The 71,558-nt window shown below is 34.4% G+C and overlaps 8 protein-coding genes across 8 annotated transcripts; 1 reads left to right on the top strand and 7 right to left on the bottom strand.

The window, feature by feature from the left end:
• Positions 1–1,913: 1,913 nt before the first annotated feature.
• LOC132309697 (F-box protein At1g80960-like) lies at positions 1,914–3,707 on the bottom strand. Its single transcript, XM_059807983.1, has 3 exons — positions 2,844–3,707; positions 2,494–2,649; positions 1,914–2,297 (listed from the first exon to the last, which is right to left on the bottom strand). The coding sequence occupies exons 1-3, from the start codon at positions 3,705–3,707 to the stop codon at positions 1,914–1,916; spliced, it is 1,404 nt and encodes a 467-aa protein (XP_059663966.1).
• Positions 3,708–20,152: 16,445 nt separating this feature from the next.
• Positions 20,153–21,946, bottom strand: LOC132309696 (F-box protein At1g80960-like). Its single transcript, XM_059807982.1, has 3 exons — positions 21,083–21,946; positions 20,733–20,888; positions 20,153–20,536 (listed from the first exon to the last, which is right to left on the bottom strand). Exons 1-3 carry the CDS (start codon positions 21,944–21,946, stop codon positions 20,153–20,155), a joined length of 1,404 nt encoding a protein of 467 aa, XP_059663965.1.
• Positions 21,947–27,992: 6,046 nt separating this feature from the next.
• LOC132309695 (F-box protein At1g80960-like) lies at positions 27,993–29,796 on the bottom strand. Its single transcript, XM_059807981.1, has 2 exons — positions 28,984–29,796; positions 27,993–28,433 (listed from the first exon to the last, which is right to left on the bottom strand). Exons 1-2 carry the CDS (start codon positions 29,794–29,796, stop codon positions 27,993–27,995), a joined length of 1,254 nt encoding a protein of 417 aa, XP_059663964.1.
• Positions 29,797–33,349: 3,553 nt separating this feature from the next.
• Positions 33,350–36,075, bottom strand: LOC132307584 (F-box/LRR-repeat protein 13-like). The gene is made up of 4 exons (XM_059805393.1): positions 35,850–36,075; positions 34,408–35,322; positions 34,089–34,244; positions 33,350–33,825 (listed from the first exon to the last, which is right to left on the bottom strand). Exons 2-4 carry the CDS (start codon positions 35,302–35,304, stop codon positions 33,430–33,432), a joined length of 1,449 nt encoding a protein of 482 aa, XP_059661376.1. The 5' UTR covers positions 35,305–35,322; positions 35,850–36,075; the 3' UTR covers positions 33,350–33,429.
• A 1,585-nt stretch (positions 36,076–37,660) lies between these two features.
• On the bottom strand, positions 37,661–42,797 carry LOC132307583 (large ribosomal subunit protein eL20z-like). The gene is made up of 4 exons (XM_059805392.1): positions 42,386–42,797; positions 41,353–41,428; positions 40,295–40,409; positions 37,661–38,026 (listed from the first exon to the last, which is right to left on the bottom strand). The coding sequence occupies exons 1-4, from the start codon at positions 42,609–42,611 to the stop codon at positions 37,973–37,975; spliced, it is 471 nt and encodes a 156-aa protein (XP_059661375.1). The 5' UTR covers positions 42,612–42,797; the 3' UTR covers positions 37,661–37,972.
• A 2,845-nt stretch (positions 42,798–45,642) lies between these two features.
• LOC132307581 (C2 domain-containing protein At1g53590-like) lies at positions 45,643–62,512 on the top strand. Its single transcript, XM_059805389.1, has 12 exons — positions 45,643–45,977; positions 46,101–46,175; positions 46,593–46,736; positions 47,325–47,420; positions 47,527–47,658; positions 57,206–57,358; positions 57,449–57,490; positions 57,727–57,775; positions 59,545–59,637; positions 59,721–59,904; positions 60,584–60,707; positions 61,012–62,512. Exons 1-12 carry the CDS (start codon positions 45,852–45,854, stop codon positions 61,696–61,698), a joined length of 1,905 nt encoding a protein of 634 aa, XP_059661372.1. The 5' UTR covers positions 45,643–45,851; the 3' UTR covers positions 61,699–62,512.
• Positions 62,513–62,566: 54 nt separating this feature from the next.
• Positions 62,567–64,911, bottom strand: LOC132307582 (pentatricopeptide repeat-containing protein At3g14580, mitochondrial-like). The gene has a single exon (XM_059805391.1). The coding sequence runs from the start codon at positions 64,719–64,721 to the stop codon at positions 63,444–63,446; it is 1,278 nt and encodes a 425-aa protein (XP_059661374.1). The 5' UTR covers positions 64,722–64,911; the 3' UTR covers positions 62,567–63,443.
• A 3,856-nt stretch (positions 64,912–68,767) lies between these two features.
• On the bottom strand, positions 68,768–69,543 carry LOC132310349 (uncharacterized). The gene has a single exon (XM_059808531.1). It carries the CDS (start codon positions 69,417–69,419, stop codon positions 68,907–68,909), a length of 513 nt encoding a protein of 170 aa, XP_059664514.1. The 5' UTR covers positions 69,420–69,543; the 3' UTR covers positions 68,768–68,906.
• Positions 69,544–71,558: the final 2,015 nt, after the last annotated feature.

The raw sequence follows: 71,558 nt of genomic DNA, 5'->3' as shown, positions 1-71,558 counted from the left end.
CTTTGTTAACTTTATCAAACTTAGAATTGTCGTTATTCAAAAATAGGTCAACTTATATATGTTTATTCTTATGGTAAATTTGAAGGGTGTCATTGTAGGTAACCCTAATAATAATGACCCATATCATATTTGAGTGGGCATTTGGTGTAGTTCTGTAGGTATAGCATCGCATTGGACGACTCAAAAGACACGAGGTATTGTGGGTCGGTCAATGCAATAGAACACACTGCAGTAAATTTATGAAAAGTAAAAATAAAGAAAGTGAAAATTACAAATAAATGAGCTTAGAGATGTTATTTACAGTCAGCTGAAGTCAAATTTATCACATAAACCAATTTGTTAGAGATGTTATTTACAGTCAGCTGAAGTCAAATTTATCGCATAAACCAATTTGAAGTCTTGAAATTGGTTTATGTGAACATTAACTTTCACTGTCCATTGTTTTGAAATACCTAATCGGCCGTCATATTGTAGAATTTAAAACGTTCACTATACTAATGTAAAATGTTGACAATAAGACACTCGGCATAAAATTTTTACTTAAAAAATAATATTCAAAAATTTATTATAGTTAAAATGATTTGTTAAATTTTTTTTTACTTAAATGATTTCTACGCACTTTCACAAAAATTATGTAAATTTTCAAGAATTTCATTATTAAAATGATTTGTTAAATTATTTTTTAATATTGTAGAATGTAAAACGTTTACTTATATTAATGTAAAATATTGATGCAGATGTCTCGATAGCCCAGTGGATTAGTGTTTTCAATGAATTTTGAAATGTCAAGTTTCAAATCTTTCCAAAAAAAAAAAAATGTTGATGATATGATGTAAAATTTTCACTTAAGAAAAGAAAAATTATTCATTAAAAAGGACAACTTAGGTATTTCAAAATAATCACCCGTTATTCATATCAATAATAGTAAATTTGAAGAATTCACCTAACTAAATTTTGATAAGTTTAACTTCACCTAACTGTTCTAAATTCATTTATTGTATTTTATCCAAAAAGAAATATTCAGGCGGTGAAGCCTAAACAATTCTGGTGAAATACTACTCTCTTCGTCACACTTTTCTAAAATAATTGTCCCAATTAAAAAATAATTGTTATTATTATTTTTTAACATTACTATTTAATATTCTTACATTGAATTTATAAACAGTAAATCTCTATAAACATAATCCTTTTAGAAAATTAGACATTTATTGCGGGACGGAATGAAGGAGTAACTTTTTCGATTCCAACAACAACTTCAAGCGAACCAAAAAAAATATATATGGCTTGATTTACATACAAAAAAATATATATTTCTAACATATCTTATTTTCTCCTCCTTATATACACACTTGCTTACCAATAAATAACTAAATAAATAAAAATTCAGCATATGCGTATTGTAAATCTTCAAAAGTAAATTTTCATTTTGAAGGCACATCGAAGGCAGCATTCTTCTTGAATTGTTGGTGACTTGTAGTCTCACCAGTATTTTTGTAATTTATCTTTTAAGAGTGGGTTCAAAGGGCCTTACCCGAGGGAATTCCACCATTATAAAAAGTAAATATGCAGTGGTGCAAAATTCATGAATAAAATTCAATTTGCATATTTCTTCGAATGCTTGGTGAAGTGACGAGAACCAGCAATAGCAATTTCTTCGATAGTCAACTCAACATTCATTGTCCAAAAAAATAAAATTTAATATAATAAGATAATAAGATTATGTGCCCAAAAATATTGCTAAATATTAGTCTTCTCTTGCAAAAAAAAAAAATCAAATTGGACTTCTTCCAAATAGCAGAATAACTAGGGATGATTAGTTTCCAAATATCTACATTCAAATTCTATATATTGAAATTCATATAATAATGATGATTATATGAAATTTGAAATTAAAACTGATGTTCAACACAGTATCATGGACGTGTGGAAACCCAATGTTCAAAATCATCACCAACCTCGGCCATAAACTTGGGCCCTGGTTTCAGGATTACAGGAGCATCCATGGAGGCCTTTGGCAGCCATAGCAAGCTCATCATCGTGACTGCTCCTTCCAACGAACATTCATCGTCGCATTGTATCACAGCTTTCTCCAACCTAGTAGCATTCTTGATGAGATGAGAAACAAACCTCATTTCCGTCTCTTTTCCTGTAAAACCCTTTATCCACAGTACCCTCAGGTGATACGTTATGCTATCGGACAACTCTGCTTTTTCCCAATACCCCATCTCAGAATATGGAAGAGGATATAGAATATTATATCTATAACTTGGTTCTGGTTCACTTCTGTACATGTTGTCCTACAATGAAAAACACAAGAATGCCAAATTGTTCATAGACCATATCCTTAAAAAGAAAAATAAAAACTAGCTACTGCTTTAATTCAAGATTGATTTACATGCAACGTTGTCACACTTAACTTTTGGTCTTACTATAAGAAAAGAATGCTTATACAATTAAAGTGTTATTAATTCTGGCAATATTGGATCAACTTACCCGAATTGTGATGTAGATTTTTTGCAGACGGAGGCTTCCTCTAAAGATGAAAGACAGTAAGATATTGTCTCTTATGTCGTTCAAGTCTAGTTCAGTCGATAACAAGCGCAAATCCGTAAGAGAAAGTTTGCCTCCTCCATATCTATTGCTACTAAACTAATGACACAATTAAAGAAAAAATTGATAAGTACTTATTCTCATTACATAAAAACAGACTATGCATTATTCAATGGCTTAAGAGATTAATCCATCTCTATTAAGAATAATATTGTGAATATGTGCGTATTTGCTTAAACTTTTAAATAAATAAATATATTATATAAAGAGGGGGGAGAAATCTAGTTGCTTACCACAAGACCACAACATCGTTCGAGAATATCTGAATTTGCGAGATTTTTAGCACATGCTCGAAATATTTGAAGGTTTGGGCAGTTAATATAAGGATTACTTTTGGAGGAGAGTTCAACATCATGAAGCAATAGTGTTGTGAAACCATCGCCACATATTTCGAGGTCAATAAGCTCTAAGTTCTGGAGTTCCAAGAACTTCAACTTGTGATCGTAAATCTTAAGATAGTCTAATCCAATACAAGAACACAGGCTCAAATTCTCCAAGGATCCACAGTTAGATCTGATTTCGAAAAGACTGTCGGGGTTTAAGTGAACCAAGTTGAGTTTTAGAGTTGTGAGATTCACACAACCGTGGAAAGCAGCAATGGATTCCGGTATGAGTTTGTAGTTGTTGAGTTGGAGGACACGGAGAGTCTGGCACCCGAAGACACCGGCCGGCACCAAATTCTCGAGATTCCAGTCCTCATCAGAGCAATAATCATCACTTATACGAGTGAGTTCGAGCTCTTCTATCCTGTTGTAATTTTTGAGGTAATCGATCAATTCCGGCAATAGCCCGCTGAACCGCCATTCTGCCGGACCGTGAGTGATCCGGAAGACGTTTAGATTATCACCCCATTGAGAGAATACTGTGTGTAGAACGATCGCTGGTGGACATAAATCAAGAAGGTCCGTTGGCTCCTTCGCGGGGTCGAAATCGAGACGAGAAACGAACCTCCACAGATACGTCCACCGTCTGGACAAGACTGAAGTAGCTACGGCGTCTATGGCGGGAAGCAGTGAGATGATTGAACATAGCAGTTGATCTGGGAGATTGCTGATTAGGTCATCATGGTCGCCATGAGAACCACCTGGGTATGCCATTATTTTTGCTTGCTATTTGTTTCCTAGTGAAGCAATAGTTTTGTTTTGAGTTGTTAGGATTTCTTTCTACAAACCTACCTAATTTGTAAATCTTCTAAGAGACCTACCGACGTTTCGTGTCCTAATGTAGCTAGGACCAAAAAATAAAAAAAAATAAACCCTAGTTGGTTTGAGATATCCGATTTGAAAGAGTTAAAGAATACTAAAAGGTAACGTACGAATGGGCTTGAGGCCCGGTGGTCCCAGATCTACCTTATGGGTTCGAACCTAAAAAATTAATAAAAAATAAAAGGGAAATCCATATTTATAATACCCTTTATGTTGCGTTCGGTATGAAGGAAAAAAATTGAATAGAAGGAATTTTTTTTGTTCGGTTGGATGGAAGAGAATGAAAAAAATTGACAATTTAATTTAACCGGTGAGATAAAAAGAAAGATAAATTTTTAAATTGACAATTTAATTTAACCGGTGAGATAAAAAGAAAGATAAATTTTTAAATTGACAATTTAATTTAACCGGTGAGAGAAAAAGAAAGATAAATTTTTAAATTGTTTTTACCATTAAACCCATCATTTACTTTATTTATGAAATTTATTAGGATGATGTAGTGTTGACAGAAAAATAATACCAGTATATATTACTAAAATTTTGTTTGAAAGAAATATAGTAACATTTGAAAGAAAAATAATACCAATATATATTACAAAATTTTGTATATAATTCAATTTTGCAACAACAGTATGATATTAGAGCCTTTTCTTAAGGTTCCGTTTGGTTCGATAGAACTAGGAAGAAAAGAAAAGAAATAAAAAATGAAAAGAAAAGTGAAGTAAATGAAAAGAAAATTTATTTTCTAGCATGCATTTTGGTTAAGGTGAAAATTATTCAAGAAAATTGTATTGAAGAGCATAAAAGTTACTAAAATATTTGTACTTACCTAAATTGTCTTTATGTTATATTTTTCTTATTTTATAAAAATAGTAAAATAATAAAATAAATAGTAGAATAATAAAGAATTAATTAGTAGTAACATATATCTAAAAAAAATGATATAGTTTTAAATTAATTGACACTTACAAATTACTATTTATAGAAGTATAAAATTAAAATAAAGTATTATTGGTTTGTAATTCTTTGAAATCCATTAAAAAATAAAATAAAATAATTATTGGTAGCTTACAATTATCGATATAGTTGGTGGATAAAATAAGAATGCAAAATAGAAAGACGTTGCTTTTAGGAGAAAATTTTATTTTCGCGTGTTTTGGACAGGAAACGTTTTGGGAAAAATAATGGGTTACGAGAATTTAAATTTTTCAGAAACCTATCCAAATTTTAAAAAAGTTATAAAATTTTCACTTTCTTTTCTTTTCCAATTGATTCTACCTAACCAAATAGAGCCTAAGAAACAATAGTATTTACGAACAAATATACTGTAATGTTGTCTTCTCTAATATAATAGTATGTGGTCTTTTTTGTATGTGCACATACTAAAATTCAAATAAATATACTTCTCTAGTAAAAGTAAATTTACCAACAAATAATGTTGCATTTTGGAATGTCAAATTGATACATTGGAATTAAAATTGGAGAAATTAGATTAATTAATATTTTTCTTGGGAGCATGTGATGAAAAACTTACACAGCTAAACAACTGGTTTCTAAAACCAGCCAACGACTGAGTAAACTGGTTTCATGCTAAATCTGAAACGGGGTTTTGCAATTCACTCCTCTTTCCTCATCAATTCATCATCCTGGCCTTCCATGAAACCAGTTCCTCAGCTCTCAGTTCATTTCATTCTTCCTCTCTCTATATATATGTATGTATTATAATGTTTTAATTAATGTCCAATTGATTGCCATATTTGATGCTTGTGCCTAATATTTTAATCCTGATTTGGGTCTGTCGATATATATATCTTTTTTTCGCGAGAAATAATTATATATGCTGATACAAACAGACAAAGACCCACAAACAAACATGGTACTACAGTGATGTTCCAACTCCATTCTCTCTATTCCCCACTCACTCACACACACAAATATACATGGCCATAGCCATTTACTGATCTACATCACCATCGCGGATCAATCAACAGCCAAATTAAGGTAGTTCTCACTCTCTGATTTGGTTCCAATTTATGCGTAGTAAAATTGTTCAAATAGATTTAGTTTTAGTTCATGTTAGGATTAGAAAAGAACAATTCTTGTGTGCAATCCCGTGTCATTTTTAGAGGAGACGATTCAAAAACCTCAACTTATATTTTTTCTTTCATTAAATAATTTAATCTATTGAATAACTAAAGGTTGCCATTTTTAGAAAATTATTTTACACTCCAAAATTGCAATTTCATATGACCATGAGCTTAGAATAACGTAACGGTAGGTGGGGAGATAACGGCGATAATCGGGAGAGATTAAAGATACCATTGACATTCTGATCCCAAACAACCTTTTAACTCGAAGGTTTAGACCAAGGGTGGATTCAGCTTTTTTGAATGGGGTGGGCTAATTTTGGATTGGGCTACCATTACTATTTTATTTTTTTATTTTTTTTTTTGGGCTGGGCTTAAAGTAGTATGGTAAATTTTTTTTTTAGGAGGTGGGTTGAAGCCCAACTTTGCCAACCCTTGGATTCATCTTTGGCAGTGGCAATGGTGGTTCATGGCATGGTGATAGCCAGACTTCGCCCACCCTTGGATTCGCCCTTGGCAGTGGCAATGGTGGTTCATGGCATGGTGATAGCTAGAAAGATGAGGACGGTGGCGACAGTGGTTATGGTGGTTCATAGAATGGTGGCGGTGAATAGTAGGTGGTGATAAGCTTGGTGGTGGTAGGTGGTGATGAGGACAAAGGACGGTGGCTATGACAAGGCTGGAAGGAGTAAGGAATAACTGGCAATAACCCAAACTCGGACCACTACGAACATAGTAGGTGGAGGACCTTGGTGATACCATTCACCCTTTATTGCAGTCGCCGTTGCCGAAGACTTCACCAGCCTCAAAGTTGTTTTATATCACGCTCTTACGCGCTAATATTTGTCTTTGCGAATAAATCTAATGCGTGTACACACGCCCCGCCGCTAGCCAAGCTCCAAGCTCCCTCTACGTCACTGAAACATATATCTCTTCCAAGAAAACCCATTAAAGTCGAATTTCGGGTTTTAGTTGCGGAAATGAACAGTGGTGGTTGTGAGGGTTGGGATATTGATAGTTTTAGAGGTGGACGTGGCGACGCTGGTCGTGGTGGTGCTGGCAGTGGGTGGTTTTGGGGATGGAGACGATGGTGGTGAGGGGTTTAGGGGCGGAGAGGGTTAGGGATTTGGTGGTCGGTTTGAGGGTGTTGATGAACTCGCCACATCACCTGTTTATGTGGCACCTCATTGAACAGATTCTCTGCATGACCTGCTTTTGTGGCACCACCTGTCTCAATAGGCACACCTGGCCAGAATCTGTCTGACGTGTCATTGAAAAAGGGGGACAAGTAGTCCTGGGTTGCTCGCCCCATAACTGGAAATACTGGCGAGGAAGGGGTCGCTACCCTTCACTCCTTCAAGGACGTACCCCTCTCCAGTCGGATGGGTCCCTCCTCATTGTACTACCATCGCTCGAGGTCCCTTCCTGCAGACAGGACCTAGGATGTGTGATTACCTCTGTCACCTCGAGCTCCCCTCTCCATGAACATGAGGGGACCTCGAAGTCTGGCCATCTCGAATTCCCGACCTGGGATCTGAAGGGAATTCAAGGACCAAGGTCTGTTACCCCGAGCTCTTCCCACTCTGAACTCATGGGAGTCTCGGGGGGCAATGTTTGAACTGGATCTCGCAAGGTCGAGAAGGCAATACCTTGAAGAGATCCGTTCTCTACCTTCAAATTCGGGAGTCTGAGGAAGTGTGGACAGGTGGTTGGGATCCAAGGGTTCGCCTCTCGCAGGTCTGCACAAGGGGGAAAGGATACCGATACCCAAGGTCGAGCTCTAGATGGGGCTAAAAGAGGTTATTAATTATGAAAGACAGCCGACATGACTTGCATTAATGAGGGAGCGCCATTTTCCCTTTAGATTGGGGGGCAAAACAGCTCTTTCCCTCTAGACTAAAGGGGGAAGGTACTGTGATACCCCTCGATTCTAGAGCCACGGGTGATCAAGTCCGAGCACAGATCCGAGGGATATCAGACAATTAATATATAAACAAGCAAGAATAAAACTGAATTAATAATAAAATAATGATACGCTGAAAAGAATTCTAATTGTAAAACCTCAAAAATAAAAGTTTTAATATAAATAAACTTTCCAATCCGTACAACTCGGGAATCCATCTAGTGGACCCCTAATATTTCCAACTGGTAAAACATTTACAGAATTTAAAATCCAAAACCAAAATAAGAAAGAAAATCCTATGTAGTCGGAAGAGTGAGTGACTGTATCTGCATCACCACGATCAAACCCTAAGCCTGGTACTCACGATCACCTGAAAAATAAAGGTGGGTCAGGCCCACATGCAAGTTCCATCCTACTACAATCCGTACATAAACCCGATACGCAGATACATCCTAGATAGCTCGACAATATCTACAATAGTCCATAGATATATATATACACACTATAGGATGCTCACTAGCCTATAACATAGTTCAGCCTGGGTAGAAGGTGACATATAAAACACGCTTTTCAGCGGCCAAGTACCTAGACCCACCAGGGAACATTAGCTATATCTAGCTACTCAACCTTTGCAATATACGCCCCCTAACCGTGATCAGGAGACTCAAGCTCGTATCACAGTACCATAAATATATATATATAAATTCCTTCCTAATGCCGAAAGATAAAACAAGCATCCATTATGTCGTTCAACTGTTTTAGTTGACAGGACATGTATCCATGTAGGAGTTAACTATTTTAGTTAATCCATTCCGTATGTAAGAAGGGGTAGGACTTAGCTTTTTGATCTAATCCATCCCTGATATGTCACCGTCCCATACCGGTACATATAATGCAAATGATCCATAAACGATGCACATTCATTAGAACATCAAATAAATCCAGAAACCAGCACAATAGAAAACCGATATTATTAAGATCCTATTATGCATCCAGTATATGATTATAATCATTAATCCTCCAAATAAATTGTTAAAGTATTGATAAACAATTTATATTATCCACATCCATACAATTGATAAAACAGAAGTTAAACAGTTCATCACTTTACATCCATAACCTGTTATAATGATCAGTCAGAAATATGAACTAAATACATTATACTAGATATCCCAAACCATCCTCTCATACCATATTATTTAAATTGCCAAAACAAAGACAAGTAATGAAATCCTCCATAAATCCTTAACAGCATAAAAGTTAGCATTTACACCACATGACGTCCCTTTGATCCTCCACTCCAAAACCTATGCCTGATATAATATGACACTCTGAATTCCAAACTGCTCATTATATGAAACCCCAACAGTATTCCCACACTAGTCCATTTAGTTTGCTAAACCAAAACTAGCAACTAAAATTCCTACCATTCCTGACAGCATACCATTTAATATTTAAGTTAATACTGTCTATGCCCATATCCCACACCGAACTTTCTGGCCTCCATTAAAATATATAAATAATTTATATAATATCCCAAAAGTAATTCGATACCAGTCAGTTTAAGTTATTAAAACAAATTTATTAACTTAAACATTCATCCTTCCTTGACAGCATGCCTATTCCACGTTTCTGTTTCCTGATGCCCCTTAAGATTAGCACACTAGCATAACCAACTATTTAAGGGTCTTAATAGGTTAATTTTAACATATTTGAAACCCCCTTTAATTTTTAGTATTTGCGTTTAACCCCAGAACTCCGAAAAAATTGCAGAAAACACCCCGTAGGGGTTTTTTTTCCATGGGAGCCGGCTCCCCTTTATTGGAGCCGGCTCCTAGGCTTCTAGAGCCGGCTCCCCCTCATGGAGAGCCGGCTCTCTCTTCATGGGAGCCGGCTCCCACCATTTAGGAGCCGGCTCTCACCCCTGAGAGCCCCTCTGCATCGTCTCTACTTCGTCCGATGATTTTTCTGCGTTTCCGGCGAAGTCCGACGTTCCTGTCCCAAGTATTTTAACATTCCTAGGGTTCAATTTAAATTCTTAAAGCCCTAGAAACTTCTCACCATCCAGCATGCATTAATTGACAAAAAAAAATCTAAAACAAAACAAAACCGTATCCAAAAACGCCATTCACAGTTAACTGAACGTATGAACAATCTAAAGTCTGATCACGAGTGTCAAAATTCCATTATAAAGGTTAACTAACTTCCTAACCATCCTAACAACACCCCACATCGCATTATGAATTAATTTACAGAGGTTTAATACATAATCTAACAATTTATGCGAGGGAAGCCATCTTCAGTTAGTATACGGTTAACCAAATTTCAGACTAAACTAATATGCATAAAATTTGTTTTAAAAGTTTTAATTAAATTCCTGGAGTCTATTTAGAATGCACAGAACACAAGTTTACAGGAAGGAGAGAATGAAACTTGCCTTAAGATTCTGGTTTGAAACCTTCATCGCCGTTGCTAAATTCTGCAACGAACGGTAAACTACCTGCAACTCTCCCACTGTTCCAGCTTTATTCCACAAGCCATCGACTCTTTCTTCCTTGATCCCACCTTCAATCTATGGCTGCAATCCTAATTGATTCTCTCAATTTCCCTCTGTTTTTCCTTCTCAAGGAACCTCTCTGTTTTTCCTCTCATAAACCATTACGTGAATAGGGTTTTCTCCCAAAACCCTTGCAGCATATATTGTTATATATATATAGACTCCTCTGAAACCCTAATCCCAAATCCAGTAATCCTAACCCTAAGTCCAGCCCAACTACAAGTCGGCTACCTAATTACTTAATCATAACACCCTAAAAACCCTTAATTTAGGAAAATAAATAATTAATTAATTTAAAATACCAATTCAATTAAACAATTAATTTAAAACCAATAAACAAGTAAAATAAATCAATTAATCTAAAACAAATAATTCACACTTAATCAATTAAACAAACCAATCCACTATATAACAATTAAATTAAATACACACAAATAATAATAAATCAACTAATTTAACCAAATAACAAATAAGTCCAATAATGTAAATAAAAATGAAAAACAAACCAAAATATTAAATAAACCAATCCACTATATAACAATTAAATTAAATACACACAAATAATAATAAATCAACTAATTTAACCAAATAACAAATAAGTCCAATAATTTAAATAAAAATGAAAAACAAACCAAAATATTCCCATTTTATCCTTTTGAAAACTAGGAGTATTACATTCTTCCCCCCTAACAAAAGGAATTCCGTCCTCGGAATTCACGAAACTCTGAATTTATAACTTTACAAAATTCATTTCCGTTTTCGTGTGGCACAGCCCCTTTAAATGAGCGCCACCTAAATTCCAACACATCCAACCATATACAAGATCCCTATGTGTAAGAAATAGCATAAATGTGCAACTCCTAGATTGTATCTAGCAACGATCCAATCCTACCTAATATTTAATGAAGGGTAACCAGTCCTCGGCCTTCCAATTCCATAGAACTAACACATAAAAGTCCTATGCATCCAGCGCTTAACAAGTTGGTAACGCTAAACAATAGGCTACTGCCGAAACTAATAACCAAAACCCGTGAAGAGTCAGTGCGATACATAAAACTGACTTTCCTCCAAAACACATTGCTTCCGATACGGCAAACCGCTCAAACAACCCTTCCCTGATAGAAAACTCCCATGTACGAGTTCAACTAGCTACAAAATCCGACTGTTGCCTCCAAACCGTGAGCACTCATTACCAAAAGAGAGCATGGTTCTCCAAGGTATCCTTACATAAAGTCAAGGTCTTATTAGATAACCTTGCTTCTATGTCGGACCAACCAGTAAGAGATCGACACAACCCGACTATCTAAAATCCCAAACATTGTCGCACGAACCTCCTTGTGCCAACAATAGCACAGATAATATCTGAAACGGTAAGTAACGCTTTCAATTACCCATGCCAACCTAGGATATGTATCCTAAACATATATGCCATGATTAAAGAGAATATCACGATCCCATTTTCCGTCTAGAGATGCGAAGCATAGTTGTCGCTATAACTCTGTTATCAGCGCAATGTACAACTGATAAGAAATGCCAAAGTAAACTCCACTAAAGTGTAGTCCACAAGCGAACTTGCTCTATCCACTACTCTTAAACTATATGGAATTAAAATTCCAACAAATGTCAGTCATTTCTACTAACCATCCCCTCCTGATTAGTTCTACTCCTATTTCGATATAAGAAAGGACTAAACCTCCAGTGATGTCCAAGTATCAATTTTCCACCTTACTAATAGATGATACTCTTGGAGACAGTTATGTATATGTCCCTACCCGTACCGCACCAAAACTAACATTGTATGTCGGGATGCAAACCATAACCAATTGACTGCACCGAAAAATTTATGAATTTTACAGCTCAGTCACTCCAACCTTCCTAGAAGCAGAAAGATAACTACCAATCTTCCTTCAGTACCTTAAACTCATCTGAGTAAGGTACTACCTCCTGTGGGGTCAGCTCAAACATTCTAAGTTGACCACTTCTATTTCCCTGGTAATAGCAAGTGGTATTATTTTCACATGCTAAACCACAACGGATTGCGTACTAACCACCGAAGGTTCAATTTCCATAACGGTTAAGAAGATCATCATCCTCCCAGTTACTTTCACCAGACGAAGCTTAATGCAAATGTGAATCACCACATCTATCCATCTAAGTTGTCTCGTGATCCGTGCTATTTGTAGGAACTGATATCTTACCAGTTCCAAAATAGACAAAGTGAAGCTGACTTAATTTTATCAGTCAACGATATCCCAACCAGGATCCTGACCCCTGTGTAAGATCAGTAATCTCTCATCTAGATCCGTCAAAACTACTCTGTTAGTCCCGCTCTAGCATGAGAAGTGGCCGCAAGGATCGAATGATCTCTGACGGTCCATCTAGATTATTTACCAGATATCAAACTTTGAGACGGATATTAGATGTTCGGTCTCATCTTCAAGTCTTTGACATCTTACTTTTCTAACATAAGTAAGTGTCTATTAGACATCCCGTCTAACTGTAACCGCATATGGAAATCTTTTCATCCTCCAAATAGTCAACAATTTCCGAGCAACAACTATTTGTTGCGAACAGTAACCTAAAAAAAAATTCCATATTATTTGTGCAAATGAGTGACTCTGCCTCCTCCTTGATATGCATCGCCAGCACCTCCTCCTAATGACACCCCCTGAGGAGAATAAAATTCTTGATTAAGAATTGACTGATGACTAGTAAATTCGTCTACTATCCTCAGTCGGTGTCATTCCAACAAGTACGTAAACCAGTACCAAAATCCTCTTACTGACTTAGGAACACCTGTTTAAAATATTCCTAAAAGATATTCAGTCAAGCCAGTTCCTTCAATAAACCAGCATGACGTTACAGCTTATCCAATGAATCTATATCATTTGACTCAAAACTGCTGGTTTTTTCCTTATCCCATCCTGAACACATACTACAACCAAGCATGTCTAGGTTCATTTGATTGACTAAAGTTTAGATATACTAACCAAATCCTATGATCACATGCCTACAATCCTAGCGTAGTTATCGCTACTCCTCCAAAATGATAGTTGGTTGATCACATACTCGTGTCCCCAACTAAACCACATTCCCCCTCCTGAACATTTAACAAAAAGGAAACATATAATGCACACACAATAGAACACAATAAAATCTACGTAAAATATCGTTCCTCCTTGCAAAGAAAATCTCTTTTAGAGATCAACTGTGCCTGATTGGTTCATAATCTCCTTCCTACAGTTTCAGAGGTAATCACCCGACCTCAAAACATAGCTCAAAACCAACTCCATTTGCCTCAGTAAATGCCAAAGGCTTAACCTTCATCCTCCTTATACACAGGTTACAAACCGTCTAATGTAGCTGTATAAAGCAACTTAGATCATCAAAACCTAATCCTCATACTCCCCGGAACGTGCTATATAATCTTTGCTTCGTTCTGAGAAGAACTTCATCCGATTCCCAAACCCCTGAAGAGTTCCCTTTATCTACCTCGTTTAAAGGTAATACACAAAGTTAACTATCCACCTCAACTCTATGAGTATCGTTCACTATCCTATTAGCGAACAAGATCACTTTCACATGATCCCTAATTTTCAACATTTAATATCCTCTTTCTTGAGTTTGTTGAAATCTCCTCCACTAGAATCCTCTTTGGACTCCCATTCCTCGGTTGTCTCTTTTAGGAGAATAACTAAAATCGTGTTAGTCCCTTTATACGGGGACCTAAAACACACTCCTATATCCCTCATTGGCTTATACTTCCAAAAGTAATGCCAACCAGAACTAAACCTTAAATCCCAAGTTCTGCTTCTGATAGAGAACTCGATAACGTACTCCTCTACTCCTTCGGTCTGATTTGCTGTCGCCGCAGACCCCATCCTCCTTCTAGTGTCAACCATTCCATAATTATGGAATATAATTGATACCAGGAGCTCCTCCTAATGAACCGTAAAAGAGTACAACGAATCCTAATATGGCTCTAAGTTTTTAAGAGACGCAACGCGGAAGACTGCTAATGAAAGACACTCCTAAGGACACTAGAACCTGGAGTGCTCTGATACCAACTGTGATACCCCTCGATTCTAGAGCCACGGGTGATCAAGTCCGAGCACAGATCCGAGGGATATCAGACAATTAATATATAAACAAGCAAGAATAAAACTGAATTAATAATAAAATAATGATACGCTGAAAAGAATTCTAATTGTAAAACCTCAAAAATAAAAGTTTTAATATAAATAAACTTTCCAATCCGTACAACTCGGGAATCCATCTAGTGGACCCCTAATATTTCCAACTGGTAAAACATTTACAGAATTTAAAATCCAAAACCAAAATAAGAAAGAAAATCCTATGTAGTCGGAAGAGTGAGTGACTGTATCTGCATCACCACGATCAAACCCTAAGCCTGGTACTCACGATCACCTGAAAAATAAAGGTGGGTCAGGCCCACATGCAAGTTCCATCCTACTACAATCCGTACATAAACCCGATACGCAGATACATCCTAGATAGCTCGACAATATCTACAATAGTCCATAGATATATATATACACACTATAGGATGCTCACTAGCCTATAACATAGTTCAGCCTGGGTAGAAGGTGACATATAAAACACGCTTTTCAGCGGCCAAGTACCTAGACCCACCAGGGAACATTAGCTATATCTAGCTACTCAACCTTTGCAATATACGCCCCCTAACCGTGATCAGGAGACTCAAGCTCGTATCACAGTACCATAAATATATATATATAAATTCCTTCCTAATGCCGAAAGATAAAACAAGCATCCATTATGTCGTTCAACTGTTTTAGTTGACAGGACATGTATCCATGTAGGAGTTAACTATTTTAGTTAATCCATTCCGTATGTAAGAAGGGGTAGGACTTAGCTTTTTGATCTAATCCATCCCTGATATGTCACCGTCCCATACCGGTACATATAATGCAAATGATCCATAAACGATGCACATTCATTAGAACATCAAATAAATCCAGAAACCAGCACAATAGAAAACCGATATTATTAAGATCCTATTATGCATCCAGTATATGATTATAATCATTAATCCTCCAAATAAATTGTTAAAGTATTGATAAACAATTTATATTATCCACATCCATACAATTGATAAAACAGAAGTTAAACAGTTCATCACTTTACATCCATAACCTGTTATAATGATCAGTCAGAAATATGAACTAAATACATTATACTAGATATCCCAAACCATCCTCTCATACCATATTATTTAAATTGCCAAAACAAAGACAAGTAATGAAATCCTCCATAAATCCTTAACAGCATAAAAGTTAGCATTTACACCACATGACGTCCCTTTGATCCTCCACTCCAAAACCTATGCCTGATATAATATGACACTCTGAATTCCAAACTGCTCATTATATGAAACCCCAACAGTATTCCCACACTAGTCCATTTAGTTTGCTAAACCAAAACTAGCAACTAAAATTCCTACCATTCCTGACAGCATACCATTTAATATTTAAGTTAATACTGTCTATGCCCATATCCCACACCGAACTTTCTGGCCTCCATTAAAATATATAAATAATTTATATAATATCCCAAAAGTAATTCGATACCAGTCAGTTTAAGTTATTAAAACAAATTTATTAACTTAAACATTCATCCTTCCTTGACAGCATGCCTATTCCACGTTTCTGTTTCCTGATGCCCCTTAAGATTAGCACACTAGCATAACCAACTATTTAAGGGTCTTAATAGGTTAATTTTAACATATTTGAAACCCCCTTTAATTTTTAGTATTTGCGTTTAACCCCAGAACTCCGAAAAAATTGCAGAAAACACCCCGTAGGGGTTTTTTTTCCATGGGAGCCGGCTCCCCTTTATTGGAGCCGGCTCCTAGGCTTCTAGAGCCGGCTCCCCCTCATGGAGAGCCGGCTCTCTCTTCATGGGAGCCGGCTCCCACCATTTAGGAGCCGGCTCTCACCCCTGAGAGCCCCTCTGCATCGTCTCTACTTCGTCCGATGATTTTTCTGCGTTTCCGGCGAAGTCTGACGTTCCTGTCCCAAGTATTTTAACATTCCTAGGGTTCAATTTAAATTCTTAAAGCCCTAGAAACTTCTCACCATCCAGCATGCATTAATTGACAAAAAAAAATCTAAAACAAAACAAAACCGTATCCAAAAACGCCATTCACAGTTAACTGAACGTATGAACAATCTAAAGTCTGATCACGAGTGTCAAAATTCCATTATAAAGGTTAACTAACTTCCTAACCATCCTAACAACACCCCACATCGCATTATGAATTAATTTACAGAGGTTTAATACATAATCTAACAATTTATGCGAGGGAAGCCATCTTCAGTTAGTATACGGTTAACCAAATTTCAGACTAAACTAATATGCATAAAATTTGTTTTAAAAGTTTTAATTAAATTCCTGGAGTCTATTTAGAATGCACAGAACACAAGTTTACAGGAAGGAGAGAATGAAACTTGCCTTAAGATTCTGGTTTGAAACCTTCATCGCCGTTGCTAAATTCTGCAACGAACGGTAAACTACCTGCAACTCTCCCACTGTTCCAGCTTTATTCCACAAGCCATCGACTCTTTCTTCCTTGATCCCACCTTCAATCTATGGCTGCAATCCTAATTGATTCTCTCAATTTCCCTCTGTTTTTCCTTCTCAAGGAACCTCTCTGTTTTTCCTCTCATAAACCATTACGTGAATAGGGTTTTCTCCCAAAACCCTTGCAGCATATATTGTTATATATATATAGACTCCTCTGAAACCCTAATCCCAAATCCAGTAATCCTAACCCTAAGTCCAGCCCAACTACAAGTCGGCTACCTAATTACTTAATCATAACACCCTAAAAACCCTTAATTTAGGAAAATAAATAATTAATTAATTTAAAATACCAATTCAATTAAACAATTAATTTAAAACCAATAAACAAGTAAAATAAATCAATTAATCTAAAACAAATAATTCACACTTAATCAATTAAACAAACCAATCCACTATATAACAATTAAATTAAATACACACAAATAATAATAAATCAACTAATTTAACCAAATAACAAATAAGTCCAATAATGTAAATAAAAATGAAAAACAAACCAAAATATTAAATAAACCAATCCACTATATAACAATTAAATTAAATACACACAAATAATAATAAATCAACTAATTTAACCAAATAACAAATAAGTCCAATAATTTAAATAAAAATGAAAAACAAACCAAAATATTCTCATTTTATCCTTTTGAAAACTAGGAGTATTACAGGTACCTCCACCCTATGAGCAATGTCCCATCTGTCAGAGGGAGGGGTCCTCGACCCCTTGGACAAAAAGGAACTCACCTTTATAACTGACGGATATTGACCGTTTGAAGCATTATAAACAGGAGAAGTTAATTAGCCTTAAAGGCAGAGTTAAGGGATTCTCAACAACCAAGTACCATAAAGCTCGAACCTACTGGGTATCACCATACATTGCCTTCCCTTTCTCAATCCCTGAGTTCCAGGGAATCCCTTGTGTTGCTTGGGTCCCCACTTGGATACTGATCTCAGCACTCCCGGTTCACGTGGAATATAATCCTCATATCATCCTGAACCACCATCAACAGAGGGAAAGGCAATGGCGGCTGGTTGTGGTGGTGGTGGCAATGGGTGGTTTTGGGGATGGAGACGATGGTAGTAAGGAGTTTAGGGGCGGAAAGGGTTAGGGATTTGGTGGTGGGTTTGAGGGAGAGGCAATGGCGGCTTGTTTGGGTTAGGGTTTAAGAGGGGAAAGAGAAAAATTGGATTTCTCATATGGGGTGTACCAGGTAACCCATTTACACTTATTTGATCCAAAGATATTTAAGTCAATAAAAAAGGTTTGTATTGCTTAAATTGATAATTTAATGTGTCAAAGGGTGGTGTCTTTGTTAACTTTATCAAACTTAGAATTGTCGTTATTCAAAAATAGGTTAACTTATATATGTTTATCCTTATGCCAAATTTGAATGGTGTCATTGTAGGTAACCCTAATAATAATGACCCATATATCATATTTGAGTGGGCATTTGGTGTAGTTCTGTAGGTATAGCATCGCATTGGACGACTCAAAAGACACGAGGTATTGTGGGTCGGTCAATGCAATAGAACACACTGCAGTAAATTTATGAAAAGTAAAAATAAAGAAAGTGAAAATTACAAATAAATGAGCTTAGAGATGTTATTTACAGTCAGCTGAAGTCAAATTTATCACATAAACCAATTTGAAGTCTTTAAATTGGTTTATGTGAACAATAACTTTCACTGTCAATTGTTTTGAAATACCTAATCGGCCGTCATATTGTAGAATTTAAAACGTTCACTATACTAATGTAAAATGTTGACAATATGATACTCGGCATAAAATTTTTACTTAAAAAATAATATTCAAAAATTTATTATAGTTAAAATGATTTGTTAAATTTTTTTTATTTAAATGATTTCTACGCACTTTCACAAAAATTATGTAAATTTTCAAGAATTTCATTATTAAAATGATTTGTTAAATTATTTTTTAATATTGTAGAGTGTAAAACGTTTACTTATATTAATGTAAAATATTGATGCAGATGTCTCGATAGCCCAGTGGATTAGTGTTTTCAATGAATTTTGAAATGTCAAGTTTCAAATCTTTCCAAAAAAAAAAAATGTTGATGATATGATGTAAAATTTTCACTTAAGAAAAGAAAAATTATTTATTAAAAAGGACAACTTAGGTATTTCAAAATAATCACCCGTTATTCATATCAATAATAGTAAATTTGAAGAATTCACCTAACTAAATTTTGATAAGTTTAACTTCACCTAACTGTTCTAAATTCATTTATTGTATTTTATCCAAAAAGAAATATTCAGGCGGTGAAGCCTAAACAATTCTGGTGAAATACTACTCTCTTCGTAACACTTTTCTAAAATAATTGTCCCAATTAAAAAATAATTGTTATTATTATTTTTTAACATTACTATTTAATATTCTTACATTGAATTTATAAACAGTAAATCTCTATAAACATAATCCTTTTAGAAAATTAGACATTTATTGCGGGACGGAATGAAGGAGTAACTTTTTCGATTCCAACAACAACTTCAAGCGAACCAAAAAAAATATATATGGCTTGATTTACATACAAAAAAATATATATTTCTAACATATCTTATTTTCTCCTCCTTATATACACACTTGCTTACCAATAAATAACTAAATAAATAAAAATTCAGCATATGCGTATTGTAAATCTTCAAAAGTAAATTTTCATTTTGAAGGCACATCGAAGGCAGCATTCTTCTTGAATTGTTGGTGACTTGTAGTCTCACCAGTATTTTTGTAATTTATCTTTTAAGAGTGGGTTCAAAGGGCCTTACCCGAGGGAATTCCACCATTATAAAAAGTAAATATGCAGTGGTGCAAAATTCATGAATAAAATTCAATTTGCATATTTCTTCGAATGCTTGGTGAAGTGACGAGAACCAGCAATAGCAATTTCTTCGATAGTCAACTCAACATTCATTGTCCAAAAAAATAAAATTTAATATAATAAGATAATAAGATTATGTGCCCAAAAATATTGCTAAATATTAGTCTTCTCTTGCAAAAAAAAAAAATCAAATTGGACTTCTTCCAAATAGCAGAATAACTAGGGATGATTAGTTTCCAAATATCTACATTCAAATTCTATATATTGAAATTCATATAATAATGATGATTATATGAAATTTGAAATTAAAACTGATGTTCAACACAGTATCATGGACGTGTGGAAACCCAATGTTCAAAATCATCACCAACCTCGGCCATAAACTTGGGCCCTGGTTTCAGGATTACAGGAGCATCCATGGAGGCCTTTGGCAGCCATAGCAAGCTCATCATCGTGACTGCTCCTTCCAACGAACATTCATCGTCGCATTGTATCACAGCTTTCTCCAACCTAGTAGCATTCTTGATGAGATGAGAAACAAACCTCATTTCCGTCTCTTTTCCTGTAAAACCCTTTATCCACAGTACCCTCAGGTGATACGTTATGCTATCGGACAACTCTGCTTTTTCCCAATACCCCATCTCAGAATATGGAAGAGGATATAGAATATTATATCTATAACTTGGTTCTGGTTCACTTCTGTACATGTTGTCCTACAATGAAAAACACAAGAATGCCAAATTGTTCATAGACCATATCCTTAAAAAGAAAAATAAAAACTAGCTACTGCTTTAATTCAAGATTGATTTACATGCAACGTTGTCACACTTAACTTTTGGTCTTACTATAAGAAAAGAATGCTTATACAATTAAAGTGTTATTAATTCTGGCAATATTGGATCAACTTACCCGAATTGTGATGTAGATTTTTTGCAGACGGAGGCTTCCTCTAAAGATGAAAGACAGTAAGATATTGTCTCTTATGTCGTTCAAGTCTAGTTCAGTCGATAACAAGCGCAAATCCGTAAGAGAAAGTTTGCCTCCTCCATATCTATTGCTACTAAACTAATGACACAATTAAAGAAAAAATTGATAAGTACTTATTCTCATTACATAAAAACAGACTATGCATTATTCAATGGCTTAAGAGATTAATCCATCTCTATTAAGAATAATATTGTGAATATGTGCGTATTTGCTTAAACTTTTAAATAAATAAATATATTATATAAAGAGGGGGGAGAAATCTAGTTGCTTACCACAAGACCACAACATCGTTCGAGAATATCTGAATTTGCGAGATTTTTAGCACATGCTCGAAATATTTGAAGGTTTGGGCAGTTAATATAAGGATTACTTTTGGAGGAGAGTTCAACATCATGAAGCAATAGTGTTGTGAAACCATCGCCACATATTTCGAGGTCAATAAGCTCTAAGTTCTGGAGTTCCAAGAACTTCAACTTGTGATCGTAAATCTTAAGATAGTCTAATCCAATACAAGAACACAGGCTCAAATTCTCCAAGGATCCACAGTTAGATCTGATTTCGAAAAGACTGTCGGGGTTTAAGTGAACCAAGTTGAGTTTTAGAGTTGTGAGATTCACACAACCGTGGAAAGCAGCAATGGATTCCGGTATGAGTTTGTAGTTGTTGAGTTGGAGGACACGGAGAGTCTGGCACCCGAAGACACCGGCCGGCACCAAATTCTCGAGATTCCAGTCCTCATCAGAGCAATAATCATCACTTATACGAGTGAGTTCGAGCTCTTCTATCCTGTTGTAATTTTTGAGGTAATCGATCAATTCCGGCAATAGCCCGCTGAACCGCCATTCTGCCGGACCGTGAGTGATCCGGAAGACGTTTAGATTATCACCCCATTGAGAGAATACTGTGTGTAGAACGATCGCTGGTGGACATAAATCAAGAAGGTCCGTTGGCTCCTTCGCGGGGTCGAAATCGAGACGAGAAACGAACCTCCACAGATACGTCCACCGTCTGGACAAGACTGAAGTAGCTACGGCGTCTATGGCGGGAAGCAGTGAGATGATTGAACATAGCAGTTGATCTGGGAGATTGCTGATTAGGTCATCATGGTCGCCATGAGAACCACCTGGGTATGCCATTATTTTTGCTTGCTATTTGTTTCCTAGTGAAGCAATAGTTTTGTTTTGAGTTGTTAGGATTTCTTTCTACAAACCTACCTAATTTGTAAATCTTCTAAGAGACCTACCGACGTTTCGTGTCCTAATGTAGCTAGGACCAAAAAATAAAAAAAAATAAACCCTAGTTGGTTTGAGATATCCGATTTGAAAGAGTTAAAGAATACTAAAAGGTAACGTACGAATGGGCTTGAGGCCCGGTGGTCCCAGATCTACCTTATGGGTTCGAACCTAAAAAATTAATAAAAAATAAAAGGGAAATCCATATTTATAATACCCTTTATGTTGCGTTCGGTATGAAGGAAAAAAATTGAATAGAAGGAATTTTTTTTGTTCGGTTGGATGGAAGAGAATGAAAAAAATTGACAATTTAATTTAACCGGTGAGATAAAAAGAAAGATAAATTTTTAAATTGACAATTTAATTTAACCGGTGAGAGAAAAAGAAAGATAAATTTTTAAATTATTTTTACCATTAAACCCATCATTTACTTTATTTATGAAATTTATTAGGATGATGTAGTGTTGACAGAAAAATAATACCAGTATATATTACTAAAATTTTGTTTGGAAGAAGTATAGTAACATTTGAAAGAAAAATAATACCAATATATATTACAAAATTTTGTATATAATTCAATTTTGCAACAACAGTATGATATTAGAGCCTTTTCTTAAGGTTCCGTTTGGTTGAAAAGAAAAGTGAAGTAAATGAAAAGAAAATTTATTTTCTAGCATGCATTTTGGTTAAGGTGAAAATTATTCAAGAAAATTGTATTGAAGAGCATAAAAGTTACTAAAATATTTGTACTTACCTAAATTGTCTTTATGTTATATTTTTCTTATTTTATAAAAATAGTAAAATAATAAAATAAATAGTAGAATAATAAAGAATTAATTAGTAGTAATATATATCTAAAAAAAATGATATAGTTTTAAATTAATTGACACTTACAAATTACTATTTATAGAAGTATAAAATTAAAATAAAGTATTATTGGTTTGTAATTCTTTGAAATCCATTAAAAAATAAAATAAAATAATTATTGGTAGTTTACAATTATCGATATAGTTGGTGGATAAAATAAGAATGCAAAATATAAAGACGTTGCTTTTAGGAGAAAATTTTATTTTCGCATGTTTTGGACAGGAAACGTTTTGGGAAAAATAATGGGTTACGAGAATTTAAATTTTTCAGAAACCTATCCAAATTTTAAAAAAGTTATAAAATTTTCACTTTCTTTTCTTTTCCAATTGATTCTTCCTAACCAAATAGAGCCTAAGAAACAATAGTATTTACGAACAAATATATTGTAATGTTGTCTTCTCTAGTATAATAGTATGTGGTCTTTTTTGTATGTGCACATACTAAAATTCAAATAAATATACTTCTCTAGTAAAAGTAAATTTACCAACAAATAATGTTGCATTTTGGAATATCAAATTGATACATTAGAATTAAAATTAAAATTGGAGAAATTTTCATTTAAAGTTTAAACAAAATTTCTTTCTATTTCAATTTTAAGACGTCTCATGTTTCCAAACTGGCTTAACTAGATTTGAGGAGTAGCATTTGGCACAAATTCTCTTATTGAATTTTTCGACACTTGTGTTCAAAGATATAAAACAAATGATCTCTCTTTATCCTTCCCCAAATGAACCTTCTAAGACTTGGTGTAATTCTTCTTTGTTTGACATAAACGTAAAAAAGAGAGGTGAAGTAAGCCGCAAAGATGTTTCTTTCAAAGAAACATAAAATTTTAGTAATATATATTGGTATTATTTTTATTTCAAAGATTTCTATATTTCTTTCAAATAAACATCTAAAGAAAAACAAAATTTTAGTAATATATACTGATATTATTTTTCTTTCAAAGATTTCTATTTTTATTTTGATAATTACCTTTTATTGTTACAGTATGTGATAATGGTAAAATTAAATATAGAAACTAAAAATAGGATGACAGTGATTTTGTGTTAAAAGGAAATGATATAGGTGGATTTGAAAAATGACAGTTGGATTTAATCTAACGGCCCACATGGAAAGTGTAGATTAATTTTCTAGTTCCACGGGGAGTAAGAGATCATGACTCTCTGATGTATTATAGTATATTTACACACAAATTTTAGACTATTCATTTTTAGCTGAAACCATTGTTTTATGCCTTTAGTGTAAAAATGTATAGGTTAATTTCACTGACACCCATCAGGTTTGGCAAAATATTACGGTACAATTTTGCTTTTCTTGGCATCGTTAAATTTGTGCAAAAAGACAATTGTTTACCCAGAAGTTTTAATTAGAATATCGATATTAGTTGATACTCACACATTTCTCTTTACAAAAATTGTTTACCTAGAGACTCGAACTTTAAGACCATATCGATATTGTAATTAAATCAAGCCTCAAAACCACATTTCAAGTTCAAGCCTACCAATGTGCCTCCTTAATTATGTGATTAAACTACCGAATTGGCAGTTTGAATTTGAAATTATAAAAAAATTAGTTAAAACTTAGAATACAATTTGTCCGAATTCCAAATCTGAAGCCCCAATTTAGTACCCCAAATGCAATACAGATTTGAGAAAAGTTCTTCTTAGGTTTCATTTATATATTATTGAGAAGGAATTCTAGCCTCTCAAGCTGCAACTCGACCATTAATTGGAATCCCAAAAAAATTGACCCTTAACATGAAATGGAAAGCATTGTTTTGAAATGAGTTGAAAAAAGTAGCGACTCCACCACATCAAGTTTATGGAAAGTGAAAAAAAGAAAGACTCAAACCCCTTAACTCGCAACAATTTGTTTGAGTTCCTTTTTGATCTCCACATTCTTTCAAATAGCAGAATAACTAGTACTCGTGTTGTTTTCATAATATATTTTCCCCATATATACTCATTTTATACTGAAATCCATATTATAATAACTTTGAAAATTAATAGTGATGTTCAACACAGTATCATTCAAGTGTAGAAACCCAATATTCAAAAGGATCAGCAACATTGGTCATAAACTCTTTTTTGATAAGTAAAACTTGTGACCTGGTTTCAGGATTACAGGAGCATATTCATGGGGGCCTTTGGCAACGATTGCAAGCTCTTCGTGGTCATGACTGCTCCTCCATTGTATCAAAATTTTCTCCAACATAGTAGCATTCTTGATGAGATGAGAAACAAGCCTCATTAATTTCTCTCTTTTCCTCTAAGGTGATACGTTCTGCTATGATATCGGACAACTCTGTTTTTTCTGAAAACATAGACTCAGAATATGGTTTATCTCTGTAGTAGGCCTGATTGAGAAAGTTAAAAATCTATAGTGAAAAGGAGGATGCTAAGATGTTCATTATTTGATGAATGTGGAGGCAACCTGATGTGTAACATTGATGTACACTAAATGATACTGCTTTAATTCAGACTCGGATTACATGTCACACCTACCTTTGTCATTACCATGAGAAAAGAATGCTAATATACAGTGTAAAAAGTAAACAAGATTTTTCATGTAAACTTACCCAATTTGTGGTGTCGATTTTTTTGTAAGCAGACGCTCGTTCTAAAGATGAAACAAGAGTATGATATTATCTCCTATGTCATTCAAGTCTAAACCAGTGCATAGCACTCGTGCAAATCTAGGAGAGAGAGATAGTCTGCTCCATTTTTAGTACTACTTCTCTAATGAGAGAATGAAAGAAAAAGATTGATAATTATTTATTCTCATTACAAGACAATATACAGAGATACATGACCAAGACTACCTTGAGTGGCTACCTTGGCCCACAAAACTCTTCTCACAATCCCACACGATCAGATATTTCACTCCACCCTCACCTAGATTCCCTTGACACCATATTGTTTGGTTTAAACACTACGTTCTTAGGTATTATTCAGTGACCTAATTGATAGAGCGCCTAACTCCCCGAACAAGTGTGGCTTGTTGTCGCTGTTCTCTATGTTGCCTCTTGTTGCAGTCTGTGTGTTGCCCCTTTGGCTTTTGTGTTTTTCTCATTGTTTAGTCTTTGTGGTCTGTTGTGTCCTATTTGGACTTCATGTACATTCTTCTCTTCATTTATACAAGCTTACGATTCAACAAAAAGCAAAAAATGATAATAATAAAAATTTACATGACAATAGAAAAATCAAGCCCTATTAAAAACAATATTGTGGATGCGTGTGTATTTGCTTAAACTTTGAATATATATATATATAGAGAGAGAGAGAGAGGGGAAACCAACGTACCAGGAGGCCACAACATCGTTGGAAAATCTCTGAATTTGTGATATTTTTAGAATAAGCACGAAATACTATAAAGTTTAGGCAGTTAATTAGTATAAAATCTTTTGGAGCATTTAACATTATGAAGCACTAGTGCATTGACACCCTGGACACGCATATATCCAACCCCCTTTGCTTAAGTTGAGAATTCAAAAAAATTCAACTTCTGTTCAGAAACAATCTTATCCAATATGACAATAACATAGGCTCAAATTCTCCAAGAAATCACACTTAGATATGATTGTAGAAAGACTACTTGGTGTTAATCCCACCAAGTTGAATTTTAGAGTTGTGAGATTCACACAACCTTGAAAAATCACAATGTACTCGGGTCTGAGTTTGTAGTTATTGGGTTGGAGGACACGAAGAGTTTCAAACCCTCCCTAAGTTTCTTTTCCTCCGCTTATTGGTATGCTTAAACCGGTTGAAGCACCATCCGTGACAGCGCATCAGGGCAGTCAGAAATTGAAAAAAAAAGGAGAAGATTCAGCATTTGCATTGCACATATTCTAGTCCACAGCAAAAGGGCAGTAACAGAAATTGGAAGTAACAAATTCATCAATAAAATTAAAGTTCCAATTTTCTTCCAATGCAAGTAACAAAAGCCAGAAATTTCTTTAGTCAACCCAAAAAAATAACTGGATTATCCCATAAATATTTCTAAATATTACTCTTCTCTTGAAAAAAAAATAATAATAATTGAACTTCTTCCAAAATAACTAGGCATGTTTTTTTTTTCGCACATCCATTTTCTATACCGAAATCCATATGATAATGATGATATATAAAATGGAAGTGTTGAAATCAAATATCCAAAATGAAAGGCCTTGCTTGGATTGCAACTTTGAATACAGTTTTCAACAACAATTTTTCAGAGAATCATAATAGAGAACTGTTTTCAATTTTTTCAGGTTGAAAATCTGCTTGGTTGGAAAAATTACAAAATAGTTTTCAAAGAACAAAAACTGATAAATCTTCTTGGTTGAATTAAAAAAATTGCACATTACTTATTATTATTATTATTATTCGAGATGTTAACTACTAATGCAATATGTTACTAATGAGGACATACACATTGTGTTGCAAACCTAAACCGTGGGAATTCTTCCATTCATTACATTACATGAATACAATGTCTACATATATATATATAAATCATCTCATCATAATATGTGGTGTTATCATGAATCTAATTTGATATAGGTTGTCACTCCTCATCTAAACTTAAAAGGCAATCAACATAACAAGCATATACTCCTTCCCTTCATAGGATGGCATGGGAAGAAAAAAATGGCATCATCTGTATCAAAGTTGGATGAGTATCACTTGTAAAAGTATGTGATTTTATCCCAAAAAGCCATGAATTCGTTTGCTTACTTCACCAAAATTTACTTAATTCATAACTCTTGACTATAGTGCTAGCATTTTTTTCCCTGAAATGTGCTTATTTTATTGATGATACAAAATAAACAATGAAAGCAAAAAGGGAGGATCTCTCAGGAAAACAAGCAAAGGAAGTGTCGAAATCCGATCTCCAAATAGAAGAATAACTAGGCATGTTTTATTTTCACTTATCTTCCTCATATCTACATTAATTTTCTATTGTACTGAAATCCATATGATAAATAAAATGGAAGTGTCGAAATCCAAAAGGAAAATGATTCAAGTTTTTGAAAATTTCACCTGCTGAAGCTGAACGTCTCCCATCCACTGTATGTTGAAAGTGGGACCCCCATCGAGTCCTACATTGTTTTTTGTTTTTTTGGGTTATTGCTTAGCTGAGTTCGACTGCCTTTTGTCGGGGGCAAATTTCCACATTCACTATCTGAGGAGTGTTCAAAATGATCATCAACCTCAACCTTAATCTCAACTTTGGTAGTAAACAAGCGCTCTGGTTTCAGGATAACAAAAGCATTCCTGGAGGCCTTTGAAAGTGATAGCAACCCCTTCGTTGTCACTACTCCTTCCGGTGAACATTTATCGTCGCATTGTATCACAATTTTCTGCAACATAGTAGCATAATTGATGAGATGAGAAGCAAATCTCATTTCTCTCTCTTTTCCTGCAAAACCCCTTATCCACACTACCCTGAGCTTGTGCGTTATACAATCCGACAACTCTGCTTTTCCCCAAAACTTAGACCCATGATATGGAAGATCTCTTTCTCTAGAATATCGGTTGGCCTGATTGACAAAGTTTAAAAACGTATAATGAGAATACTAAAAATAAATAAATAAATAAATAAAAAGCATATAAATATGTAAGCAAAACATGAAATGAAACCAAGAAAATAAAAAAACCTGCAATATGGCCACACTTACCTTTGTCAATACCATAGTTAGCAAGTAAAAAAATGGAATTTTTACTAACTATGGTCATCATTACGTACTATATATAAGAAAAGAATGCAGGAATATACAGGTATAATAATTATAATGTAACTTTAATTCTGGCATTACATCAACTTACCCGATTTGTGATGTCGATCTTCTCTAAATGGCTCCCTCTAAAGAGAAAAGAGAGTAAGACATTGTCGCTCATGTCGTTCAAGTCTATTCAGTGCATAACGTGCCCAAATTAGCAAGAGAGAGAGCGTCTCCTCTATATTCAGTACTACTTTTCTAATGAGATAATGAAAGAAAAAGATTGATTAGTATTTCAATGGCATTACCAAAAACCTAACAGTACATAATATACATATATGTATATATTTAGAGGAGAGAAATCACGTACCACGAGACCACAACAACGTTCGAGAATCTCTGAATTTGTGAAACATTTACAATAAACTCGAAACACTGTGAGACTTGGGCAGTGAATATAAAATCTTTTGGATTGATAGAAATCAACTTCATCAAGCACTAGTACAGTGATACCCTTGGCACATATATCCATCTTCAATAGGTTTAAGTTCCGGAGTTCCAAAAACTTCAACCTCTGATCATAAATCTTAAGATCATTTAATCCAATACAAGAAATCACGCTCAAATTCTCCAAGAATCCACAGTTAGATATGATTTTGGAAACAAGATCAGGGGCTGAAAATTTAACCCTATTCAGTTTTAGAGTTGTGAGATTCACACAACCTTCAAAAGCCACCACGGACTCTTCTACGAGCTGGTACCTTGTGAGTTCGAGGACACGGAGAGTTTGGGAACGGAAGGCACTAGCCGGTAACTCAGTCCCGCGAAAGTACTTCCTCATGGTGAGTCCGAGATCTTCTATGGCTTTGAGGCGGTCGATCAATGCCGACAACTCCCCGGACGACCAATCCTCCGGAGAGTGAGTAATCCGGCAGGATGTTACATTAGCCCTTTGAGAGGACACTACGTGTTCGATGATTTTCAATCGAATAAATTCATCCGTGTCCGGCTTTTTCGGGTCGAAATCCAGGCGAGAAACGGACCTCCAGAGGTGGCTCCACCGGGTAGACAAGGTGGTTGTTGCCACGGCTTCTTTCGCCGGAATTAGTGAGATGATTGAACATAGCAGCTCATCTGGGAGATTGCTGATTACGTCGTGGTCGTCACAACTCGTTTCTCCCATTACTTTTGCTTTTTTTTGTTTCCTGAATCATTATTTTTGCTTTTTCTTTTTTGATCTTTATCAATATATATGCGAGATGGAAATTCTGATTTTTTTTTTTTTGCCCTTTTAAGATTACCATCGAAGGTGTGAAAAGTTTCCTAGTCAAACCCTACTTTTTATTTGTTAGGATTTATTTCCAAAAGCCTATCTTCTTTATAAAGAAACCAACCTTTTCATGTCCTAATGCAACTAGGAGTGCAATTCGGTCGTACAATCCAAACCGACCAAACCCAACCTGAATTATAGGGGTAGTAGGTTTGAGATATTCTAAGATTATTGTAACCTCTTGCTTTCATTTTTTTATTATTATCTTTATGATTTTATTATTTTAATATGCGTATTTAATTAAATATTCTTAGTAGAGTAGTTTAATTAATTGTTGGTCCAGCAGGATGATAATAAATAAAATCAATTCATCAAGTTTATGCTTTGTTTGATAGGAAGAAAAAAAAATTAAATGGAATGGAAAGAAAAAATGTTTGATAGAAAGGAAGAAAATTAAATGAAATGAAAGAAAAAAAAATGAATGACACATTCCTAAATAAGAGATTGTGTTTTTCTCTTTTTTTGTATGGTTAAGTAGAGAGAAAGAGAATAAGATAATACCTTATTTTGTTGGTTAAGAACTTAAGAGGAAAGTAGGAAAAGTTTTGTAATTTAAAGACTTTTATAATAAATTTGAAAATTAGGTCATAATTTTCAAGACTGTTCCGGGTCAACCCGAAATCTGGTTATTGTGAAAAGTAGCTGACCCATTTTCTCAACCATCAAATCACTAGTATCTAAAAATATTTAGGTTATCGAATTAAATGTGAATTGACCCATTTATTTAATAAATGATCCGTTTATGACCCATCATAATCAGATCATTAATTACTAACCAGGGCAAACCATACATTTGCGAACCCCACGTGGATAATGAAAATTATAAGAAAGATTTACTTGAAGCCTAACATTCCTTGAACTAATCGTTCAACTCTCCAACTGGTTCGAATTTAAGGTCAAGACATTTTTTCCTTTATGGTTTAAGGTCAGCTGAAATGGGCTTGGGTAAGGGACTCTAAAGATGATAAACGAGTCCGAACTCTCCATTTCAAATTTTAACCCCTCCAATGTAAGCATCTTAAGAGTCCGAACTCTCCACCTTAGGTTGAACATTTTGGGACCGTTAGGTAAGGATTTTAATAAAAACAGTTAAGTTGGCTAAAAGCTCTTTAATTAAGGCCTGTTCTGCATAAACGTGGCACCAAGTTCGTTTGGAATTGCTTTTCAACTACTTAAAAATATTTATTTTAAAAAAATTACATTCGATTACCAATTTTATTTCTGTATAACTTCTGCTGGTTACCAATTTTAAGTTTTTGAATGAAACTTTTAAAACTGTACGGGGACAAGTTTCTATTATCAAATATAATAATATTATAATAATAAATAATATTGTAAAATTAGCAATATAAATGTAATAAAAAATATGAAAAATGATACAACTTCGGACCCAATCTACCCACATATCCTCCGAATACAACGCCACGTCAGACCCCAAAAACACCCAGCTCTTTCTCTTTCTCTCTCTCTTTCTCATTCTCTCTCCACGATTCCCATTTTTCTCTCCCTCTGTTTCTTCCATTGTTCTTCATTTCTCCACTCGGTGCCTTCCATCTGAGGGTCCATTCTGTGCCGGTAATGACTAAAGCTCCGGCGACGGCTTGGCCCGTGATTTCGACAGCAAAGGCAAAGGAGGTCAATTGGGATCGACGTTGTGGTATTGGGATTTGAAGCGGCTTGACCCGGGATGTCGACGGCAAAGGCAAAGGAGGTCACTGGGTTGGATCTGTTGTGGAGGTGTCGTCGTCGGGAATGATTTGAAGCAGCGAAGTTTCCGACGGCGCGCCTCCAAGCAACTGAGAGTTAGATCCAAAGGCAAATTATAATAATGCTAATTTTATATCGCAATGTGTCAGTTAATTTATCATAAATATACTGTACTAGTACTATTACTCTCTATCTCTATGTATATAGGTGAGAGGGACAAAGGACTACTGTGTTGTAGAGAAAGAATGGAGATACTGGAGAGATATTAAAGATTTTCGAGCTTTGTTCCTCGTACTCTCACAGTTCTCTTCTCTTTCCGGAGAACAACATCGGTTTTTATCAGCGATGTCGTCATTTGATTTCGTTAAAACTTCGTATTCCGTCGAGAATTTCGATTTTTCCGGTAAAGTTTCCGGCGGCGCGCCTCCAAACACCACCACCAAACTGTCAATTGGATTCCTCACATTTACTATCACTATGTAATACAAACAAACCCAAAAATCTCAAAAATAGAAGTTTTTAGATCTAAACTTTGAAGAATAAATTGAGAAAGAGATGAGTTTTTTTTTTTTTTTTTTTTTTTTGCAGTTGGGTCTTCAGAAAGAGAAAGTAAAGGTGTGTCGTGGCATGATTTATGGAATGTCGTGGCATGCCAAGTCTGAGGGTTTTTCGATGATTGGGGTGGAAGATGTATCACGCCCCAAAAAATTGTTACCAGATAAATTAAAAAATAATTTAATTATAAAAATACTTATTAAAGATCATACATGTAATATACAATTGTTGTAGGTTTATCCCACATTAGATTGATTTGGGTATATTACTTAGGGTTGGGTGTTAGTCTTATATGGGTTGGGTGTAAGGTTTATTTCACACGTAATATATGGGTTGGGTGTTAGTCTTATTTAATAATTAAAATTTTTAGTCGGATCGCGAAACACCCACCCATTACAGTTGATATCAGAATCAGACTCAATCCTTGATTCGGTGTCACATTAAGTGCCCAGTCCAGAGGGCGTCCGGGTTTGGACTCTGGGTAAACAGGATGGACCGATCATAACGAAGGCATTGCCTAAATTCGAGTGAGGAAGAATAAATGAGAGAGTGATTAGGTATATATGAATTGATCGCAAAACAACCACCTGTTAGAACAATACATTACCCATTCAAGAACTTATCCATAAAATTGGAATAAGTTCATTGGAATCCCGAATAAATTGATCCTTAATGACTCCACATCAAATTTATCTAAAGTGAGAAGAAGAAAAAAAAAAAAAAAAATGATCCACAATCCTGAAGCCAAAACAATTCCAGTGAATTAACTTTTTTGATCTCCACAATCTTCAAGTATAAGTGAAAAAAAATATTGGATTAACTTAAAAGATTTATATCTCAGGCTCCCAGCTGAAAGGAAATTTTAAATTCATTGAAAGAGAGAAGAATTCAGCATATCCCACCAGTTTTTCCTTTTTATTTCACCCATTTATTCAGTATATGCATTGCTGCCCCTGCACGTATTCCAGTCCACAGCAAAAGGGCAGTCACAGAAATTGAAAGTGCAATATTCATTAATGAAATTTGAGTTGCAATTTTTTTTTCTATAGTCAACCCAACATCCATTTTCACAAAGAGATAACAAGATTAGCCCGTATATAGCAGAGTAACCAGGCATGTTTAGTTTTCAAAATATATACTCATATTCTTCCAAACTCCCCCATATCTCCATTCATATTCCATACTAAAATCCAGATGATAATGACGATAATATAAATTTTGAAATTAAAAGTGATGTTCAACAAGTGAGGAAACCCAATGTTGAAAAAGAACCTCAACATCATCGGTTATAAGCTCTTTCGAGGCCAGTACATTGGTCATAAACTTGTGCCCTGGTTGCAGGATTACATGAGCATCAACGGAGGACCTTGGCAGCGATTGCAACTCATTCGCGGCTAATGCTCCTTCTAGCGAACAGTTATCGTCGCATTGTATCACAATTTTCTTCAACTTAGTAGCATTCTTGATTAGATGAGAAGCAAGACTCATTTCTCTCTCTTTTCCTGTAAAACCCCTTATCCTCACTGTCCTGAGATGATAAGTTATGCTATCGAACACCTCAGATATTTCCCAAAACTCAAAATATGGAAGATCGAACTCTGTATTATCCCTGCAGCGGGCCTGATTGAGAAAGTAAAAACATATAATAAGAATACTACAATAAAATATACAATAAATAAATAAATTGATGCTAAAACGTTCATTATTTGATGAATATGGAGGCAAACCTGAACTTTAAAATTGATTAACATTAAATGATACAGCTTTAATTCAGACGCGAATTATAGACAATATTGTCACATTAACCTTAGTCATTACTATAAAAAAAAAAAGAGTGCTACCATACAATACACATGTAAAGTTCTGGCATTGAATCAACTTACCCGATTTGTGATGTCAATTTTTTGTAAATAGAGGCTCACTCTAAAGATGGAAGAGAGTAAGACATGGTGTCTCACGTCATTCAAGTCTAATTCAGTGCATAGCACGCGCAGATCCTCGAGAGAAAGATAGTCTTCTCCACGTTTAGCACTTCGACTCTAATGAGATAATGAAACAAAAAGATTGATAAGTATTTATTCTCGTTACATGAGATTAGAGAATTTGAGCCCTATTAAAAACAATAATGTGGGTCAGTGGATGTGTGCGCTGTTGCTTAAACTATAGAGGGTTGCTTAAACTATAGAGGAGAAAGCTACATACCAGCAGACCTCGTTTGAGAATATCTGGATTTGCAATATTTTGGCAATAAGATCGAAATACTCTAAGGTTTGGGCAGTTAATATAAAACATTTCGGAGCATTTAACATCATTAAGCACTAGATCAGTGACACCCTTAGCACATATATGCATCTGCCCTGTCTGTAAGTTCCGGAGTTCCGAAAACTTCAAGTACATGTCATCAGAATTAATTATAAGATAATCTAATCCAGTACAAGAACGTAGGCACAAACTCTCCAAGAATTCACAGTTAGATATGATTGTGGAAAGACTATCAGGGTCCAATCGAACCGAGTTAAATTTTAGAGTGGTGAGATTCACGCAACCTTCGAAAGCCACAACGGACTCGGATCTGAGTTTGTAGTTATTGAGTTGGAGAGCACGGAGAGTTTCACACCGGAAGACACCCGCGGGCAATATAGGCTCATAATAGCACTTTGACCCATCATTTATAGAAGTGAGAATGAGCTTTTCTATTCCTTTGTCCATCAATTTCAGCAACGGCTGGGACGGCCAGTCGTCCGGGCAGTGAGTAATCCTGCAGACGGTTACATTGGTCCGTTGAGACGAGATTACGTCTTCTATGATTTCTAATGGAATTAAATCCTCCATAACCAAATTTTGACCTTCTTTGATGATTTGTGGGTCGAAATCGAGGCGAACAAGGAACCTCCAGAGCGGCCTCCACCGGCGAGACAAGATGGAAGTTGCAACGGCATCTTTTGCAGGAAGCAGTGAGATGATTGAACATAGCAGATTATCTGGGAGATTGCTGATTAGGTCAGCACTTATGCATGCATGATCAGTACCTGTGCGTGCTATTTCTTCAGCTTTTCCTTTTCTTCTTTGTCTCCTCAGTGCAGATTTTGTCTTTGCCATTATTTTTTATTTGATTCACTGAGAATAGGGGCAGAGAAAACTTTTGATTATTGAACAAATTCTGGCCCTACATGTATTTATAATAATAATAATAATAAATCCTAACAACATATTTAAAAAATAAGTCCAAAACAGAACAAAAGAACAAAAAAAATTAAAATCACTAAAAACTACGACTAAATTCCAAGAATTAGAACTATTCTGACGACTATGCGAGAAAAATCAAAAGTCGATAACCTGTTCTGCATCAAGATTTCTTTCCACAAACCTAACTTCTTTCCTAAGAAACCTACCTTTCATGTTATAATGCAAACAATAATTTGGTTAGAAATCCCAAACAATAGGGGTGCACTGTAAACCAACAACAAATTGAACACAAATCCAGAAAACTGAACCCTAGAAATTGATTACAAATCCAGAAAATTGAACGCATAAAATTAAGAATCAAGACTGTCACATAGAGAGAGGAGGAGGAAAAAGGGGAAAGAGAGTGAGATAGATCCAAAAGCCTAAACCCTAGAAATTGAAATAAGGTTGAATCTTACCGAAATTGAAAACGATGACGAATCCGGTGTTGAATGCCGAGAAGCTGGTTTCGTCGCTGTTGCTGGTTGTGCCTGAGAGGCGCAATCGCCGCCGTGAGACTGCTAACTCAGACGGGTGAGTCCGAAGGTTGCGTAAGAGAGAGACTGACATCTGCTACTCCCAAGTTCTGAACGAAGGTTGCGTGACTTGAGGGCTTCGTTTGGTCCAATTAAGCAGAAAATAAAGGAAAATTAAAGAAGGGAAATTACGAGTCCTTAATTATAGAGTGTTCTTTTGTAGTAATGGTTTATTTGAATTAAATAAAATATATTAAAAAAATTATTAATGTTCTTTATTTTAAAATATCAAAATATTTTTTTAAAATTTTATAATTTCAAAATATTAAAATAGATGGTAAAAAACTAATTTGAACTTGCAAATAATATGAATTGCTCACTCTGTCCCGTCGCGTCCCTATTAGAAAATCTAACTTTTTAAGAGAATTAGTTTTAATATTTTTTTTATTATATTAGTTGTGACTTGTGAATGGATTAACAAAATAAGAACTTAAAAGGCATTTTAGACATTAACAATAATTTTTAGTTTTTGTGTAATTCTTTTATTTAATTCAATCAAATAGAAAAATAAATTTTTAAAATAGATTATTTTGTTATTTATCACTCCTAACTCTACGTGTGAGTAATTTTTTTATTAAAGAACTACATGTTTATTTTAATATCATACCCATTTATATAAATTTTATTTTATAAAAATAAAGACAAATTTGTTATTAAATTTTTTTTTATTAAACTAATTTTTCCTTTTTTTTTTTTCTTTCTAAAATTGGAAGATAACAAAATCAAGCAATATTTCCTATTACTTGATGCATCAGACTTAATTAAATTGTAATTAAAATTGAATTCTATTATATGTATATAATATACTGAAATTTGTTAAAAAAAATTCAAAACCAAATAACATTTTGTACCATTTTAGGATGAGAGACATGAAAGAAGCTTGTATGATGAGAGAAAATTTGTAAACCAGTAATTTTGATAAATTACACTTTCTCCTGTGTCTCAAAAAATTTATCTACGTTAGGAACTGATGATAAGAACATTACAATTATTGTTCATTCTTTAAACCTATTCTGCATAAATTTGGTACTTTTAATCGATAATAATACATTGTACCCCATCACTACTGCCTGATGAATGAGGCACGTAACAAGTCAAAACAATAATGAAGCAAAATTGAAACTTTATGATCTTGTATGCTCATTCTGAGGTTCGCACATTGAAATGTGAACAATACAATCTTATAACAATTTTTAAAATGGATTTCATATAGTTCAGAGAAAGTAACAGCAATAAATTCTGTTATGAAAACTCAAGCACTTCATGACAACTAAAAAAATTCAAATTTAAATTGAGACTTTGTAAAATATTTCCTTCGGAATTTTTTTTTTTCATTTTTAGGTAATATATTTTTATTTTTTTTTTATTTTTTCGGGTTTGGTTGGACTTAAGAATTAAGAGACTTTAAAGATTAATAAGAGGGTGGAAACATGAACTCGTCAATAGCTTGGAAACATGAACTAGTCACTCTAACTAGCTCATTTTGGGTGTGTTAGATAAGGATTTTCATAAAAACAGTATAAGTTGGCTAAAAGCTCTCTCATTTAATCGACCTAAGCCCTATTTTGCATAAATGTGCCATCTTTTTTACTCAGATAATAATATTAGCAGTTACACATTCAACAACTTTACGCGCAGAAACAGAACGAACATTGATCAAGATTACACCTGTGCAGGTGAACAAAAACCAAGCAAAATTGAAACTTGCGATCTTGCTCTCACTCTGAGGTTCCAATAAGTCCAGCACATATTCTACTGTAAAACACTGATAGATGCATTGAAATGTGAACAAACCATTCTTAAAACAAATTTCAAATGCATTTCATCACAGTTCAGAAAAAAGTAACAGCAGTAAATTATGTTATGAAACCTCAAGTACTTCATGATTGCATTTACAAATTCACACGAAATGACTTCGTGCAAATCGATAACCCAGGTCGACTTTTCTGATTCGATGCATATGCATTCATCCCCTTTCCAGGACCTGACAGCTCTTCCCTGGGAGATTACCAGTCATCCTTTGTCAAACCAAACACGACAGCAATTGTGGCAAGAATAGCCTGCAAACAGAGCAGCACTATAAGAGTTAAGTTGATCGTGGGTGAAAAGAATTTACCGCGGAAATTTTCTTATTAATTAGCCAGGTTGAAATTCTCTCTCAATGTGTCCATGCTTATCAGTTAGGAATCAAGACATAATATGCTGTTATCTCTGGCCCATATACCTAAAAATATCTTCATGGTTTCTCCACATTCAGAACACTCTCACAATGAGGATGTAGATCAACATTCCAAAATTCTAATTAATAAAACAAAAATAAACCATGTCCCTTATTTGTGAAAGATAATGTAACACATTGATACATATGTTGGCAAGGCATATTAAGGGAGAGGTAAAGACTTAAAGTTCATTGGTCGAGTCTCATTACTTGTCAACAAAAAAATAAATAAACGCCAAATCATTCAAATTTCAGAAGTTGTCATGTCCACCACCCTATTTGCAATACATAATGTCACTCTAGTATTAGCATCTATAAATGATAGGAAACATGGTTTTTCCTTCCCAGCATTATGTTATTCTTTTGATCCCCTTTTTAGCTGTACCTATTACTTCAGGTAATCAAACATAAATAATTTAAAATGAAAACACTTTGACAAGCTGTACTTTATCCAGCTATTCCTAGCAGCAAGCATGATATTAAATCAAGAATGCTTGAAGTGTGCATCTTCGTGGTTGTTAGTAGGCATTAAAGAAATTGTCATCTTTAACACCGATAAACAAATTGACATCATATTAAGAAAGGGAATCAGTTGCAGGGTGGGAAACCACTTCTGGAGTTAGGATGAAAGTAATTGGAAAAGTTGAGAGGGAACCTTGTGGAACTCAATGGACGGAACTTTTGGGTAATCACTCAAAATGTTTTAGAAACTGTTATACTGAATTTGTTTGGGAAAAAAATTGGCACGCTAAAAGATTATGAGAAACATGGTCCCATAAATCTCTTTAGTACTCCAAATATTTCCCTATAGGCAATTGTGTGTAAGTGAGCCATGCATTTGTGCAACCTGCACCATAGAGGTGATAATTCTTTTTGGATGGCTTCACTAGACCCCCCACATGAACATTTTAGGCAACAAGTGATGGTCAATATTAAAATGACATCAAGGGACTGATATGACCGATATGCGGATATGACTAACAAATCAATTTAGTTGATGAGTGAAGGGAGATTTGTGCCTTCCAAGTTGGAATTTTTAGTTGGAACTTTATAAGGGACTCAACTCCAATATATCTTACTCTTGTGGCAAAGGATTTACAGCAATCAATATAGCTTAATCAATTCAAAAACACTTCCTTATTCTGAACAAAAAATTGTCAATGTAGGCCAAAGGTGGAAAACCGAGGAGTTAATTATAATTTTTAAAAATCCAAAAAGAATATACAAAGTTTGAATAGCCCAACACCGTGAACAGATGAACTGAAATGCAATCTAAGTTGCATAAAAGCCACATGATGAAGTTGCATGCTATTATTTGTTGTCCAAAATTCTAGTTTCAAAAGTAGGCCATGGACTAAATACGGTTCCAGCTAAAAATCTGTCAGGTTCTCTAGCCATATTCCATTTGATATCTCGTGTACTAAAATTAATTAGATTTGATACTTCTAACCATACAATTTGACTATCCTGTTCTCAAAAAGTTCAAAATGTTTGTTGAGCTCTTAAAATTTGATGGCAATTAAATGCTAAAATGTTTAGCTAAACCGAATTTTTATTTACTTGATCCATTAAATCCATCAATTTAGACCATTTTTACAGGCTTAGGAAGAAAGTCTTACAAATTTAGCTCATCTTAATGGACAGTTGTCATATATTGATCAGATCATATAGAAATCGGAATTGGTTTTTTTTTTTTTTTTTTTTACTTGATTTCAAAACTAATTAATTATCTTCTTTACTTTTGTTTATTGATAAGTATTTATTTTCTTTACTTAAAAGTAGTTATCGGTTAACTAGTTATCTAATTTTTATTTTTTTTTGGATAAGAGTTGACTAGTTATCTTTTTTATTTTAAGATTTACAAAAAAAAAAAAAAAAAATTAAAAGCTCAGATTACTCAAGACCAATTCAGCAAATATGGCGCGCCATTTACAGGTAATAGTTAAACTAGGGCATAGCCAACTATTTAAGGAACAAACAGAACTACCACAGGAGTGAAGCAAAGTTGATCAATATCAATTGACTTATGAGTGAAATTGCACAAGTGGAAACATTATAATAAACAATGTCCTAAGGGATAAAAATGAGATGAGAGGTAAGAAATACTTACAGCAACTGTGCAAGCAATATATCCCGGTTTCTCACGGTAGTCAACTCTGGCACAAAGTAGAAGAAGGGCCCCAACATACCAAGGAATAGCGGCAAGGAAGAAACCAATAATGAACCTTCAGATAACAGAAAGATCATTATTATCAATTAGTATTAAGAATCACTGGAGATACGGAAAATGCAGAATAAATATCTATAATGGCAGGACTAAATGCAGAAAAAGAAAATACTGTATAGATAAAATATAATATCAAAAAAGTTTTCCTTTCCACACAGGCTTCCAAAATACAAAATCCTAGCATTAATATTCCAAAATTTGTAATCAAGCATTAAAACTGTTGAACCAGGTAACGACCCTCTTAAGTCAATGTCTGATTTCCTCCCAGCACCCCGAATAACCAGGAGAAGCACCGGGTCATAATTGGTAAACAAACAACCAGGACACAGGCTGTATGAAACTCCCTATCTTTTGGATCATTTGTAAATTTACCATACACAAATCTAGAACTTTTAATAGGACACAGTTGGCTCAATAATTATCCCTAAGCGGAACAAACGTGACCATATAAAGTGAGTTTATACAAGAAAACTTGAATTTTCTAAGAATTTGGCAATATTTTGGGAATTAGGATTGGATTCAATATAAAGAAGCTTCAAGGTGTCTAGAAATAAGCAGAATGATGTTTTGCCAAAAACAAATAACTGAAATATTATTTTTATGAAGTCCAATGTTTTCAAGTTTCAAACTCTAGTACAGTCAACTAAAACCAATATGAGCAAGAAAGCAGAGGCTAGAGCGAATGGGCTGGCATTAGGCCAACACTTTTAGTAACCATACTTTAGATTCATCCAGTTAAATTACGTTGTTCAACTCTGTATTGAGACTTCAATCTACACATTATCAATGAGAGCTTCAAATTCAAAGAGAGGTATGCAAATCTCATGGTTCTCACCTAATAAATCTATATACCAACATGACACTTGTTGAATCACAAGTTACATTGATATATTTATATATAGACTATTGAAAACAAATTATTGATCCGAATGATAACTTACAAGAACCAGCCAAGACCAAGACCACAGCAAGGAAGGCGACGCTCTCTTACAGGTCTTCCTTCAGCAATAGCATAACCTGATATACCATCAAAATAATCCAAAATAAAGAACTAAATAGACCAAGTAAAGACTAAGCAAAATAGTCGAGGTTCAACAATTTTAAGAAATATGGCTAACAAATCCATATGGAATCCGCGCCTGCTTGTCTTAATATATACTAAAAGTAAATAAATAAATAAAATTGTTAACCACCATCTACTCCAAAAGTTTAAACTGTTGGAGAGGGTGTAACTTAAATATATAAATCCTTCAACACGCCCCCTCATGTGTGGCCTTCTTTTTGTCCAACACCCCGTTTTCAATTTTAATTATCTGGGTGACGGTGAGGTTTGAACACGAGACGTTACGCTCTGATACCATGCTAACAACCATCTACTCCAAAAGTTTAAGCTGGCTGTTGGGGAGGGTGTAACTTAAATATATAAATCCTTCAATAAAAATAAAAAATAAAAAAGTGTGACCATCACCATTGCAATCTTTCAAGTTTTAATAGTTCAGTCTAAACAGTTCAAGATGCATATTGATTAAGCACTCTTACAAAATCTACAATCAATGAATCACAAAATAAGCATGAGGGAATTGATACAGCAGATAGAATCAAAACGCCCCAAATTTGGTGATTTTGTACTTCTAAGGGATGTATAGACCAATGAGGCTTTGGAAGATTTGATAGAAGAATGAACACTAAAAGATCACTCATTATTTTTCTAGCAATCAAACTTCAACTTCCAATAAAAAGGAAATGCAAAAATTGTTCTTTGGGATTAAAAAAGAGTAGATGTAAGAGCATCACAACAATCAATCTTTCAATCAAATAAATGAATATAGAGTTCACAATTTTTATTTCCCTCTTTTGACCTACACTACATGATACGATTCAACATATTATCAGTGTCCCAATTGAACGGAGTACACAAAATCAAAAACCCAATTGAAAACGTAATCGAAGAGAGACAAAGAGAGGGGTTCGCACCTGGAACGGCCTGATACCCCTGAGCATAATACTGAGGCGGTGGTGGAGCCGACGCTTCGCTGGAGCCGGGCGGCGGAATCGGCTGAGGAAACCCGATCACCGGCTGCTGAGGATAGTTCGCAACCCCCTGAAACGTTCCGTACTGAGGTTGCTGCTCTTGATGATCATGGTGATGGTGATGATGATCGCCGCTGGTGACTCCTCTGTCCTTGCCTTCTTCACTCATCTTCTCCAAAATCGTCGACTTTAAAGGTTTCAGATGGCGGTGGTGATGATGATAAAGTCTTCTTTCTTCTTTCTTCTTTCTTCTTTCTTCTTTCTTCAGCTAAGCTTGAGATCCAGAAGCGAGAGAGACTAAGAGAGCTTAACAGGGTATGAGAAATGTATGACCATAGAGAATTAGAGATACAGATATGTATGTATGAATATGTATATTTATGTATGAGTATAATACAGCTAATTCTAATCTACTTTTAACTAATTAAAACTGTACACGTGGATTGGTGGGTCTGATGTCGACTATATTTTTCAAATGTGCTAAAAAACAAATGGTGCGTTTGGTTTATTAGTGAAATGGTTGACTGTATGGTTAGCATGGAGTAACAAAAAGAAGGGTAGAACTGCCACTGTGATCCAAAGAAAAGTAATGTTTCTATTTTAAAATGTGTCTAATACTATTTTAAAATTTATTTGGTGAAGTAAATTTATTATAAGATTTTTAGAAGTAAATTTGTGAAAGTATGTTTAGTTAAAGATGTTGTAAATTTGAAATTTTGAATGACTAATTAAAAATGTTATTTTAGAAAGAATATATTTTTTTTATTTTTTATTTTTAACAATATTTTACTACAGCGGAAACAATCAAAACTATAATTTTGATGCTTATGATTTTGACCTCAATTTTAGATACGTTTTTGTATTATTCAAATGACAACAAACATTACCAAACATGCTTGGTACTTTTGTTTCGCTACATTAAACTAGTAAAAGTAAAAATCACGAAGCAAAAGCATTAACCAAATAGGCTAAGTTTCAAAAAACACCATTAGCAAAATAAATTTTTATTCCAAAAAATTGAAGTCATGTGGTTGAAATCGAAGAAAATTTTAATTTCAAAACGAAAGATTCTAAATTATAGTATTTACTGGTCTCAATTTTTTTTTGAAATCACTTTATCATGCCTGTTTATGTTTAATATACATCATTCTTCTTTATATTTTTAAAACTCCGTCACACTCATATATTTCAACGCAGACATAAGACTTTACCGAATTAGGTCTCTTATGGAAGGATTATGTGCGTTCAAATGGTACCGTTACAGTGCACAACAAGCATAAAGTTATGTGTTGAGATTGTGCAACCCCTGTACTGTACCATATTCTTATACACCTTCAATAAGGAGATTTAAGTTTAAGCTCACAACAACCATAGTTGTATGGCTTTTATTAATTAGTTGTCTTACATCTTTTCAAAAAAAAAAAAGTAGAAGAAGAAGAGTAGTTTTTTTAAAAATTGTGTTTTTTAAACTCTATTTTGGTAGTACATTTTTAAAACCCCAAACACACAGATAGAAACCTCAAAAAAAAAAAAAAAAAAAAAAAAAAAAAAAATCTTGAACAATTATTTCAATATTGAGTTTTAATTAAACCACATAAACTGTCAAATGATTTTTGAATATTCACTTTTTAATGCCAAAACTCTGAAATTCAATTACAGTTGTTGTCCATAAGCATGGTTAGGTCCCTAATAAATTTAGAACTCATTATTTTACTGCTACAGTTAGCATATGATGGATAACTTGATGAACTGAATTCTTCACTTGAAAAAGAAATTAAAGGCACATGCCCATGTGTGTGAACACACACACACAACATATCTGTTTCATTGGACCTACTGGTCATGTGCTGGGTCAAGAATTTGGCAGCATATGTTAATGCGTTGAAGATTTGGATAAGTGTCACTTTCAGACGTTACCAATAAAAATCAGGACTACATTGCCTTATTTCACACTTCTAGACCTTGTAAACCATAGTTTGATATAAAATGTGTTAATTAAACTAAACCACAACACTTTAAAGCTATATTTGGTATATAAAATGTATATGTCACAAGAGTTGAAATTAAAAAACAATTATCTACATTTACTTTGGATAACAGTTATACTAACACACGTGGGTGGCCAAGTAAATAAAGGATCTCTCGAAGCAAATAGTAAACTCAAAATATTCTGAATTCGATTTTTACAAAGTCCAAAAACACTCGAGTTTAAATAATATATGTGATTTGTGATTACACATATTCAAAATTTACAAATCATCTAAGAGTTTAAAGTGACTAGCGAATGAGTTGATTCTACATATAAAATATAATAATATATTACTCAGGCAAGTTTAATGTAATAATATATAGTATAAAGTTCTAAATTGTAAGCATATATGGAGGGGAGCTAGAAACTTTATTTAGTGGGGAGGGTGACATTTGATTTTCAGGAAGGAGAATGGCATAGTCACAAATGTTGAGGAAGGAGAATGGCATGGCCCCAAATGTCACTTCAGTAGTTAATGTTAGGCCAGATGTCCCTAAAACAATAATCAAAGTTATAATGAAAATTATAATTTAAAATCTATTTGGCACGCAAGTTTGAAATTATGTTTAGTAATACTCATTTGTTGTAAAAATATATTTGAAAAAAAAAATATTAAAAGTTTAGAAAATATGAGTTTTTTTTTTTAAATAAAATTTACTCCAAACCGTACAATGCAAAAATATATAAAAATATTAAATGGTGTTTTGATTTTTAGTCATTATTCACAAAACGTTTTCGTATTATATAAAACAAAACAATTTTTTTATTATTATTTCACTATTACAGTACCTAACCAAAAAAAAAATACATATATAAAATGAAACATCTACCAAACAAGTCCTATTCAAACAAAATTAAAAATAAATGTTCTGCGACCATAGCTATTGTAACGAAAGATTTACATCTCAATCGCTCAATAGTAATTACATTTTAAGTTTGGTCACCACCACCTGTGGGATGAGATGCCACTGTCAAATCAACAATGAAATTACACAATTGCCCCTCAAACGAGTTACAGCCTACAGGTCTATATCAGCCTCCTCACGAGTGATACAGTGGCGATGAGCCTTCCCAATCACAACCCCAGCAGAAAACAGCAAAAAAGCGTATCTTCCTGTAATCGCGACACGTATAAGACGTGGCATGGGACACCCTCACGAAACTGCCTCTCAACTGTCAACAAGGCCTACGAACAAGTCTCCTTTCGTTTGTACCTATATTTTAAATATTCTCTCTCTCCTCTCTCTCTCTTCGCCGGACCTTTTCTCATTAGTCGGCATATATGTATATACATTTATCATTATATATATATTCAATATGGATAGATTCTACGTTTGATTGATCAATCTCCAAGTTTTTGTTTGATGAGAAGAAGAAGATATGGGTATATTGGAGGCTTCTATTATACACCATGTGGCCATTGTGTTTCTGGTTTTATGGTTGCTTTCGTTGTATAATTGTTGCGATTTGGTCATCTACTTGGCCTCTTTTTTCTATCTCTATCTGGTAAATTTCACACACACACACAAAATTTGTATATGAATTTGCATAACAAGTTTGAATTTGATCATTTGTGGATGTGTTTGTGATGTCTTATTCAATTGACACTTTTTGGTTCTGTTTCTGGAGGTACATGATATATATATGATGAGATTACGGAGAAGACTGCAATTCGAGGAAAGAAAACAGGCTAATCAAAGACGGGTACTTTTCCTCCCCTTTTCATTTCACTCACTTGCTTTAATGGTGTTTTATAATTTATTCTCCCTTCTTTTTCTTTTCTTTTTTTCTTTTTTTTTCAAGTATTTATTCTCGTTTTGGTTGATGAAAAGTGAAGAAATTGAGGTGGTGGCATGAACTGAAAATCAAAAAATTATATAAAAATCTGTTTGGTTAACAATTTCTAAAAACTGACTGTTGTTAGATAAATTGTCTTTTATAGTTCTTTGAAAACATATAAACTGTTTATTGAGTTCTTGAAAACGGTTTGTTGAGTGACAAACCAAACAGACATGTTTATCTTGTTTTTAGATCCATAAAATTCAAAACTTTTCAGCTAAACAAATGAACTCTTATATATAGAAGTTCTTAATGATTTATCCCTTCTGCATTTTTCTTCAGGTACTTTCCGACACCGAAACAATTCGGTGGTTGAACCTTGCAATTGAAAAGATTTGGCCAGTTTGTATGGAGCAGATTGTTTCGCAGAAAATTCTCCTCCCAATTGTACCTTGGTTCTTGCAGAAATACAAACCATGGACCGCAGTATGAATTTGTCTGCCTAATTTTTTTTATCTATTCACTCCATCACATTTAGTTGGCCCGAAGTGCCTTCTTCTAGGAAGGTTGCAATACCCTAACTAAAATAATTTTTTTGTCAAGATATATATCGATATCATATTGAGAAGTCATTTTTCACGAATTTATCAGATCTTGACTCTTCTTTTTATATTTAAAATTCACATGCCAAAGTTGAAGGTTATTTTAATACCAATTCAACTCGATTATACAATAATGTTATAGGTCTAGAAATGCTGCATCTTAATGTTTAAGACATGTTGTTTTAAATTATCCCAGAAGTAGGAGCTACACTTTTGGCATTAAAAAATTTATTTTGAAACAGTAGATATATTATGGGAAGTATAGGATGTTTGAGGATTTTTGGTATTTGATATTGATACAATACAGATATCTCTCCTTCTAGAAGTATCTGTGTTTAATACCCATTAGTATATATATATATATCTAAGAATGAACCTTTAATATTGAATTCTTGCTATCATTTGTAGTCTGATTGATTGCTCTTGACTCTTGAGATATTGATTTTTTTTTTTTTGGGTTAACCCTTTTCAGAAGGAAGCTGTGGTTCAGACTCTGTACTTAGGTAGATCTCCACCTATGTTCACAGAAATAAGGGCTCTTCGTCAATCTACCAATGATGACCACTTGGTATGTAATTTTCGTCTCAGGAGTGGACCGAGTGGTGTGTGCTATTTGTGGCTACAATTTTTATACTACTTAGCTTAGAAGATTCGTTGAAATTTATTAACTGTAGGTTTTGGAGTTGGGAATGAATTTTCACTCTGCAGATGACATGAGTGCAATACTTGCAGTGAAACTAAGGAAAAGATTGGGTTTCGGGATGTGGGCAAAGTTACATTTGACGGGCATGCACATTGAAGGGAAGGTAAGTGATTAACACAATATTCGTCTGTTGCAGCTGAAATGCCCTTTGTATTATATTTGAATTATATCTGTGGTAGAACTTGATGAATTTGAAAGTGTGATGATGATTAAGCTGAAAACTGTTTTGAAATGATTAATATGCTATATATAGTATTAAGCGTGGTTATTAGGATCTGGATTCTAGGTAGGCTCAATGGAGGTTCCACAGTATCAAGATCATAGTTTTTTAATGGAGGATTGTAAGATTTTATAAAACTAGTAGAAAAATAATTCCACTTACTTTCAAAATAAAACTATTTTCAAAATAAATAGAGAATAATGCTAAATAATGTAAATTTTTAGTGTCTATATGAAACACTTTGTAAATAATGTGAATTTTTACAGTAAGCCTCTGTATGCTTTTATGACCATATGTACCAGAAATTACCTAATAATAACATGTTATTAGAGATTAACTCTGGAACATATTACCAGTAAGTTGCCTCAAGGGGTCGATAGTTCCCTTATGCTGCCACTCCACTCCGCCCTTTATCTTGAGTTAGTATGCAGTTCACTTAGAATGTTCATCATATTTGGAGTGTATTTCCATTATCAGCATTATCGAACCAACAACACAAACCATTAGCCACATATAATCAGCCCTAAGAAACCTTTTCAGCCTGCCCCATTCAATTTGGTTGGCACATCTTGTGCGAGTACGAATCTTTGATGTATAGGGTGTTGGGATTTATATGCCCTGGCATAGCAAATTCCTATCTGGATTATAGTGACATATGTTCCTGACATATCTGAAATATTTATGATTTATATAATTGGTGAATTCAATGTATTATGTTTCGATTCACTATGAAATTGATAGTGTCCATGTAATTACAAGAAATATTTATATATATGTATGTGATGGCAATCAATGCATGATATATAAATAGTAATTATAAATTGTTCATAGTCGGTAATTATGGATGAACTCATAATTAATTAAGACTTGAACTGGATCCGCGTTAGGTTGAGATATATTGCGAGAGCCGTCGTATGCAATTACTCCCTATCACCGTCATGGCATTTGACTCTTAAGCATGAGAAAAGTATAGACTCTTTTATTAATTAATAATTACTTTGATTTGTTCGGCGGATTCTTCGGGATCCTTAGACCGACACTTTGGGTAGTTATGTAATTAATAGTTAGAGGGTTATATTTTCAATATTTGCATCATTGCTACTTGTATTTATTTTGTATTGATTATGGTTGATCACAAAGTAAATTCGAAGGCCTTCGTGTGTTTTTAGACAAAATGATTTATTATATATTTATTTATTTAAATTATTATTTTTGTCAAACAAATGTTTTATTGTGATCGAGCCAGAAATAATCAGAGGTACCAAAATAGATATATTAATTAAGTAGTCGGATTGATGGCTTTATTTATCCGATAACTAATTATGCATAGAGGGGTCAAAGTGCAATATTGACTTAGAGGTTATTTATTATTTAATTGGAGTTCAATTAATTTCTTTTAGTGGAGTAGAAATTAATTTATGAATTAATTGAATTGGGTCCATGGACCGGGCCAATTATTAATTCATTGCAGCCAATAAAATAATAGGCCTAATGGATTCTCACTCATAGCCCAACTTGATATTGGAATCATATTAGATTTGAGACATATGAATTAGAGATGGAGAAGGATTTGTTGTTTCCTTTTCTTTATTTTTATGTTGCCTATAAATATACATGGTCTATGTATATTTTAGGGGGGTGATTTTTAATGAGAATGAAAAAGGAATTTATTTTCTCTCTCTAGAAAATTAGGGTTTATGGTCTCATCTAATGGAGGCTCCCACAAGCCTAGTTTTCCAAGGTAATTCATGGAGGCTTATGAGTGATTCCTAAAGGCAAAATAATTACCAAGAAGATGGAGATCCAAGGAGAAGACATCTTGCTAAGGGATCTACAATAAGTGAGAACATTCACTTTAGAGGAAAGTTTTAAAGGTTTACTCAAACCTTTGATGTAAGTATTCAATCCATTAATTGAATGATACATCATATTAATATTTTTGCATAAAACTTGTCTCTATGTGATGAATCAAGATCTATGAATCAAAATCACTCGAAAAGTTTTTAAAACTTGCACGTTTCCCAACAGTGGTATCAGAGCATGGTTTGATTCATTACTAGAGATCATGATTTTATGAAAATCATCATTCGTGGATCCAAAATTATATTCATATATATTTTTATTAATGTATGTTGATGTATGATTTAATATATTGATATATATTGATACATGATGATGTATGAATAATTGTGAATGAATGATGATGTATGTATGGGCCATGGATGAAGCTTATAGGAATATTGAATGTAATTTTATCTTTGGATGAATGTAATTAAGGCTTTGATTTAGCCGTTTGAAAGTTCAATGATGTAATTTAATTTTTTCCATTGTATTTCAAATTGTAAATATTTTTAAAGCCATGTAATTTTCATCAAAGGATGTTATAAAGCTTCAAGAAAGTTCAAGAGGATTAAATTAGGCTTCAGTAATTTTCTGGAATTTTTCTGAATTTTTTGGAATTTTTCTAGAATTTTTTTAGGCTTAATTTAATTTTCTGGGATTTTTCCGGATTTTTTGGAATTTTTTCGGCGTTTTTCCGGTGGCCGGAGCTTCGCCGGCGGCGAGAAGAGGCGTCGGAGGTGGCCCGGATCAGGTGTGGCAGCGGTTAGGTGAGCCTGGCGCGTGTTCCACACGCGCCAAGAGTGGACTAGTCAATGGGCAAGCTGGCGCGTGGATCTCACGCGCCAGCCATGGAGGTTTTGTCCTCCACACGCGTGAAGGCGCGTCCCACTCGCCCCAGGCGCGTGGGAGCGCGTGAGGGCGCGTCCCACTCGCCCCAGGCGCGTGGGAGCGCGTGAGGGCGCGTCCCACGCGCCCCAAGCGCGTGTCGGCGCGTGGGGACGCGTGGGAGCGCGTGCAAAGACCTTCAGCATGCCCCAGGCGCGTGTGGGGCCCTCCAGGCGCGTTCCAAGCGGTGTTTTGCTTCTCCTGGTGCGTACCAGCCTTATCTGGGTGTTTGCAAGCTTATAGAAGATCTTCGCGCAGTGATTAGAGCAATTAAATGTTAAAAGCTGATTCCATTGGCCATTTTATTTGCTTTATCTGTCATTTATTTATTTATGCGATGTATGAAATGAATGGAATATATAATTGTTAATTAATTATTATTCATGCATTGGATCCATGATATTTATTTAAATGGCTTGATTTATATTAGTTAAATTATGAAAATTAATTGGATTTGATTACTAATTAATTAGAGGGCACTTATTGGGAAACGAAAAATTATTTTTATAAATTATTTTTGAAGTGTGCCTCAAGTTAAATATTAGTGAATCGTTTAAAGTCCAAATATTTTCTAAATTTAATTGGATTAAAATCAAGACGTTTTGCATGCATTATATCATGTAAATGAATAAAATGAAAACCCTAATTATGAATGATTAAAAATTGAGTGGGAGCGGGGATTTTTATACATTGCCCCATGGCCTTTGTTATTAACACCATTGTAATTAGATCTTCAAAAATAAGGCCCCACGCATGATTTGAAGAGTCTTAATATTACAAGAATGGTTGTCTCATGAAAATACAAATATTAAATGTTCATTGTAATTAGATCTTTAAAAATAAGGCCTTACGCATGATTTAAAGAGTCTAGATTATAATGACAACATATTTAATGTTTAATTTTTCGTTAGAGTTTTAATAATGTTATACACTCAATCTAAAATCAATAGTGTTAGCTTCCCAACGAAGTGGTCTATACTAGGTGATTTTAGAAAGGCTAAATTAAATCGGGAATCATTTCATATGATAGATAAGGCATTGTCTTAAGAGATATGGAAATGATGGGATTTGCCCGCCAATAGCAATAATGAACTTCGCCAACCGAATAAGTTATTGGCGTATTGGTTATTCGATTTTTCATGCAGTGGTTTAGGGACCCACATATTATTATTTTAATGGAAGTGCTCGCTTAATAACAAATGAATCTCAATAATAGTAATAATGAACTCCTCCAACAGGATAAGTTATTGACATATTGATTAGTTGATTTATTATGCTACAGAGTTGAGGGACCCGCATTAATTAAAAGGGATTGTTCACCAATAATGATAATGATCTCTTGTTCGATTGAGATTTATTGTATTATGTGGTTAACAAGCTCATTTTAATTTTAAATATGCATGACATTATTAATAATTCACCTTGCATATTGTATGAATGCATTTATATTCAGATTAATTATGTCTAATCCAGTTTATCTGCTTGCTTACATATTCTATGATATTGGATCTTATTTATAATGACTGGAAAATGAACTTAGATATTTTATTCACAACGTAAGGGTACAAAATGTGTTTATTACTCCTATACCTATCTCTTTTACTTTGAGATACCAAATTTGACATTAATGCTTTTAATAAATTAGATAAGGCAAATGATATGACTTGGTGCAATATTCTAGAGTTTAGCTCGAATATACTCCAAAGCTAACATTTGTATTATTTTATTTTCTTCAAGCATCATGTTAAATGTCAATAAAATGTTTTGGTGAGATTAGATAGAGAGTATGCCAAAGTACTATGTCAGACTTGAATAGCATCAAGATAGCCTAAGGAACTCCAGTATGAAATCGAATTTTGAAAAATAATTGTTTATTATTTAAAAATTAGTTGGAGATCAATAAGGCTGACTTGGGTGGTAAGTTTCAAGTTGACATGATTATTGCCTTATTACCAAACTCATTCGACTCTGTTAGAGTGAACTAAATAAGGAATCAGTTTGAGTTCACACTCGCTGATATTCTTATAGAATTGGTAACAGATGAAGGGATAATCAAGAGTATGGGCGTTCCTATCAATCTAACCTAGTCTATACCATCTTCTTCTAGGCCCAAGTGGACGAGCAAAGCAAAGAAGAAGGATGATAATAGGACTAGACTAGCACAAAACATGGGTATTCAAAAAGGTTAAAGGGAATAAGGCAGTGTATGTTGAGGGCGAAGAAAACTGTTTCTTTTGTCGCTAACTAAAACACTAAAGGACGAACTGTTTAAGCAATGACGTGGCATAGGAAAATATATATTTAATCATTGAGCCATGTTATGTGGTTGTGTCTATTAATTCCTGATGGATAGATTCTGGAGCCACTAAACATGTTTGCAATTTATTGTAAGGATTTCAGGATTCCAGAAGCCTCGATGATATGGAATATATTTGTACTTAACCTGATGTCAAGGTTGTAGCTAAGTCAGTGGGAGTATTACATCTGAAAATAGAGAGTATGAGGATATTAGTATTAGAGAACTATTTTTATGCACAGAAGTTAGACGCTATCTTATTCTTGTTTCACTTGTGGTTTATAAAAACTGTGTTGTTATTTTGTAAAACTGGTTTTATAAAATTGAATAGATATGCGATTACTTCTGGTGTATTGAAAGATGGTTAATATACTATAATCACAAATTCTTAAGATTTGCAGGATGTAGAAACTAATGTTGCATCTTCTAGATTGAATGTTAAGAGAAAATTTGTTATTCCTGACTCATTGTATTTTTAATGTCTATTTTTGGGTTGTTATCAATCAAAATAAGATTCAAAGATTGGTCAAAGAAGGTTAATTACCTAGTGAGGCAGGGGAGCCTAAACCAAACTTGTGAACCCTGTTTTGAAGGATAGATAACTCTTAGGGCTTAATCAGCCAGATGAAATAGACATAAAGGACAATTGAAGTCGGTACACACTGACACGTGTAGTCTTATGAACATCCAAGCAAGATTACTCACGTTTTGGATAAGTTTATCTGATGCAACACAAGTCTTAAACTCTTGGTATTTTCTGAGAAGGTTAAGACTGATGTGGAACACATATTAGGTAAACTTGTCAAGACACTTCGATCTGATCAAGGATATGAGTATTTCTTGGGATAGTGCAAAGACTATATGGTCAATGAGGGTATTATGTACCAGTTTTCCGCAATTGACGCTAAATGTATTTAGGTGTCAAATAGGAATAACAGAATTCCACTTAACATGGGTAGATCTATGATCAGCTATGCTACATTATCTCTTTCATTTAAGAGTTTAGCGTTAATGACATCGATGCGCATTATGAACTGCATTCCATCTTAGTCTGTCTCAAGGATACCGTTGAGCTGTGTTTTTTTACTAAATATTAGTTTGAATCATATGCACATATGGGGTAGTCTTGCACATGTGCGCTTGATATGGACAAGTAAGTTGGAAGCAGATCATAGGCATGCTAGATTTGATAGTTACTCTAAATGTCACTAGGATGGATTATTTTATGATCTCAAAGATAAAAGTTAATTGTTTTCACTCACTGTTTATCTATAGGAGAATCATATTATGAATCACATACCTAGTAGCATAATGTTAGAGAATTTGGTATGAGTACCAGATGTACCACATGTGAACACACTTATTATAGAGATTAAGAATAATATATGAATTCCCTATTGATGCGTTAGCATCATCTACTACACAGATTCTTGCATCGGTACATTGATGTAGTGGGAGGATTATCATCCAATTTGACAGAATCATGTTTTTAGGTGAGACCATTATGGACATCCCTGTTAAACATGAGTTGGACCCAGTAAGCTACACGGAAGCGTGAACCGATGTGGATACAGATCGTTTTGGTGAGTTATTATGAAATCAGAGTTGGAATCGATGTATTCTAATAAATTCTGGGATCTTGTAGAACTTTCTAGTAGGGTGATTCCTATGGAAGGCAAGTTAATCTACAAAAAGATACCAGAAGATTTCTTAGTGAATAAATCACGAGTGTGCAAGGGAATGTCATTATTTTTCTAATTCTATATATATTGATGACATCCTACTCATTTAGAATGATGTGGAAGTTGTGTCATCAATAAAAAGGTAGTTGTTCAATTACTTTTAAATGAAGGATTTTTAAGATGTAAGCTATATTCCTAGGATCAAGCTTTTGCAAGATCAGGTTAAAAGGAAAATAGGCTTATCTTAATAATCCTACATTGATAAAGTTTTGACCAGGTTTGGTATGCATAACTCAAAGAATGAGTTCTTGCTTTATTGATATGGATGGCTCTCTCTAGTAAGTAGTTTTTCAAGACTATCAAAAGAGATTGAGCAAATGAAACTGGAACAATATGTTTCGGCATATGAGAGTCTCATATATGCCATGGTCTATACCAAACAGGACATTCGCTACATAGTAGGGATAGTCAGTAGAGATCAGTCCAATACTGGACTTGACAACTGGTCTATTGTGAAAAATATCATTAAGTACCTAAGGAGAACCAATGATATCATATTCATTTATGGATGTGATGATATGGTCCTAGTCAGGTATGCTAGTTCTGATTTTCAATCAGAAGTAGATACTATGAGGTTCATGACTCAGTGTAAGTTCACTTAATGGAAGGGAGATCAGTTGGTAGATTGTTGAGCAGATTTCAATTGCTGACTCAAACCTGTATGTGGAATATATTGCAGCCTTAAAGGCGGCAAAGGAAGCCTATTAGTTTGATCTCACTGATTTAGAGGTTGTGGAGTATACTAGCCTGCCTATTGAGCTATGTTGTGACAATAGTGCAGAAGTAGTCCAAACCAATGACCCAAGGTTCCATAGAGGAACAAGATACACTGAGAGGAAGTATCATGTTCTACATGATATTGTCCGACAAGAAAATGCACTTGTAGTTAGAACATTGCATTGGAACACAACTTTGTTGATCCATTATCGAAGGTGTCATTGATCAATAATTTTGATCATCATCTGGATAACATTGGAGTTAGGTGCAATTTGAATTGGCTATGAGGGCAAGTGGGAGCTGTTGGGATTTATATGCCCTGGCATAGCAAATTCCTATCTGGATTATAGTGACATATGTTCCTGACATATCTGAAATATTTATGATTTATATAATTGGTGAATTCAATGTATTATGTTTCGATTCACTATGAAATTGATAGTGTCCATGTAATTACAAGAAATATTTATATATATGTATGTGATGGCAATCAATGCATGATATATAAATAGTAATTATAAATTGTTCATAGTCGGTAATTATGGATGAACTCATAATTAATTAAGACTTGAACTGGATCCGCGTTAGGTTGAGATATATTGCGAGAGCCGTCGTATGCAATTACTCCCTATCACCGTCATGGCATTTGACTCTTAAGCATGAGAAAAGTATAGACTCTTTTATTAATTAATAATTACTTTGATTTGTTCGGCGGATTCTTCGGGATCCTTAGACCGACACTTTGGGTAGTTATGTAATTAATAGTTAGAGGGTTATATTTTCAATATTTGCATCATTGCTACTTGTATTTATTTTGTATTGATTATGGTTGATCACAAAGTAAATTCGAAGGCCTTCGTGTGTTTTTAGACAAAATGATTTATTATATATTTATTTATTTAAATTATTATTTTTGTCAAACAAATGTTTTATTGTGATCGAGCCAGAAATAATCAGAGGTACCAAAATAGATATATTAATTAAGTAGTCGGATTGATGGCTTTATTTATCCGATAACTAATTATGCATAGAGGGGTCAAAGTGCAATATTGACTTAGAGGTTATTTATTATTTAATTGGAGTTCAATTAATTTCTTTTAGTGGAGTAGAAATTAATTTATGAATTAATTGAATTGGGTCCATGGACCGGGCCAATTATTAATTCATTGCAGCCAATAAAATAATAGGCCCAATGGATTCTCACTCATAGCCCAACTTGATATTGGAATCATATTAGATTTGAGACATATGAATTAGAGATGGAGAAGGATTTGTTGTTTCCTTTTCTTTATTTTTATGTTGCCTATAAATATACATGGTCTATGTATATTTTAGGGGGTGATTTTTAATGAGAATGAAAAAGGAATTTATTTTCTCTCTCTAGAAAATTAGGGTTTATGGTCTCATCTAATGGAGGCTCCCACAAGCCTAGTTTTCCAAGGTAATTCATGGAGGCTTATGAGTGATTCCTAAAGGCAAAATAATTACCAAGAAGATGGAGATCCAAGGAGAAGACATCTTGCTAAGGGATCTACAATAAGTGAGAACATTCACTTTAGAGGAAAGTTTTAAAGGTTTACTCAGACCTTTGATGTAAGTATTCAATCCATTAATTGAATGATACATCATATTAATATTTTTGCATAAAACTTGTCTCTATGTGATGAATCAAGATCTATGAATCAAAATCACTCGAAAAGTTTTTAAAACTTGCACGTTTCCCAACAGGGGTCACTCAAGGATGCACTAGAATGAGATCATATATATTCTTGATATCATCACTTCTTGGGAATTAACTCCAATATCTTCATTTTGAGTTTAGTTTGAATATTCCGAATGGCAATCATCATTTTCTGCTTTTGATTTTTGAACAGAAGAGCATGGTTTTAAATCCATGGATGCCACATTAAAATTACTCGAGATTTATGTCCTCCTTTCTCTCTTGCAGGTCTTGGTTGGGGTGAAGTTCCTTCGTTGTTGGCCTTTCCTTGGCCGTTTGCGAGTATGCTTTGTTGAGCCACCATATTTTCAGATGACTGTGAAGCCTATTATAAATCATGGGCTTGATGTTACGGAACTTCCAGGGATTGCTGGATGGGTGGTAAGTTAATTTTGTGTTTTATGCACACTTAATTCTTCTCTGTCTCTCTCTCTCTCATTGTTATTATTATTTTTTTTAATCCTTGATTAGGATAAGATTCTGGCCCTTGCATTTGAGCAGACACTCGTTGAGGTAAAGTTCTTTATATATTCCCATGTGTCTCCGAATTTCTCAGTATTTGATTTTATTTTCTGTCGGTCACTCCTGCTTATTTGTAAGCTTCTTTTCTCTTTTTGTTAAGAAGTTCTGTAAGCTTCAGTAGCACCAGTGTTTCTTAAGCATTTAGGATTCTGTTATATTAGCTTTAGATTGCACCGACATTCTTTTATGGAGTGTTTTTTGAAATGTATGTGCACAACTTTTGGCAGCCCAATATGCTGGTTGTTGATATGGAGAAATTCGCTTCACCACAGCCAGGTAATTCATGACGCAGAAATTATTTTTCGGACTATGCACTTGTGATTACAGGAACTGGGCTTTATTGCTTTCTGATAAGTTACAATGTTCCAAGCAATGAATGTAACTTTTTATTTGTGCCACTTTAGAAGAATTTGTGGATAAATTCAAGATAATTGATGTAGAACAACTTTAGGAAACCTGGGATATTTCTATTTCAATGGGGGACTTAGGTTATTTGAAAGCTTGTATGTCTAGTGTTTCGAAGGTTGTAAGAAAGTTGAAGAGCTGGTAGATGAAAAATATATAGTTGAAATTGGCTTTTGGCAAGGTAATATTGATTGAATGCAGTTAATAGGGGCTGAAAATTCTGGACAACTACTTTAGTGTTTTGGATTTGAACAAAGACCAAATGGTAGGGAAATAATTAGGTTAATTAGGGGTTGTTATGCAAGGTTTTGGAGATGAACAGGGGATGTTTAGGGATGTGAATGGTAACCAGTGAAATCACCTTAAAAAAAAAAAAAAAAAAAAACGCACACACACAAATATAACTATACCAGCAGCATATTATAACTAAATTAACAAAAAATAAGACTATTGCAAGGTACAAAGTATGCTTCATGTGAAATTCTCCATTTGCCCCTTTCGTATTAGCAAGCTTTGCATCAATTAATTGATTAAAGGAAATCTTCAGTTTCTCCTTCCTTCATTTTGTAAGAGACAATAGCCTAGAGGATAAACACCATCAAGATGCAATCAAGGTAATGAAACATATACTTGTCAAGAAAATATTTTGAAACGGTTGAAGCATTGGAGATAAAACTAGAGGAAATTGACTGAAATAGCTTGGACACATGCAGCAATGCCAATAATTGTTTCAATGGGAAAGAGTGACATGCCCCATATCAATGGTAACGTTAGAGTATGGGGGGAACAAAATTGAGATATGTTGAAATATAAAGAAAGAGATGATTGTGTGTGACCCAATTGAAATTGTAGCCTTAGAGCATAATGGTGAAACATGATCATCTAACCGACCCAAATAGTTGGGACAAGATTTTGTTGACTTGAGATGAATCCATTTGTTGAGTCTTGTAAAATTTGATGATATAATTCTGCTTTTGCATGAAGCCTATTTTAACTCGGGAAGTATTTGGTGGTATCTCATTGGATGATAGGACTTATACTGCTTTGGAGAGGTGAAACGAGGAAATTCCATTATTAAGTATTGTTTGTGTTCTCATCTTTGTGCTGAAAAATATACTTTTTGGCTTGTGGAGGGCTGTGGGCTAAATATGGCAATGTTGTTAAGGAGTTAGTTTTTCTTTTAGTTTTGATATTACTTTGTGAGGGTCACGCCTATAAAGGTGGTCATTTCAAAGGAAAATATATTTTTGTCCCAAAATACAACTTTTTAGATTAGTTTTCTTGATACTGAATGCAGTGAATAGCATTTGTTGTAGATTGTAAGTGAAAATTTGAACTTCTAGTTAGAAGAGCTTCATTTGAAACATAGAATTGCTTTGCAATATTGAAAAAAAAACACGGTTCTTGTTATTGGTTGCTCATCTTCTTTTCTGGGACATTTGTTATGTTACTTGCTGTTTGTGTGCTATATGGGTGGATTTTGTCCCTAGCAATCTCATCCATCTGCAATTAATTATATAATTATGCGTGCTTCTTCTTGGGATTAAAATGTAGGTGGTTTTGTAGCTAGTTAATTTTTTGAAATTCTTGCATTTCAAATTTTTTCTAAATGTTAAAATTATATTGATTCTTTGTATCAGAAAATTGGTTCTCTGTGGATGAGAAGGAGCCTATTGCCTATGGCATAATAGAAGTTGTTGAAGGAGCCGACATGAAGCCATCAAATTCGAATGGTTAGTTTGAGCTACATTACCCATCTTTCAAAAACATTGCAAATTATCAAATTCTGTGGACACTAACTGGAACTGTTTTCCAGGATTGGCTGATCCATATCTGAAAGGCAAACTTGGCCCTTACAGGTTCAGGACTAAAACGCGGAAGAAAACACTGGCTCCAAAATGGCATGAAGAATTCAAGATCCCCATTTTTTCATGGGACTCACCTAATGTGCTTACCATTGAAGTTCGTGACAAAGATCGTTTTGTGGATGATGTCCTCGGGTCTGTTTCTAAGCCCTATTATAATAGCAATGGTCACTTCAATTTATGTAATGTTATGCAATAAAGAACTTGATTTTATTGACTTAGTATATTTATATATCTTTCCCCTTCATGTTTGTTCACATTTGCAAACTATTCACAAGTTTACATGGTTTCAGTTCTCCAGATCCTCTTAAAATTAACTAGGAAACTTGGAAATAATAAAGAGTGTGTGTATGTTTATCATCTTTTCCATTTATGGAATAATCCGTAGAAGTGTTGCATATGTTTTTTGTTTTTCCTCTGTTAAGAATACTCTTTCTCTCTCAACCTGGAAGTTGATTGATCCCTAAAGTAACTAGAATGGAGATTCAAAAAACTGTGGGAAGTTCCTGTGAAAAGTATCATGTCCTTAAAAGTTGCAAATTTGTAGAGTTACTCCATGCATATAAATATTTCTGTAGTTTTTCATTTTAGATATTGCTGGCTGACAAATTTAGTAAGCATACAGAATTTTGATCTATCACATGCTATGATTATTTGATTGAGTTGCAGATTGCATTTTGATGTCTCAGCTGTGGTTAGTTGATATTTATGGTCTGCATATGTCCATGCTTTCTGCATATTCTATTTGCTAGATTTTCTGTCAAGCTTATCTTCGGTTTCTTAAATAACGTACCAATTTTCCCATTATTTGCAGAGATTGTTCCATAAACTTCTGCGATTTTAAGGATGGCCAGAGACATGACATGTGGTTGTCTCTTCAGAACATAAAAATGGGGAGACTGCATCTTGCAATAACTGTAGTCGAAGGCAACGGAAAGGTATTTATATATTATTTTTTGTTTCCCCTCCCTATAGTTTAGTGAACTAAAACAGAGAACATAAGGTTGCCACGACATTCTATGAGATAGCATTTTGTTTCCCGTGGTATTTGAAGGGACATATCTATTTCATGGTTTGGAGTTGGCAACATGAACGATAACAGGAAAAGCTTATTTTATGTAATCCTAAAAACCATACTCCAGTCAGAAGCAGTGAAATGTATCAGAACATGATGGAGTTGGTTAATAGGAACAATGCAATGCAAAGAGTTCTGATTTAATAAGCATGGCATGGTTCATACAGGCAGATCAGCTGTGTGACAATGGAACACCGAACGATGAATCTAGAAGAAATTCCTTCACAAGCGAAGCTGCTCAGAGAGATTCCTTCTCATCTGGATCACCGGAATGTCCAAAAGTGACAGATATATTTGAACCAATTGACATTGATGGGCAACAAGAGACTGGGATTTGGGTCCATCAGCCAGGAAGTGAAGTTACACAAATTTGGGAGCCTAGAAAACGGAAGAGTAGGCTTCTTGATACTAAAATCCATGGGGAGGATAGTAGTCCAATTGAAAGTTTTAGGTCAACGGGATCTGGATCCAATCAGAATGAAAGCGGCAGCAGCAATGATGAAAGTTTGGAGACTAATAAAGGGCGTCGGATGAACTCAGTTCGGAAGGGCATGCATAAAATCCGTGCAGCATTTCACAGGAGTCACAAAAAGGAGGATAAACCAAATAGCGTTGTAGAAACGGTTCCATCCACGGTTCCATCTCCGGTTCCATCCCACAGGAGTCACAGAAAGGAGGATAAATCGAGTAGCATTGTAGAGCCGGTTTCATCATCTCTAGTTCCATCTCCAGTGCCATCTCCACGTGCTGACATTACAGCAATCAATGCAAAGGAGATTGGACCAGTTCCATCTCCACATGTTGACATTAAGACGAACAATGCAAAGGAGATTGGTGCGAAGGACACGACGTAGGGAAACCTTTCTGAAAGCAGAAGGAATACCTAGTCTTGAGGAAAGTGTCCTGGAGAACCCAAGCAAGGGGCATGTGAAAGATATGGCAAAGAGAATTCTGAAGCATCTGGGAAATATGCTCGTGGCATAAAAAATGAATTTGTCCATAGTGGGTCAAGAATATCTCAAGTTGATTCAGGATCACCTGTGGCAGAGAGGCACTTCTGTTAGATCTGACCCTTCTTACAAGAATTTTCTTCCATCATCAATTTATACCCCTAGAATTCAAGTGATTCCAGTTGTCTCCAGTCCTAAAACTAGTTGTAGTAATGATTCATTTAAATCCAAGGAACATGATCAAACGATGCCTTGTGACCCTGTAGTTAATATTGAGGACGCATCAAAGAAACAGCTCTGAAGGAAATGGAGAGAGATTGGTCAAGTAGTCATCGAATCCCAAGAATTCTACGGAGAATTTAGGAGGTAAAAGATAGTTTTATTTATTTATTATTATCATAATTTTTCTTTAAAAGAAATTTTTGCAGAAAGTAACTGTTAGTGGTTTTACACCATAAGTTTTCCATGTGGTGGTGATTTTGTGAGTATACTTCTATTCATATCAATGTAAATGTAATCCTGAGAAGTGTCAAACAGCTCTTTTTGTAAATGTCTGCTGTAATCTGGAAACTTTTCAGACATTTATCAATAGAAAGGATTTGGAGTATTTCCATATTTATCTTGTGTAATAGATTAATCTCAGCGATGCAGTGGTAGGTTGCTGAGAAGACAGAAGAAGATAGATGAGAATCTGTTATGTTAGAACAATTCCTCCAATTGAAGGTAGTAATTAGTCAAAAATAATGTTTCTTATCAATAATCAGGACTCAGATAGTAGAATAAAACACGCAACCCTTCATCTTTTATATCCTATGAAATAATTTGATTCAATTAGCACCTACATCATTAACATTTTGCTGATAATACAGAATATTTGTTGCAGAGCCCACAAATCATTCAAACTTAATGAAAACATTGTGAAGCTCAAATAATTGTAACATAGATGAGTGTTGGCCACATTCCTGAGATAGAGAGAGCTCACACTCCTTTCTCTATGAGTCCCTCTCATGTCCATTCATCTGGAACCATACTGCCCTGAACGTAACAAAAGCATAGTTCGTTCATCTGATATTTAACAAGCTAATTGATTTGATGGATCTTGTATTAAAGTCTCTCCTGCTGATTCTTTAGATGAATATGTAGCCTCCCTCAAAGCAGATACAAAACTTGAAGCATTCTTTGACTAGCCCTTGTGCAGATTGCGATCCTTCTTGGGAGTAAAAGATCAAATTATTCTGTTTCCATATGCTGTAGCCTGCGGGTGCACCTCAGGTAAAATGACATCAAAATCTGACATGAGTTGTGGTTGATGCAAGTGTTGTGCCTAAATTGAAGCAAGCTAGATGATGTTTAAAGAGGAGAGCAAACAAAATTCTGTAGCCTGTAGAAACTTGGCACATCTTGGCATGCATTCTCCAGAGTCCAGACTAGGGCATCACTGGACTCCTTTAGCAAGGCTGATGGAAACTGCTCGGTCAAATCATGTAAAAGTTGTGATGGAGTCCTGTTCATTTTAGTCAAACAAATTCTCTGCGTCTTCTGGTTTTGTAAATTGATCAAAGGGTGAGTTCAATGTTGATCCATAAATTGTGCTTCCCAATTATGTCATGGACCACAGCACAGTTCAACGATTAAATGTTTAAAACAGGCTAGTTCTTAACATATTTTTCAAAAGAAATACTGTTATAACTGCTCTTCTTTGAGAACGCGCACTGAACAATCTGCCTCCACATTCCCATCTTGGGTACAAAACCATGCCACACCAGTTGCTTCAGTACCCAATCAACATCTTCCAGTAGATTTTGCTTACACAGCCCATGTATCATCAACTTGTAAGACTCAAAACTAGGACTAACACCCTGAGAAATCATCCGACCCATGAATTCCTTTGCTTCGACGAACTTCTTGGTACCAAGCAAACCATACAAGACCTCCTGATATGTTCCTGGATTTGGGTTACACCCTTTAAGCCTCATCCTATCCAAAAGCTTAATGCCCTCTTCCACTCTCCCTTGTTTCCTAAGTCCCGAAATCAATATGTTAAATGTGATCGTATCTGGTTCTATACCCTCCCTCTCCATCCTCTCAAACAATCCAAATGCTTCTTCAATCCGACCACGGCCACACAGCCCATGCATTAGCGTTGAGTATGTTCTTTCATTTGGCCTACAACCCTGTTTAGGAAATTCATCGAGCACGTAGAATGCAGCATTTAGATCCCCACATCCACACAACCCTTTAATGATGATATTCAAACAACAAGCATCAATCTCAACGCCCAATCGAGAAGCACCCATATAAACTTCATGAATAATATCAAATTGCTTCGAGTTTACAAGCAAATTCAACACGAAATTAAATGTTTTCACCGTAGGCCAACAGTTATAGTTGGGCATATCGAAAAGGGTCTCGATTGCTCTGTTTATACGACCTGCAACATGGCCATAAATCTTGATCACATTATAGAAAAAATCATCGGAAAGTCTGCAACTTTTTTCAGTTTTGATTCTCTTCATGACATCCTCAATGCCATCAAAATTCTTGGCCAGTGCAAGCTTGCTGATCACTGTAGTGTAAAGAGCTTCGTTGGGTTTATAGTCCTTGCGCTTTGAGAGTTGGTTCAATACAGTGATCACTGAGTTGGGGTCTTTTAGGGTTTGGAAAATCTTCAAAACCTCATTTGGAGACAGCCAGTCTTTGTGGTTGAGTATGTTGAGATTATCAGAATCCAGATGTGACCTAGATGAAGAAAACGAAGAAGAATGGACTGATCGGATTCGAGTTGGGTAAGGCAATGAAGGTCGAAACATTGGTTGGTGAATTTTGGTACTGCGACCAACAATCGAACTTGAATTCATCCAATGCTTGACAATCAACGGGGTCACTGTATCACTGGCTTTCCTAAGAATGCGAGGCATTTCTCTCATACATGAGACGGCAAAAGGCTCCTTTTTTTTTTTCTTTTTAAATAAGAAATTGAAATGAACATATATTGTGTAAATAAATTAGGATAATTACAGATTTGGGAAATTTAACATCTATTATTATTAATTTTGTTCTTATATTAGAATATATTATACTATTGCATTTTAAATAAAGTAAATGTAAAATTATTATACTAAAGACCTTATGGCCCAATAACATATCTTCTACCTCTTGGAAGGAACAAAATAGGTGTGTAAGCATGTGTGTGCCAGAAAAAAACACAAAACAAGTAAAATTATTATTTTATAAAATTTGGTCAACACATTGCTAGTAAAGAAAATGATAGGGGTGTCATTGAGCACATTCTCTCTACTAAGGAGTTTTTTTTTTTTTTTTCCTCCACCTAGGAGTTTTAATTGATGAGAATGTTGGTCAACAATTCATTCAAACAATAATATGCCGGTTTGAATTTTCATTCTAAATAGCAGTTTTCATATTAAAAATGTCTCAAATATATTGAGGCTATATTTCGAAGGAACATGATTAAAGCTTTGGAATTGAAATTGGTGGAATTGAAGAAAAACAACTCAAAAAATTGAACCAATTCCAATTCCAATTCAAATTTCAATTCCAAAACTCAAATTTCAATTTCAAGACTTCAATTCTATCTTCTTTCTTTTTTTTTTTTTTTCAATTTCAAGATTCTAATTCCATATCCCAAACACAATCTAAAAAAATAATAAAAATTTCAATCGATGTTAAAACCTTGAACAAAACACCATAAAAAAAAACGAGACTTTATCATATTGATTATTGTATAATAGTCATTGTTGGAAACAATATATTAGAGCCGCCAAAAAATCGATTCGAGCACTCAGTACATTAATCCTCTTTTGAGGCATTGCTAGTAAAATATATCCATATTGATGTGAGAAAAACCTCCAAGCTCTTCAAATTCAATTATACCATCCATCTCATCCCCACAATAGTCCATGTACCAACCAGTCATCGCATCACATGTTGGGGAAGACACCATCTCCATACCAATCCAGCTAAAGTTGGGATCATTTGATATCAAACAATCATGAGTGTTGATCACTTGCCCTACATCAGACAGTTGACAGTCTTCAAAGTAGCCAACTGATATGGGTTCAACCAGCGAATCAGGACCGTCCATCACAATAGGATTGATCTCTGCTTCCAGAGATTGAATGACCCTAATCAATCTTTCATCATCACCAATATGATCATCAACTTGTGATTCTTCAAGTAATGAGATCATTGACAAGAGGAGGTCACTGTCCATTTCTGAGACCTCAATTTTGTTCCGCTCATCAGTGTCCATGCACGACCAGTCTTGAGGCACCAAAGAAGCCATAAAAATCAAGAAAATAGACTTGAAGAAAACTGAATATGAATTAAGTCAATGCAAAATGTAGATATCACAATGACAGTCTTCATGAAAGTAAGCCTATAAATAGGCAAACCACGAGATAAACCAGTGCCAATCATGTGCACATAACATTTTTTAATTAATGAACCAGTGTGTCATTTAAGATCAGATCATAGAAGTTTTTTATTTTTTATGTCTTGATGTTGAAGCTTTTGTCCCTAACTAGACAACTTTTGTTTCGCTTGCTTTAATATGTTCCTTGCAAGATTCTGATTGTTGTCAGCTACGCACGCTCCCATAGTTTGCAGTAGACACCAGTTGTCTTGGATGGTGAAGAAGAAGAAAATGACAGATAACGAAATCATCGAAATGTAGCTGGTGTTAGATGTAACCTAGATATTGATGTGATCCGATCACCAAACATGCCAAAACAAAGCACGGAGAGACTACGAAAATGACTTGCTTATGTTGATACTGGACAACGAATCCTCACTGTCTTCCTTTTGTATTCATTAACGTACGTAATTAAGGCGCTACGCTTTGTTTCTTTGTTCTTATAGTTACAATGAAGGGGTCAAATAGTTGGAATTTGATTTAACGAGGAAAATTGTATGCCAAATGCGCACATGAAGAAAAATACAACTTAGTTTCAGTGTTTTTATTTTTATTTTTTTTTCATGACTGACACATACATGTTTATGTACTATAAGAATAAAATACATGTTTTCTTGTTATAAACTGCATAATAAAAAATAAAAAGAAGAAAAAAAAAAAAAAAAAAGCTCCTTTTACTCTTATAGTACATAAACATGTATGTGTAGGAAAAGTATTATGGTTGCTAAAAAGAAAAAAAAGTATTATGGTTAGAAGTATAGGAATTTGGAGAAGAAACTAACTCTTCATGGTTGATGTACTACAAAATTCATATATAATAGAATTTTTTTTAGGGTAAGAAGCTAAGTCTTCAAGGTTGATTGATTTATACCAAAAGAGCAAAGCATTATATAAAAGTGCATTTACTGAAATCAAATGATAATTAAGCAAACACTAACTTTGAAGTATTAATTAACAAATCCCCACTTGTCTATCAACTCCCTTTGCAGCTAAGCAAAATCCGATTCTATCGCAAATATGACCGGAAAAAAGTATGACAGCAGAATAAAACAGCATATAATATATATATATATATCTGATATCTCCATGATATGTAGATCACATAGGAGCAATAAAGCAAGGAGAGAGGACCAACTTTTGCATACATCATGATAGTTTGGACTCCCAATTACATCTCAAATTAGGTTTTAAACTGTCCTTGACTATTGTATTATAAAATCATTGGCTGGATCTCATTAGTCTTTTATATTGACAATTTGCTAAGCAGACTCAGAGTCTGTTTTGTTATGCTTTAAATTTTTTATTTATTTTTATACGTATTAAATTATTGAGAAAAGAGATTCATGAGCAAGTGGGTCCCATTGAATAATGTGGGCGGTGTTAGCCGTATTTCTGACCATCCAAAGCACTCTTTGGTGCACATGGTGCCACCAGCACATGTTGTTGGGTGGGAGTTTGATATGAAAGAACCATATTTTAATTTTATCATCAACCCACTAACTATAATCTTGATACTTATTTAGTTAAGTAATGCACAAGCCATTCATTTTCTTTAAAAGTTGATTGTGTATGATTCAATGATTCTGCATTTTAATTCAATTTTTTTTTTCAGTTAACAACATTTGTCGGCACACATAAACCGACAAGGACAGGTTCAAATAAATTCATATATATATATATATATATATATTTCTTTTTCTGTAAGGAGATGTGTGATATTAGTTATGAAATTGTTGGTTGTGACTGATTTGGGTGAATTATAAAAACAGAATTATTTTTCTCAAAAATCATTTTTGATGAAAGTCCACGAAATATCGAAACTTAATTTGTCTTCATTAAGCAAAACATACAAGTAAGTTTTAATCTTTGAGTTGTTGCTCTTGTTCATATAACTCCACAGAATAGCACAACATGTTGGATAAGATAATTAGCAGGCAAAAGAGTTTGTCACAACAAATTGACAATGGGTTCATAATTACATCATGGTGGCTTAAGGCAGGTCACATTAATTTAAATTGGAAATAATGTAGATGAAAATACAAATAAGGTTTTATACAGCTGAAAAAACTTTATAATTAATAATTAATGAAGTTGTATGTAATGGAACTTTCATAAACTAAATGGTTTCCTTGCAAATTGATGATCTTAATTTTCTTCTTCTTGTTTGTGTGTGTGTGTGTGTGTGTGTATATATATATATATATATTTTTTTTTCAGGATCAAATATTCAATATGATCTTCCATATAGCATTCAACCATGGTCCAAATATGGACTGTAATGATCTAAATTAGGTGGCCATTCTGGCAAATAGCTTTTGTTCATGAATTTATTAATGAGTTGTGCTTCAAAGACTGAAAATATATCATAGACTTCATTAGTTGTATATTTATGTGCGCGCGTATATATACAAACATATATATACATTCTTTTATGGTGTGACGGAGCTTGTATTTTTGTTCTCCCCATCTTTAGCCTTTCAGTTTGAGTCCAATATACTCTTGGCAAAATGAAACAGAATATAAGCTTTAGTCACACAATAGTTGAGCCAAATTTTCACCTTGATTAATTATATAGAGGAAAATTTTACATGAGAACAATGTCCAACTACAAATGGTTCAATTCATTGTGCTCTTAAGGCTTTACAGTAAATGTGAAAATGTGCAAATGGCAAAATTACCCTTAGTCATACATCACTGAAGAATGTGATTCTTGCCACAAAGAACCATATTCATGCTCCTCCAAGGGCATTCCATAACAAATCTGAGAATAATCTCCAAGTTCAATGACACCATCAGTGCCATCTCTGAAGGAGTCCATGTACCAATTAGTCATCTCATCACTAGGTGAGGAAGGAACCATCTCCACATCCATCCAGCTGAAGTCAAGATCAAGAGACGTCGAGCAATCCTGACCGTTCAATTGTTCCCCATCGGAAGGTGTGGTGCAACCATTCAAGTTGCCACTGCCCCACTCCATCTCCACAAGTGAATCATGACCATCCAATCTGTTTGGATCAATCACTGCTTCTAATGACTGAATCACACTTCTTAATCTCTCGTCGTCGCATTCCTCGACCTGCGATTCTTCGAGTAATGACATGAGAAGGGCAGTGTTGATTTCCGGGACTTCAAATTGATCAAAGTCATCAGAGCCATTGATATGTGACCAGTTTTCAGGCAATGCAGAAGCCATGACTTAGGAGAACTTAAAATGAAATAACAAACGAAAGAAAGTTTAAGGTAATGCAATATAGACAAGAGAATAGGACTTAAGCACATAACACAATGACACGAAGCCAACCTTTATATAGACATACCAAACATGTCCATATGTTTGTGCACATGTACATATATATATATGTATATATGTATAATGGTCCACTGTCTTGGGCATCAAAGTAGCTTTCTAATAAATTAATAAAAAAACAGGTATCAGAACATAAGACCCAATTAAAGACTATGCAATATCTTGGAGATTGGGTTTGCACAGAGTCGAGTGTGACATGTAGTTACTGGAATTTGATACCTTAGGGGCCCAATTATGTCAACATGTGGGGGGGTCTGAATTTGGGCAAGATGTTTATGAGTCAATATTCAATAATAATTGGAGCATCAGAGTCCCACCTACTGTACATTTTGGTTTGTTAATGCAATTCATGTCCCTGCCTAATGGCCAATATATAAATTGGTACCACTTTAAATATAAAAATATATGGAGATCTATCAATCAATTTTTGGGGATATGAAAACAATGTGCGAGACAATACTTGGTGGAGTGAATATTAGTTCAATGAGTAATTGTGCCGTAGAGAATTAAACTTTAAGCCGAATAAACTTTCCAAACTGAATTGATTGGTCAAATGGTATCACAATTGTTGTCCAGTTATATTTAGAATATGTAATAAGTTTTCGAAATATCAGATATGTGAGTGTATATATTTTTTTTTCTAAGATAAAATATATATATATATATATATATATATATATATATATATATATATATCATAAAAGGTTTGGAGATTGATAATGCTTTATTCTAACTTTTTAAAGGGTATTTACATTGATTATGTAACTCTAACTTTATAACCAGAGATTTGATGACTCCGCGAATGCAGCCAAGTCTTGAGTGAAACATGTAAATTTATAATTTTTTTTTATTTTTTTTATTTTTTATTTTTAAATCTCTAGCTGGTGATCTTTGATCAAATGACCTATTTTAATATAAACTAACTCATATTTTTATTTGATATAATTGTTAAATTGACAATTTGTGTAATGGGACATATATATGGTAATCAATATTAAAAATGAAAACTTTGGGAAGCTGTGCAATTAAGCTAGTGATTGAGACTTGAGAGATGAGATTCAAATGCAAGTTGGTCCTAATTGAATAATGGTTGGCCTGGGATTGTTACCCAAATGTCAATCCAACCGATGATTTGGGGCACATGGTGCCAGCAAAACGTACGTGTTGGGTGGGACTTCAGATCACATAATGCTTTGGAGACTAGCACTATTATTTAAATCTTTACATGCAGTGTCTATGTCTATGGGTGGTGAAAGAACACACACACACGCAAAACACACAACACAACCATGTGATGTGGCCCCTCAATGCACCGACCCCAATCCCATTTTGACTCCACCTCTTAAAAACCCATACCATATCGTTATCTTATTGATTATTAGCCCACTTTTACAACAATCCTCATTTGTTAAGCAATGGGCATTATGGACTCGAGCACAATTTGAGAAGGGGAAATGAAGATTACAAGTTTATGATTCGGTGGATGTGTATGCAGTATCCCACCGACCCATCGTACTGAATTGCATGTTAACAAATAAACTAATATCAAGGACCGTCATTTATTTATTTATTTTAAGAAAAAATTTACACATAACCATCTCACTATAAACTTGAATCATCAATAAAGTTGTCCATTTAATTTGTGCTGACGGTCTCCTACCATCTCTTTAGGAATGAGAAGAATTTGAGATCGTTTTAATAAAGTTAGAAATAAGTTTATGAAGAGAATTTAAAGCTCGTAAAACCCCGGACCCACCCTAATTAATACATAATATATAAATAAATATTATTTTATTAATTATAATTTTTTATTTTTCTTTATTTGTTATGAAATTTTAAAATTTAACAACATTTTTGTTATTATGATTGCTAAATATTTGATTATACTGTAAATTTTATAAAAAAAAATTATCTTAAATTTGTTCAAACTTGATTTTTTTTATAACATATTAAGAAAAGATTTTAATTGGTGGGAAGGATTTGAGAAAGGGGTACCCATCCCAAACTCGCTCGCCTAACACCCTT

This window comes from Cornus florida, unplaced genomic scaffold (genome assembly GCF_030987335.1).
Source record: "Cornus florida cultivar Cherokee Brave unplaced genomic scaffold, ASM3098733v1 CherokeeBrave_3.0.0_Hap2_Chr05, whole genome shotgun sequence".
Taxonomy (NCBI): domain Eukaryota; kingdom Viridiplantae; phylum Streptophyta; class Magnoliopsida; order Cornales; family Cornaceae; genus Cornus; species Cornus florida.
This window is presented reverse-complemented; position numbering and strand designations above follow the sequence as displayed.

What these genes read in the sequence shown, in the direction of transcription:
- LOC132309697 (XM_059807983.1), bottom strand. Translation starts at nt 3,707, where the DNA reads ATGGCATACCCAGGTGGTTCTCATGGCGACCATGATGACCTAATCAGC. An exon ending in AACGATGTTGTGGTCTTGTG is followed by an intron (nt 2,650 to 2,843) that starts GTAAGCAACTAG and finishes TTGTGTCATTAG; the next exon opens with TTTAGTAGCAATAGATATGG. An exon ending in AAATCTACATCACAATTCGG is followed by an intron (nt 2,298 to 2,493) that starts GTAAGTTGATCC and finishes TTTTCATTGTAG; the next exon opens with GACAACATGTACAGAAGTGA.
- LOC132307583 (XM_059805392.1), bottom strand. Translation starts at nt 42,611, where the DNA reads ATGAGTGAAGAAGGCAAGGACAGAGGAGTCACCAGCGGCGATCATCAT. An exon ending in CTTGGTCTTGGCTGGTTCTT is followed by an intron (nt 40,410 to 41,352) that starts GTAAGTTATCAT and finishes TGTTATCTGAAG; the next exon opens with GTTCATTATTGGTTTCTTCC. An exon ending in ATATTGCTTGCACAGTTGCT is followed by an intron (nt 38,027 to 40,294) that starts GTAAGTATTTCT and finishes CTCTGTTTGCAG; the next exon opens with GCTATTCTTGCCACAATTGC.
- LOC132309695 (XM_059807981.1), bottom strand. Translation starts at nt 29,796, where the DNA reads ATGGGAGAAACGAGTTGTGACGACCACGACGTAATCAGCAATCTCCCA. An exon ending in AACGTTGTTGTGGTCTCGTG is followed by an intron (nt 28,434 to 28,983) that starts GTACGTGATTTC and finishes TTTGTCAATCAG; the next exon opens with GCCAACCGATATTCTAGAGA.
- LOC132309696 (XM_059807982.1), bottom strand. Translation starts at nt 21,946, where the DNA reads ATGGCATACCCAGGTGGTTCTCATGGCGACCATGATGACCTAATCAGC. An exon ending in AACGATGTTGTGGTCTTGTG is followed by an intron (nt 20,889 to 21,082) that starts GTAAGCAACTAG and finishes TTGTGTCATTAG; the next exon opens with TTTAGTAGCAATAGATATGG. An exon ending in AAATCTACATCACAATTCGG is followed by an intron (nt 20,537 to 20,732) that starts GTAAGTTGATCC and finishes TTTTCATTGTAG; the next exon opens with GACAACATGTACAGAAGTGA.
- LOC132307582 (XM_059805391.1), bottom strand. Translation starts at nt 64,721, where the DNA reads ATGAGAGAAATGCCTCGCATTCTTAGGAAAGCCAGTGATACAGTGACC.
- LOC132310349 (XM_059808531.1), bottom strand. Translation starts at nt 69,419, where the DNA reads ATGGCTTCTGCATTGCCTGAAAACTGGTCACATATCAATGGCTCTGAT.
- LOC132307581 (XM_059805389.1), top strand. Translation starts at nt 45,852, where the DNA reads ATGGGTATATTGGAGGCTTCTATTATACACCATGTGGCCATTGTGTTT. An exon ending in CTTTTTTCTATCTCTATCTG is followed by an intron (nt 45,978 to 46,100) that starts GTAAATTTCACA and finishes CTGTTTCTGGAG; the next exon opens with GTACATGATATATATATGAT. An exon ending in AACAGGCTAATCAAAGACGG is followed by an intron (nt 46,176 to 46,592) that starts GTACTTTTCCTC and finishes ATTTTTCTTCAG; the next exon opens with GTACTTTCCGACACCGAAAC.
- LOC132307584 (XM_059805393.1), bottom strand. Translation starts at nt 35,304, where the DNA reads ATGGCAAAGACAAAATCTGCACTGAGGAGACAAAGAAGAAAAGGAAAA. An exon ending in TTCTCAAACGAGGTCTGCTG is followed by an intron (nt 34,245 to 34,407) that starts GTATGTAGCTTT and finishes TTATCTCATTAG; the next exon opens with AGTCGAAGTGCTAAACGTGG. An exon ending in AAATTGACATCACAAATCGG is followed by an intron (nt 33,826 to 34,088) that starts GTAAGTTGATTC and finishes TTTCTCAATCAG; the next exon opens with GCCCGCTGCAGGGATAATAC.